Below are 72,089 nucleotides of genomic sequence, written 5' to 3'. Positions count from 1 at the left end.
AACGCTATACGGGCATTGCCTGCAAACTTGGATACAATGGTGATTCGTGCATGCGATGGTGATTTCCAACGTATTTTCATTTGAATGTTTACACTGGTTTTTCAGGAATGTTTGTTCTACCTTATATGTCTGTTCTCTGTGGTTAGGCATAGATCAAAATTTATTTTACAATCTGTGTAAACACACGTTAACAATCAGTGGCTCACTACTGCCATCTACCGAACTGTTTGTACCAATTATTTAACAGCTGCACTCTACCTACGTTGCATCGATCGCTGCGCCACCTATTGACCTATTGTTTTAGACGCTCTTTTTTCGAAATGGCAGTTGCAGGTATCATACACTTTTTGAATACGAACCTGAACATCTTTTATCTGTGGTTTAGGTAACAAACTTGCGACACAAATCTTGCGGAATTTATAAAAGAAGAAATTAAAAGCAGAAGTCCAATCGATCGCAAGCACTTCAATGGATTGTATTATGGATTTTCAACCATAATTTATCTGTTAAATTATTTCCGGAAACGATTTCAATAGCTTAAAAAATTTTCAAAAAAAAAAACACCATCCACGCTCGATAAGTTTAAGGCCGGAACAAAAACGAAAGCAATAAATTTCCGCCTCACAATCGGTTGCCATTCTCGAAAGGAAGACTCTCTGGCAGCGATAAGGAAGAACTTTCTTTGCCTCTCGACAAAAATTAACTGCCATAAGGAGTTCCGAAAAACGACGACAATGAGCGAGAAGAAAAAAAAGTAGAACATTGATCAATAATTAAATTAATATTCCAGCTGATGTAATTTATAGTCTGCAAACACGCTCAATTAAAAAAGTGCTATCATCCTCCCGTTAATCCTGGGAGTGATTCGGTAAGTGTGGTCCTTAAAAATCTGAGGAGAAAAAAAACCAGCCGCACAAGCTGCAGAAAGCATCGAGTGTTCGCGTGATATCGGTGGTGAAACTTTGGCCTATGTATATGTGCATTGGTCGACGCGCTGAGGGTGGGCGCTTATTGCACTCTGTGTCGGTAAGCATTCAACCGTTGAGGAGAGGGTATCGAAGAGCTTGGCTAGAAAAATTAATTAAACTTGAGATGATGTGTGATTTATGTCGGCCCGAGTTTATCCCGGCTGTTATTTATTGGATAAGGTTACATCGATGGTGTGACTTTTGTGTTGTGTGTGGTGCGGGAAAGGAATCCAGCTCTTTGCGTTAGTGTGTGTGAGGTGGAAAGAGTTGTAAACTGAGTGTCATGTTATAATAATATTTCGATTAGATCACTAGGCATTGATATTACTAAATTCTTGTTTTAAATATGCATAAATTTGGGTATAAAATTTAATTTTATTAAAATTAGAATTATATTAATTGGAGTAGTTTTAATGGCATTAATTTGTTTATCACAATTAAAATTAAAAGCTTTAATTGCGTATTTATCAGTTGCCCATATAGGAAATGTTTTAAGTGGTTAGTTAACAATAAGTTATTGAAAATTGAATGGGACATATTTTAATAATTCTTCTAGGCCTTAAACAGTAAATTAAAGTACAAAGGATTCAAAAAGTTCCAAAAATCAAACAACCCAGGTATTCACCAGACATGCAGTAAAGCATTTCAGATGCTTCTTGCAGTATATTGACATTATCTATATATAACTGTTGATAATTAAAAAAAACCTGTTTTTAAATTTCTTGCTAGTAAGCAGCATTTGGAATGCACAATAACAGATATGGGGGCGGGCATAGCGTAGTAGGTAAATCGATTACCTTGTACGCAGCTCACCTGGGTTCGATTCCCAACCCCGCACATGGGGTTAGACGTTTTTCTTAAGAAATGTTTTCAACCCGAAAAAATCAGCGAATGACCTCTAATCAAAATTAAAAAAAAAACATGTAGACGGTTAGAAAAAAATTAGAAAATAGTATAAGCCATGAAATAAAATAATAAATAAAAGGAATGAATGAAATAAATAAAGAACTGAAGTCTAGCAACAATAAAATAGATAAAGAATCAATAAACAGATAATGAAAAAAATGCTAGAAAGGAATAACTAGAAGGAAATTACAAAGAAATTAATAAAAAAAGAAATAAAAAATAATAACAATCAAATAATAAACAAATGAATAAATCACGTTCATGGTACAGCAGCAATGGAGCCGTATATTTAGCCAAACTCATTTAAAACGACTTTAAAGGTTGGCAGCTAACCTTTGGGACACATTTTCCTAGCTTATTGGTTAGCTGGCCAGCGGTGGAAAGCCTTGAAGAACTAAATTGACCCTCAAAATAGGATCCAACAATGTGCAAACCCCAACGATCCAATTCAACCATTCAAAGATGCAAAGACTCAAAAATCCAAAAAACTCACTGATCCAAAGATTCAGTGATACAATATAAATTCAAGGATCAAATGATTTTAAAATACGGAAAAAAGAGAATAATGAAATAATGGAATTCATCATTTCATTATTCCAGAAGGCTGAAATGAAAAAATGAAGTAATGAATAATTAAATATACAAATAAATAAATAATTGTGGAAATAAGAACGATAATGCTTTTTAGAAGTACAACTGTAATGTACAAAAAAGACAAAAAAAATACAGATGCAAAGGTATATTGCAATAAAGACAAGAAATAAATCTATGGAAAGCAATGAAATCAAAGAGATAATGCGAAATGTTCATTAGCAAAATAAAGAGTAAGAGAATCAAAAAAATTGAAAGAATCGAAGGTACAGAGCGATCACAAAAATAAAGTAACGCAATAAGTGCAGAAATAAGGAAATAAAATAACGCAATAATGTGGGAAAGGTGGAAAAAGAAATAGTTTAATAGTAATAATGAAGTAATAAAGCCATAAGGACAATAAGAGAATAAAGAAATAAAAGTAATGAAATAAAGGAACCTCTTACGTAGCTCAACTGGGTTCAATTCCCAAATCCTATGTACGGTTTAAATTTCTCTCCAGAGACTTGTGTAACTCAACACAGAAGGTGAAAACCCCTAAGTTTAAAACCACTTTAATTGAACCAAGAAATTAACGATTAAAAAAATAACGAAATAAAGAAATAATAGTCAAATGGTTTTTACCAAATTCATTCTTAGGGAAAACTGTCTGAAATAAGTAGCTGAAAAAAGAAGAATAAAGAAAATCAGGAAAAGATTTTTTGCGAAATAAAAAAAAGTAAAGAAATGAAAAAGAAATTAAATGAAGAACTAAAAAGTACAGATGTAAAGGAATGATGAATTTAAAAAATATAGAGGCAAAGAATAGAAAAAAAAACAGAATTTAAGATGTTATGAAATAAAATCATAAAAAATAAAAAAAACAATGACGAAATAAAAATGAAGAAGCGAAGGATTATGAAAATAAAGAAATAGCCTAATAAAGCCAAAAAAGGGATTAAAAATGCAAAATAAAGAAATTACCAAACAAAGAACAAAGAAAATAGTTAATAAAGTAATAAAAGAATAATAAGATCAAGAAAGAAAGAACAAGAACCAAATAGATAAATAAACAAAAACTAGTACGACGCGAAAACAAATAAAAGAAGAAGACACAAGGATAAAAGTAAAGACACACAAAGAAACAACGAAATAAGGAAATATAGGAACTAAGAAATCAAGAAAATGAGCAGTGACAATAAAGAAAACGAAAAATCAGAGAAAGAAAAAAAATTGATACGAAATTAAGAAATAGTAATTAAGGAATTGAAATACAAAAACACACTGCTACAACGATCCAACAATTCAATCCAACGAGTCAAAGATCCAAACGCTCAACAACTCAACGATTCAAAGATCCCCAGACTTAAAGATACAAAGAATCAAAGATTCAACGAAAGCTTTAACATTGAAATGTCAAATGATATAAAAGTCGAAAACTTTAAAAATTTCGGAGAATCAAAAAATGAAGCAATAAAGGAGTAGAATAATGCAAAAAATAAAAAAAAATACGGAACTAAAAACATTTAAAAATAAAGAAAAAACAGAAAATAAAGAAATGAAAAATTGGGCCATTTCTGAAATAGTGATAAATAAATGAAAGAAAACCAACAGTGATAGAGGTTTTTTGCGGTTAAAGATGCAAAAAAACAAAAAGATTTAAAGGAATTAAAAAATAAATTAGGGAACGATGAAGCCAAACTGAAAAAGAAGAAAATGAAAAAATAAGGAGAGCAAATAATGGAGGAAAAATAAAAATAAGTGATGACAAAAAAGATTTAAAAGATAAAATTAATGACAGAATCATAGCACGTTACTTCATACCCCAAAAAGTACAGAAATAAGAAAACAAAGTTATACAGAAAGGTTGAAGAGGAGAAAGAAATGAAATTGGAAAATAGTAAAAATGAATGAAGAGAATGAAAAGAGAATCAAAATAGCTAAGAAATAAATTATAAAAAATAATCAATAATGAATAATAAATAATAAATAATGAATAATAACTAATAAATAATAAATAATGAATAATAAATAACAAATAATAAATAATAAATAATAAATAATAAATAATAAATAATAAATAATAAATAATAAATAATAAATAATAAATAATAAATAATAAATAATAAATAATAAATAATAAATAATAAATAATAAATAATAAATAATAAATAATAAATAATAAATAATAAATAATAAATAATAAATAATAAATAATGAATAATGAATATTAAAATTAAATAAGAAATTATTACGCCAAGAAGTAAAAAAGTGAATGAGAAAAGTATAACTGAATAGAAAAAAGAAGAAAAAATAAGTGCTTAATCAAAAAAACAAAGCAACACAAAGAAGAAAGATATACGCAAATGAAAAAGCAAATAAACACAGAAAGGGAGCAGTATAGAAATTTTGGAGTTTCCGACTGTGAAATAAGAAAATAAAGGGATAATGATAAGAAACGAAGAAATAGACAAGAGATAATACATAAAAAAGTAGAGAATAGTGAAAAAAGTTATGAAGAAACAAAGAATTGGAGTAGTGAACAAATACAGAACAAAGAGATAAAGAAATGAAAAATAAAAATATGAAAAACTAAGGAAATTAAGATATAATAAAAACACAGAAATAAGAAAACAAAGACAAAAATATAGTTAATAAAAGAAATAAACAAAAATGCATTAAAAATAGGTAGTAAGGAAATACGGACATGAAAGTATAATAAAATTAAGAAATAAAGAACTAGAGCAATTCATCAATTAATAAATAGGGAAACAAACAAAACAGTAGTCAAACAAAGAAATAAAGAAATGCAGAAATAAGGAAAAATAAATAAAGATATAATGAGACAATTAAAGTGTGCAATAAATTATTTAACAAAATATACTATAGAAATGGAAATAAGGAAATAAAGTGAAAGAATACAGAAACTATGAACGAAAAACAGCACGCGAGAAATAAATAAATAATAAAATAAGGAAGCATTAAAAATAATGTAACGAAATATCGACATAAAAACTAAGAAAATATAAAAATACAAATCTCGAAATTAAATAAAATGAACAAATAAAAAAATAAATCATTAAAAAATTTGCAAAAAACTAAAAATGTAAAAAAAAATTGAAATAACGTTTAAAAAAATTTAAAATGCGAATTAAGGAAAGAATAACAAGAGAACTACAAATAAAATAAAAAAAACAATTAGAAATCAATATGCACAAAATAGAAAAAGAAACGTAAAATACTACACTAAACAAATGGAAGAATAATAAAACTCGTAGAAGTAAAGAAATAGAAGAATAAAGAAATTTTGAAAATAAAAAGGTATGAGAAAGGCAACCAAGAAATAAACAAATAATAAAATCAGGTAATAAAGAAATAATGAAGCAATAAATTGAGTACATCGAAAACAAATAAATTAAAATATAAAATAAGGAGAGAGAGAGAGAGAGAGAGAGAGAGAGAAATAGATTCAAAGATGCAAACAAATAAAGATTCGAAGAAACAAATGAATGACGAATTAAAAAAGGAGAAGTGAATAAATAAAAAATAACGAATAAATAAAGAATGAAAAATATTGAAAAAAGGAAGTATAGAAAAAAGAAAATAAAGAATTAGCGGATTAAAGAGAGAAAATAATAAAAATTAAAACTAATTATTTAGGAAATATAGAAACAACGAATTAAGGAAAATAAAAAGTGAAGAACAATGAACTAAAATAGAGTAAATCAGTAATGACTACAAAAGAAATGAAAAATACAAATAAATAAAGAATAACAAATAAATGTTAGATAGATACAAAAATTAAAAAACGTGAAAGTCAAAAATTCAAAAGTTAAGTGAAAAAAATTAGGAAATAATTGAATAAATAAAGGGAAGAAAATAAACAAAGAAATAGAGAAATGAGGTAACAAAAGTAATTAAATAAACATATAATAAAATATAGAAATAAAGAATCAAAGAAATAAAAATGTAAAAAATACAGAACTGAAGCAGAAATAAAGAAATAATTGAAAAAGTAACTAACAGAAGTTGAAGGGAAATGAGAATTCCAGAAAAATAAAGAAACACAAAAAGGACAGAACTAGTAAAATGGAGGTATTAAGCAATGCATTTTTTTAAAGTATATCAGAACTATAGCATAATAAAATTCAATAAAAAAAACAAATAAAATAATTTAAAAAAAATAACGAAAGATATCAAAAACGAAACAAATAATGGAACAAATAATGAAAATATTAATAAAAAACAAATTACAGAATTGCTATTAAAAGAAAAAAGGAAGCGGTAAGAAAAAAGGCTATAAAAGGGGGTGGGCGTAGCGTAGTTGGTAAATGGATTGAAATAAGCGAATAACACAAATAAACAAATAAATGATTAAAGAAACAAAAGGAATACAAAAATAAACAAAAAGATGTAATTAAAGAAAAAATGAATGCATGAAGAAATAGTGGATTATCCAAATAAAGAAATTAAGAAATATTGCAAATAAATATGAAAATTCAGAAAAAAAAATACGAAAATGAGTGAAGAGATAAATTAAAGTTAAAAATACAGAAACAAGCGAAGAAAATGTAATGAAAAAGTCAGTAGAGAAATGAACAAATAGTGAAATCTAGAAATAAAGAAATAGGGTTTATGATAAACAAAAAAACAAGGAAAAACAGAAATTAAAAACTGAGCAACGAAGAAACAACTGAAAGTAGAAATAAGGAATAAAAACACAAGCATCGAAATTAGGAAAAAAGTAAATAAAGAAATATAGGAAGTAAGAGATCGCGAATAAATTAAAATTAAGAAATCATTAAATTAAGACATACGGTAAACCAGAAAAAATAAAATAAGAAAATACAGATCAACAAAAGAAGGAAATGTATACAGTAATTAAGAAGTAGAGAGTTAATGATTTAAAAATATAATGTAAAGGAGGAACAAACAAAAAACAAAATAACGCAAAAAAATATGCAAAAATTTAAAAAATAAGAAATCATGAAAATTTACAAACCCAGTAACGGAAAAAATTCGAAATTAAAAAACAATAAGCAGTGATGTATCAGAAAATTAAACTAATAATATAGGAAGTAAAGGAATGTAAAATGCCAGGTAGTAAGAAAATATTTTGAAGAAAAAGCAATAAAGAGACAACGACGAAAATAAATAACAGATAAATCAAGAAATAATGAAAAAAAAATTCAAATAAAACATAAAAAGTGAAACATACAATTGAAGGAATAATTCAACTGAAAGCAGTAGAGAAATAAACAAAAAAGAAGCCCGTCCAATTGGCGCTGAAAGAACCTAGTCTTTGGGTTATTTTGCTTTCTGCGTAGATAGTGTATCCACAGACAAACAGACATAACACTGTGAAGAAATTCCCTTAACAAGGCAATCCACCTTTTATTCACAGTCCCAAACACTCATTTGCTGGTGGATTACCCCTCAGGTTTGAGAACAATTTTTCACTAGTGGTCTATCCCACATATGTTTGTTCATATGTCGGTAGCGCCATAATTTCAAAAGCGGCCACAGTCCCAACTACAAATATATTTAAAATGACCGTTAAAGCGGGCAAAGCATTGTTTTCGAGTGTTATGTCTGTTAGCATGTGGTATATCGTCGGAAATATTTTGAAAAGGCTTCAGATTTTGTATGGTATATTCTTTGATTAGTTATCTACCTATTTATGCACTAAAAACAAACTATTTTTTCGCTCTTAAAAAGCAAATTAATCCCTTAAGCAGATTTTTGAAATATTGAACACTAGTATTGAATCGCAAACTGGCAGATAAAACGAGTACAGCTTCGTTTAAGCTGTCTAAATGTACTACTAATAACAAACCCTTCTCTTGCGTGTACCTGGTTGACAATTTGAATCTAACTGAAGCATTTTTAATTACTACTGAAATTACCCGACTGATGAAGGTTTCGCTGAGACATTGATGAGAATAGGAACAGTTCAACTAACTGTCACACCTTCTCCCACGGGCCAACATCGGGGCCAATGAATGGTGAAAATTCCTTCCCTCACGATTATTCATTCTCCCGCGACCCGTGAGTGAAAATCCTGCACGTGATCCTTCCCGGCCTCTCCAATCGCTGTGCGAGGAATTTAATTTCGAGTAAAACTTTTCCCTCCTCCAAGCGCGCTGCTGGGAGTGAAAGTACGCTGCTGCCGCCAGAAATCGGTAGTCACCGAATGGATGTTTGTCTTGGCGGGCATAATTACGGTTCTGTCGCTAAATGAAAGGGTGAATGGGGGTGCCATTGTTGCCGCCGACCGCCAGGTAAACGTTTGATTACATTCGACACTATGGGATATGGTAATGATGATGAGGTCGCACATTGTTGGGTGCCTTCGGTTGCTCTATTGACGAGAAATGGTTTAGATTCCAAGCAAATAAACGCTTTGTAGGATTTTGTTGCTTTGGTTGAGATCAAACAATTTTCTCAGTAAATGAACATTTCAACAATAAATTATAGATGCTCGTTGTTAGTATAGTTTGTACGTCCTTCCACGGAAACTGACATTCCAGCAACCTGCTGCCACAGAAACTTACATTTTCTGGTTCTTTTTCATACTTAATGAAAAATAACACATAATACTTTTCTATTCTATCATATCAGCTGGTGAACACTCGGACTCGGTTGCAGTAGGATATTTCTGTTGCTGTCTGTGCCATCACACTATTCACTTATAAAAAGTCCCTCATAACTCCTGAGCTCCTAAAGTATTTCGCTTCCCAACTCGACGGTCGTCCAACGAACCAACCAACCAACGAACCAGCAAACCACGAACACAAACACAAAACAACTGCGGTGGTGAATGAGAACGAAAAAGTACGCTGCGGCCGGAAAATCCTGCCAACCGGTACTTTTTTCTCGAGGGTATGATTTTTTACTTCCCAAACTGCTTATACCATTGCTGGCTGGCTGGCTGACAGCGAAGCTTCTTAAAGATGCTGGAGGGAAGAAAAAGAAGCAATGTTGAGCACATAAAAGACTTAAACATATCGTCATCACCACATTATTATCGCCATCAAACAACTTGAAGCCACGGCGAGAACATCTTTGGCAATATCGAAGCGAGCGGCGTGCGGTTGGTTGTGTATTGCATCTTCCGGTTCGAGGATGGAGTTTTTGTTGCTTCCCAGGGTAGTTACTGGACATCATTACATACTGATGTGCGGTCCAGTTCAATTATTATTTATAGAAGCTTATACTTAGTTGACCCAGGAAATGGGTAATAGTGTTTAGTGATAAAAATTATTATATCCTCGGACTGATTGGCAGGGAACAGAAATATTTCGATGAAGCCCTTCTTTGGCCTATCCTATGTAGATAGATTAGGATGTTACCGGTAAAAAGCTGATTTTTTTGTGTTTGATTAAATGAATCATTGAACGGTACATACAGGCTCATAACCATTGAATCCAAATCCATCGTATTTTATCGAGATTTTAAGTTCAAAAATTGCATGTATTGGTTGTAACAAATTTTAATGAAAGTCAGTAAAAAAATGTTTTCATGGTTGTGAAATACGCGAAATATTTTCACTGTGTTAGTAGGGTTAACCGTAAAAATCTAATCAAGTAAACATCGGAAATAATGATTTAACTGATTTAAAATAAATTAATATATGTTTACTTACTTGGTATAGCAGCTGACAACTTATGCTTCCCCTTAAAATTCTTATTCTGATTTATTTCCACAAGAATGTAAATAATTATCTCATACCTCACACAAAAAAAAAACAAAATTTTTACTTACATTTTTTGTGCATTTATTTCTATTTTTTCAAACCCGCAATACACATGGCGAGATGGACTGCGAAAGGTTTTAGTCGTCAAGCTCACTTGACGTAGCAAAAGAGAAAAAAAAACCCGCAATACACAGCAGCCGCTAAACGTCACAAACACCATTCGATGCCGCCAGCCACCTGGCTATCCACACAAATCACTGCGATAAAACACATCAGTGGTGATACATCCGAACGCTGGATGAACTCACCGCGCTCTCTTTTTCTTTGCGGGCTACTTCCCGACAGCAAAAATCGCAAGCCTACTGAGGGCATCATTTTTTCATCACGCGTATAAAATGCCTATCTCAACAATCAAATTTAAATTAAAACAAGACACTTACAAGATGAGCCATTCTTGGCCTTAGCCTGTCGAATAGAGACGGCAAATATAAAGAAAAACCAAAACACAACACTATACTCTGCTTTTTCATAATATTTCAATCTTTTCTTCCACCGCAAATTATGCACTTAATTTAGCAGAAAGCTGCCATTGCTTCACTGCACTGTGGACGGTAGGACGCCACCACTGATACAGGTAGAACGCACTGATCGAGCGGAAAATACGCGATAAGAACGCGTAATTCAAATTAGCAAATAAAACCACTGCAGCTAGGTATAGATGATACGTTGAAACTTCCGAAATGTGATAAATCTTCCACGGAACTTTTCAGTGCCTTTGTACCGTATTCAACACACTAAACCGAAGCGGACGGTAACGCGATCGCCGATGAACTGAAGTGAGCGCGAAAAACATCGCTTCGCTGATGAGATATGTGCGCGTGTGCTCTCTGCTGCGCAGGCGCAGATAATCAAGCGTCGCGCACCCGCGAAAGCAATGCGTGTTGAGCTGGTTGCAGTGTTGCCATATTCGCAGATTTTCTGTAATGACACAGATTTCTTCAACAACTATAGGGCATGGTCAGGAGCGTTTTATCAACGACGTTGGTTTTATTTTGCATAGCAGTTTCAAAGCAGAACTAGAACTGAAACATTCACATCCCCAGCAGAGCGTTTTGTTTTATAATTTCGAACAGCTTTGTTTTAAAATTTGAAACTGTTATACGACGCCGTTCTATTTGTTGCTGATTTTAAAACACGTTTAGAACTGTGTTTTAAATACCTGCAAAGTTTTCAGCACAGACACTTAGACCCGATAGACTGGGGACAAATAAATTTGAATGCAGTAACGCTGAAGGCATGGCGAAACATGAATTTTAAATTGAATAGAACATCCGCTAAAACTGCTCCTGGGGACAGCAAGTTCTAGTTTTAAAATTTTCAGTTTTATATTATAGAACTGTCAAAATTATGAATCTAGAACTGAAACACTCCTGAACATGCTCTTAGGCCACGGAATAATTTCAGGTACGTAGCCAGAGAGGGGGCTAAGAGGCTGAAACCACTTCTTCCGTTAGTTTTTTAAAAAATAACTAGGAAGTGACACTAGTCAACAAAGTGTAATTTGCAAGTTGATGGAACAACGTCTTGCCTTCATAAAAAAGGACCTGATGGATTTTTTGGAAGATTCTTAGGCTAATTCAGCTGTTTTAAATCCATCTCATCGCAAGCACCCTTTAGGAAAGTACCCGGATGGAAATTTACAATAGCATTTACCTGAGAGTAAGCAACAAACACTACGCACCCAGTGTAAATAATAGCGCTTGTCATTAAGCAAGAAAACTTTCGATAGTCAAAATCAATCTCGATAGGCGACGCTTAAATGAATCAATTTTTATTTTGAGGGTCATTGATGCAAGCGTGTTACCAACGGATGACTTCAATTGTGCGATGGAAATAGAGATTGGACCACAAAAAAATCAGTTGATTTAAAGTAATAACAAAATACATGGTTAAATTCCATGACCGAAGTTCTCAGGTGAAAGTTTTTTAGGTCCTTTGCTTTGATGCGAAGGGAAGGTCGAACGACAGTTTGGTTCTAGTACTATGAAGCGCTGCTTAATAAGGAACTGATGCTCTTTTATGTAAAATGTATCTGACGTGAACCCCGAAAGGTATTGCCGGTACCGGGATGCCATTTCGAAACGATGTAAATGTGAATATTGAAAACCGCTTTAACCCTTTCGTGCCCAACTTTTTTCTAGTGCATTTAGGGTTTCAAAACTATTTTTCCTTTAAAACGGTGGGGTCAAGAAACTCGAAAAACCTTTTTTCATAAAGGTATGTGCTTTCCTTGCAGTGCTAGAAGCTGCTCAATTTTTACCTTCCATCGCTCACTACAATTCTCCTAGAATATTTACAATAATCCAACTGCGTGGAAACGTAGCCAAAAATAGTCTAAATTGATAGGTTTTATCAGTTTCCACTAACATTGCAACATAACGAAGTTATATGAAAAATTCATTTTCCGTCGTCAACGTAAACGGTCCCTGGCAGCACTGCTTAATCGGAGTTCAATCAGACTAACTGCAATAACTTCAGTTCTAGAGCTGATCCTTGTAACCGTTAATACTCAAATGAAAGCCAATAGCCACGGTTATTAGCCTTACTTGTTTTTGTGAGCAAATCTTGTCTTAATCAAAAGTTATAGCTGTTTAAAAACGTTGTTGTCCACAAACCACATGGGCATGAATGGGTTAAAATTAACTTGAAGCTGAGATAGAAAAGAGGGATGTTTATCTGATTTCAGAAATGGTGGTCGACAGCAAAGAGAAATTCTAAATAAAACCAATACAATTTAGTAATTAATTTCAATAATTCCATTGAATAAGAAAAATGTTCCAGTTTTTTTTCTCCAAATATAAAAAAACTTGTGTAAATTAACTTCAACTTCGTTTTGTAGTGTAGTTTCATTTACGGCTCCAGCTTCATCTCATAAAAAACTTGAGACATATTTTTTCATATCCTGTTTATTTATTGAAATTCGGACGACATTTTGAAGAATATACATTTGCTCTTAATTAGGCTTCAAACCATGTTATTTTAACTTGACCAAAACTGCTTAAATATATGCATACATAAATTAGTGCCGTTTTCGCTTGAGCAAAATTGAGTCAGGTTCTAACCCAAACTGCTGTCAAAATGTATGAACTGACAGCGATTGGGGTTGTACCAAGAATCAGTTTCAGCGTCATGAAAAAACGCCATAAATTTACGTTTAATGGAACCTTCAATGAATCGGCTCATCTGGCTCATTCAGGCAGAGCCATCAAATGGGAGCATCCAAGCGTTTCATCTCATACGAGAAGGTTATTTATATGGATCCAACGTGTTCGTATTACATCAGTCGTCGCTCGCATGCCAAACAAGCAACATGTTGACTGTATTGTCCGAACGGTACGAAAAGCGTTAGACGCAATGTATTTTCGACAACGTTGGCAGTTGCACACACTCGCACCTAAGTTACTCAATCAAATACGGGTAGTTTGCAAGTAAAGGTGTCGCGTGTTCAATCATTCAATCTAAGCACCCAGCGTGGCACACTGCCGAGCTGAGACGGTTAAAAGCGACTAAAAGAACCGCTCTGAAGAAGTACTTCAAGTTTGGGGGTTACGTGTTGCGACAACACTACGTTCATGTTAACCAAGTCTATAAAAAGGCATCGAAGCGTTGCCATGCCGATTACTTGCGAAACGTGCAACGTAAGTTGAAGTCCGAACCTAAAACATTCTGAAAGCATGTAAACGAGCAAAGAAAGGAATCTGGGTTGCCTTCAACGATGAGCTATGGAGGACGTATGAGCTCTAGTTTACAGGAGATCTGCCAACTATTCTCTGAAAAGTTCGCGAGTGTTTTCTCCAACGAAAAACTGACACCGACCCAGGCTTCACGCGAGGCTCTCAATGTACCTCAATCATACCAGTCTTTGAAATCTATCAATATCGACAATAATATGGTACAACTGGTGATTAGCAAAATGAAGGCTTCAACCTCGGCAGGCCCAAATGGTATATCAACTATTATTCTAAAAAAATGCTCTGCCGGTCTAATTGAACCTCTTTGTCATCTGTTTCAATTGTCGCTAACAACCGGAGTATTTCTCGAACTCTGGAAATCCTCCTTCATGTTTCCAGTTCACAAAAAAGGTGATAAAAAGGTAGTTGACAACTACCGTGGTATTACAACGCTAAGCGCAGTTCCTAAGCTGTTTGAAATGGCTGTGTTTGGAACCCATCTCCAGCCACTGCAAACAGTATATCTCCGAGACTCAGCATGGATTTATGCCGAAACGTTCAACATCTACGAATCTTCTGTCGTTCACAACATATGTTACAGATGCTATGTCGGACGGCCTTCAAACTGACGTTATCTACACGGACCTTTCAGCTGCTTTTGACAAGATAAATCACGCTATTGCAGTGGCAAAATTGGATAGACTTGGCTTTGGTACTAATATTCTCCGTTGGATGCAATCGTATCTCAGTAATCGTCGTCTAGCAGTCAAGATAGGTGATTGTGTATCCGAAGAGTTCTTTGCTTAATCTGGTATTCCGCAAGGCAGCCATCTCGGTCCATTGATTTTTCTTTCACGGTTGTCTTTCGCCGACGACCTCAAGTTATACCATAGAATCCGGAATACTGATGATGCAGCTTTCCTTCAACGCCAACTGGTAACCTTTGCGGAATGGTGCGAGATCAACCGAATGACCCTAAACCGCAAGAAATGTACGGTCATTACGTTCTCGAGGAAAAAAACGCCAATTCGATTCGATTACTGTCTAGCTGAATCCACAATTGACAGAGCGACTTGTGTCAAAGATCTCGGAGTTTTTCTCGATGAACAACTGACGTTTAAACAGCATATCAGCTATATTGTCGCAAAGGCATCACGCTGTTTGGGGTTCATAATGAGAATATCTAAGCACTTTTCAGATATTTACTGCTTGAAATCTCTCTACTGCTCACTCGTTCGATCAACTCTGGAATATTGTTCAGTTGTGTGGAACCCTCATTATCTCAACGGTGTCCATCGAATTGAGACAGTACAACGCAGATTTGTTCGTTTTGCCCTTCGTCGATTGTCTTGGAGCAACCCTCACCAGCTGCCAAGTTATGAAAGCCGGGGTTTGCTTATTGGACTCGATACATTGCAAGTGCGACGGGATCTATTCCGTGCTATGACGATTTCGGATATTTTTCAAGATCGAATTGACTGCCCCGAGCTTCTCAGTGCGATAAACATGAACGTTCGCCCTCGCGCCCTTCGCAATAATTTATTCTTCCGATTACCTCTTCGCCAGACTAACTATGGAGTAAACGATGCCATCATTGATTTGCAGCGGACCATCAACAGAGTGTCATCCGAGTTCGATCTTCACATTCCACGTAGCAGATTACAATTTGACTTTTTAAATAGATTAGGAAATTATCATTAGGACGACACTGTGTCTGTTGATATTAATTAATTATAAATAAATAAATAAATAAATAACTTCGTCGCTCGAGTGCCAAACGAGCTACATCATGACTATATCGTCTCAACGCACAGTGGTCGCAAACCCAAAAAAAGGCGGTCAAAAATGTTTACTGGCTTTAGATGGCGTTTTCGTAAGTTTCTTACAACGTGATTACGCATTTAAATCAGGTGGCGTCCTTATCTTTCTTAAGGTGGTACTCTCATTTTCGGAAATTCTTTTTTTTAATTAAGCAATGAAAAATATTTGTTTTCTGTAACCGTATATAGCAGTTAATTTGGGGTAACTTTGCTGAAGATACTATTTACCTATATATTTGCGGCCTTAGCCCTATGGTAAGGCTACCTTAAAATCAGTTTTTGTCGTTCTCTCTGTACAATGAATTTCTATTCATCATCCAGCATAACCTTCAGAGCGATCCTTCGTCTTTTTGGACCTTTATTAAAGAACGAAGATAGCCTGACAGAGCGCCCGTGAATGTCACGTACAAAGATGTCACAGCTCGACAGCCGCTTGATTCAGCAAATCTTTTTGCTGATTTGTTCCGTGAGGTCTTCAGCAACTCAGAGACAATTGCCCCGGATTTATATATGAACACTTTACCCACTTATAATATTGCAATATCGAACTCACCTCTACTTGAGTGCGATGTACGTACAGCATTGAGTAACGTTGATCCCGCCAAGGGCGTCGGCCCCAATCGTTTACCCCCGAAACTAAGCAAAGGATGTGCAGATTCTCTTGTGGCTCCCCACTCCATTATTTTCAATCGGTCTCTTACCGAAAGCCGGTTTCCTGCGCCGATAACCCCCATTCACAAAACGGGAAGCGTACAGCGTGTGGAAAACTACAGACCTATTTCTGGTCTCTGCTGCGTAGTGAAAGTTTTAGAGAAACTTGTATATGAAAAAATGTATGCTGTCGCTAAACCTGTCATCTCTGATTTCCATGCTGGCTTTGTCAAGAAACGCTCGACTCTTTCAAACCTATTGGTTTACACCAGTGTCTTGTACCCCGCTGTGGAAGAACGACAACCAAGTAGACGCGGTATATTTTGACTTTTCAAAAGCTTTCGATAAAGTTCCGCATAATATTGCCATCGATAAGCTGGAAAGGCTTGGCTTTCCCCTCTGGCTAACTAATTGGCTGAAGTCCTACCTAGACAATAGATCAGCTTATGTGAAATTTGCAAACCTTACCTCGACTGTTTTCGAATTACCGTCTGGGGTCCCGCAAGGCAGTCATCTCGGGCCTCTTATTTTCATCTTATTCATAAACGACCTCTGCGAGCGAATCCAGTCTGAAAAGCTGTATGTGGCCGGATGACAAACAACGTGATCGCAATGTTCATAGATCGTAAAACTGACGTATTTTGTTTGGTCCGAAGAACCGGATTCCGGAATATCCGGAACCGGTCGTAAAGTGTCCACTTGTGGCCGGATGACATACAACGTGATCGCAATGTTCATAGATGATCAAACTGATGTAATTTGATGTGCCGCATGACAGGCATATTTAACAAAATTGTTTGTTCCGAAAAACCGGATTCCGGAATATCCGGATGCGATCCTAAAGTTTCCACGTATGTCTAGATGACCTAAAACAAGATTACATTGTTCATACATCATCACGGTGATATAATTTGATGTGCTGCATAACAGGTGTTTTTTCATTTTTTTCATAGATAAGGCTTGCTGTTTCCGGAAATCCGTTCCAGGAAATCTCTCGGAATCAGATGTGAAAAGTTAAAGAAAATAGCTATAATGACCCTCGGACAGACACCACGGAATTTCCGTATAAATCCGGAACCGCTTATGTGACCTGACCAACATATACAGCCTAAGAAACTTGAATGAATTCCCGATCGTTTGCAAGTGGTTTGATTGAAATCCGTTGACAATTGATAAAACTAGAGCGAATTGAGCACCTAAATTGATGAGTGAAAAGTATCACGAGGACGCAAAGGTTTAACATATATCCATTTTTTATGTTTGTGGCTAACCAGCGAATAATGCTATGTTTTGCTTTTGTCAAAATATAACGTTAAATTTGAACTCAAGTATCATTCTTTAATTTTGGCGTAAAGTAGCCCCAGTGGCGTAAAGTAACCCCCGATGACGGTAGGTATTTTCAATACGACGTACTCAAACCTGCTAGTGCTGGCCCCTCGATCTCAAGCGTAATCGTTTCACATTTCCACAGGTTGATTTATGGAAAAAAAAGTGAACTTACATACAAATATAGCAAGTAAGTAAAAAAAACTTTGTTTACGGCGAATATGAGAGGCGATGAGACGATTCTGTCCATGCATTACCATTTCACTGCGAATGTTTGATTATTGCTGCAATTTTGCGTTACATGTTAGCTACATTCAACGAAACATGAGCTACATCAGCATAAGACGTTTGACAAAAATGTTTGTGTAAGGAAGTGTAAAATTGACGTAAAAATGAAAATAATTTGCTTTTTGTCAAATTAGATAATTTGTTATACAATTGTGGTCATTTCCTTCTAGAGTTAGCATCTTTTACAATTAACCCACCAAAATGACAATGGCATATTAAATTCATTTTCATGCTGAATCTCACATACAAAAGTTCGATTACATATCTTTAACGTCAGCTTCACTGGAAAACACCAACAAAATGCTTATGGCTGAATGACCCAATTCAACAAGCTACCAACCATAGAGTTGCAATGTAGAATTGACAATATGAGTTGAGCGATTTTGTTAAAAAAATACGGCACAAATTTTCACAGATTCTTTTAAATTGTTGATCATGTATTTTTCAAAAAGTTACCTGGCATCCTTTTGTTTTGCTCTCACGGCCATTAGGTTTTACACCAACCGACATAACCCTACAAAATGAGCCGGATGAACTTCGTTTGACAATTCTCGGTGGTTTGTTTACATGGAAGTTACGTGAGTTCGAATGTAACAGATGAGCACCCGTTGCACTCGCACTCACGCAACTGACAAAGTAAACAAACCACCGAGAATTGTCAAACATGAACTTCATTCATCATGAGTTCATTCGTGTCGTCATCTTGTAGAACTCAATAGGGATGCCACATTGAAATCTGTGTTAGATTCTTCACTGGCACAGTTAACCTCACTTTTCTTGACAGTTCGCTTGTACTGTTTACATGGACTTAGAAAAAATTGTGGACGACTAAATTCGCTCGAAGAAAATCGTAGAGAATTTTTCTAAGTCCATGTAAACAGTACAAGCGAACTGTCAAAAAACACTCAGTTCATTTGTGACGTCAGCGTAAAGTATTCAGTTTCGATCAAAATATCTTTTTACCATTCAGTTAAGATCAGCTGGAAATGAACCGGAATTCCGGCTGGTTCCAGTTCGTATTCCGGCTCCAGTGGCACAACCGATTCTAGTTCGAATCGGCTGTGTCATTGGAGCCGGAATACGAGCTGGAGCCAGCCAGAATTCCTGTTCATTTCCGGCTGAACTTTACTGGGCATCTGTGATAACTGAAACAGGAAAAAAAATCAGTGTGATAAATTTCCGAAAATCTGTGAAAAATCACAATATTTCCAAAAATCTGTGAAAATTTGAGAAATTTTCATCAAAATGCCAAAAATCTGTCGTCTGTGAAAATGAATCTGTGATCAAAAATTAGGAAAAAAAATCTGTGACATTACAGTAAAATCTGTGAATATGGTAACACTGCTGACGGCGCTTGATCATCTGCGCCTGCGCAGAGAACAAACGCGCACGCATCTCACCACCACCACCAGCGACAGCTAAGTTCAGTTCAGCGGCGATCGCGATACGGTTCGTTTTGGTAGTGCGCAGTGCAGTATGTTTTGTTCGCATCTTGCACAGGTTACTGAAAAATGTCGTAGGAAAAGTATCACATTCCGGCATCGTAAATACCTGCTTTCAAGTTTTTTTTCGCCGATTGGATTCACGGTTTTTTCTCGCGTACGTATTTTCTGCTCGATCAATGTGGCCCTGCTTATGTCGGTGGTGATGGCGTCCCACTATAGTGCAGTGAAAGAATGGCGGCCTTCACTTTAATATGAGTGAATAATATGCGATGAAGAAAAGTTGTTCCAGAAGAAGAAAAAGAAGTGCAAAAGTAGAGTTTAGTGCTGTGTTTGTGATTTCTTTTGCATTTGTCGTCTATGGGACGAGCTAAGAAGGCCAAGGCCAGTGATGGTGCAAATGTTGCAAAGTAGGTATTTTACATGCGCGATGTATTTGATCGTGCTCAGTAGGCTTGTGATTTTTGCTGTCCCGGGCTGGAGAGAAGAGTAGTCCGGTGAGTGTGCTTCGGAAGAAAAAGAGAGCACTGCGGCGACTTCATCCAGTGTTAGGATGAATGCGTCGCTGATGAGTTTCATCGCAGTGTACGGATGTGGATGAGCATGATAGGGGAGACGAGTGATGTATGCGATCTTTTGAGGTCGCTGTGTATTGCAATGTTGAAGAAGTTGGTAGGAAAAACTACACAGAAAATAAGTGTAAATCTAGAGAAAATTTTCAAAAGGACGTAAGTAACAATGAGAGATCCTCTTTGAGGTCTTTCTCTTCTGTTCATTACTCGACCATTTCAACATTTACTACTCTACTCTTTGTATAATATTGTAGTAAAAACCGTCGGCTTTCGATATGCACTGGAAAATTAGTACAAAGTGTTGTAATGACGTCGTAATAAACGAAAGAGAAAGTGAACAAAGAGAGGCTCTCAATGTTACTTACGTCCTATTGAAATTTTTTTCTAGAAATGTTCAACTAGTTTGTTTTTTTTTCGAGCGGCGTAAGAGAAAGTGTTTATTTTTTGTAGAAAAATAAATGTGTGAGAATCTGTATTTTAAGAAGCTGCATAAGTCATCAGGTTTTTGCAAGTAAGTAAACATTATTTGTGCGTTTTTCCGAAATCTAATTAAATTAATTAGTTCCTCACGATTTTTGGAAAGGAAGTTTTAGGTCTATTAATGAAGCGCATAGTGGGATGCTTCTTCGAAGATTGGAGGGCATATTCTGAATATTTTTTCTCAGTATTATGACGTAATATTACTCAGAATTCTGACGGAATCTAAACCGAACCCTAATCAGTAATATGACAAAATACTCTAGATTCTAATGAAATCTTTATTATGATACTGATGAAACTCTGCTTAGAATTCCGATTCAATCTGGCAAAGTATTCGCACAATATCCAGCTCGGGAGTCGATTGCTGTTTTACTTATTATTTTGAGATGAGTATTTTCAGAATTCAGCCGGAATCCTTCTGCGTATTTTTTTATTTCATTTTCTGTAGCTTTCTTTGCTCAAGATACTGAAAGGATGTCGTTAGGTATTCCAAGGGAACCTGTTCCGGATTGCTGATTAAATCATTCGCAGGGTATGATACAATACTTTTCAAAATTTTGAATGGAGCCCGGATGATTTTTTTTATTTGATATATTGGCAAGGTTTCATGCTTATATTATCCAGTGCTTACTTTGGATCAGCTGTGCCGCACTTCTTTTCGCTTCGTTATCTAAATTTCGTCATTGAGCCATATGTTTTTGATTTTTTACAATGCTTAAAGATACGCAATGGAACTTTTTTTCTCACTTTTTTGTACGCAAAATAACAAAAATTGTTTTATAAAATTGAATTTCCACGACCACACCTACCATTGAACTACCATGATCCCCCTCCCTTTTGCTGGGAAAACTGTCAAAAATGCTAACCCATGTGGCTAAATTCACTGTTAAGGAAGATTGATAGCGTCAAACGAGGACGTGTTTACATTTTTTAGAAAATTAAAAATCATTAAGAAGTTTTAAAGGTTTTATTTAGAAAGATTAGCGCTATCGGTTTATGAAATAAAAGTTTTTTTTTCTTAATTTAATGACCCAATTAAATATCGTTCTACAACAATTCTAAACTCTTTCAATGTCCGCTATGGCCGTCCATAGCAACAAGGAGTATCAGTGAATTGTACCGTGCCAGTTTTGTTTGCGTCTGTAGGCTACAAAGTCGAGTTAATATCTATATTTAGGCAACAGTGGCTCATGCTCTATGACATTTGTTGTTAAAATTTATTGAATGTGGCGCGCTATACGAAAGTTGATGACACAGATGACACAGCTCACTATTTATTTCATTGTGTTTGATATGTTTCGCCTGTGGTATGTTGGAAATTCCAAATACTCCGGTGAACCAGGTTTACCTTAATACATCACGTGGAATTAAAACAACACATAGGCGATTTCACTTGAAACCCCGTTGAAAAATTATGGTAATGATGATGACGATGATGATACTGTTCAGCTGCTCTCGGGTGGTATCCTAGCATATATCGCATCGCACGTGGGTTAACTGTGTCGATATTGTTTCGTTCATTCGAACAGGTGTAAGCATAGCAAAACCTTTGGTACTACTACTCAGAGCTGAACTTGACCTTCACTTCCGACAGGCTTTAACGCGATTTTTAGCTCACACAGCATTAATTCACCAGTAAGATTGTTACTGATATAAAAAAAATTTCTTGATCAGAATTCGGAGTTTATGAGACTAGTGCCATTCCATAGTGTTACCGGACCAGTAACTGAACTTTGAAAATTATTGAAATCAGCGTGGAACATGCGAACAAACAAACCGTCGGTACATTATGCTGATAGTTCAATGCATTAACACGCCAATTATTCGTTCGAACAAATCGAACGATGCTGGAGGTGAGAGGTTCAACTCGATATATTTGGATTAAAATTTAAATCGGAAAGCTGTGAACTAACAGTAGATAGTTGCTAACTGTCAACTCTCGCTTGAAACCCGCGGAAAACTAAATCAAAACAATGAAATGTGTACTGTGGTACTGAGGTGAACTTAAAAAGGTAGAATTTGTAGGGTTTATCTCTCCATGGCAGCAGGTCCATTAGATAAAATAACAAACTTTTAATTGTGTTTGTGTATTTTGTCTGGGCTAGCGGAAAAATATTTTGAAAACATTTGCTGGCCTAAATGAAAATAATGATTGTTGGGTAATGAGTTTCGTAGTAAGCTTTTCCAACATTCAATCATAGACTAACAGACATAACACTCAACAACAAAGCTTCGCCCGCTTTAACGGTTATTTTAAATATATTTGTAGTTGGGACTGTGGCCACATTTGAAATATGGCGCCACTGACATATGAACAAGCATATAAAGGATAGGCCACTAGTGCAAAATTGTTCCCAAACCTGAGGAGTAACGCACCAGTAAATGAGTGTTTGGGACCGTGAATAAAAGGTGGAGCTAGTGTTCTGCGAAAATGGTCGGATCGATGTTTTTTGAGGAAATGCCCTCATAGTGTTATGTCTGTTAGTCTGTGATTCAATTCCCAGCCCGCGCACTAATGGATGGTTATACTTGTAAATTAAAAAAAATGGCGAATTGTATCTATTATCGACTGTTTTCGATCATTTATTAACTATGTTATATTTTTGTCTAAAGAAATCATATGCTATCTATTACAATTATTTATTTCCACAAATCTTGGATAAGTAACAGTTTATTTTGTGCAAAAGCAAAACACCCGAAAATCTACTACAATCTTTGCCTAGTACGCTATAAAACTTCAAATTTGTATGTGAATTGATGCTTTGAACAATTTTGTTGAAAATTCGTAACAACATTAAACATAAATAAGATATTAATTAAAATAAATTTGTTTATTTATTTTATTTAATCAAAATAGATACTTTATCAAAAAAAATTTCGTGTCTCAAAGTTACTGGTAGAATTTCTTTGAAAACCGCTTTTCACAGTTCTGAACCACTGTGCGACGGTTAGTTTCCGAATTAAGAGCATTCACAGAATCTAATAGAAATAGAATAGAAAAAGAAATTCGTATTAGCAAGTCAACCTTAAAAAAATGTCTTTAAAATTAATGAGCAACTGATGCATGCTGACAAAAATAAGTTCTGAAAAAAATCGGCACTAGATTGTCACTAACCTAAACCAGTAATCATTACAATTGTGGTGCGAACAAGCGTACTATTTGTTGTGCATCGCATTATTGAGCATGTAGAAGCCACATACCAAACACATCCAACTTCCACGGTATCTACCGGATCACTGCTACTTGCGTTTTCCAGTGTCGTGTGGAAATGGTAGGAAAACAACACTTCGTGAAAGCGTCATCGTGTCTTGTTCTCGTGTTTTCTCTCGTTCTTTCTCTCACCAGCAGCACTAGCAGCAGTCTGCTCTCTGATGAGAGCGTCGGAAGTAGGGGAAATTCAACGAGATGAGAGAGAGCATTATAAAGGGCTTCCTCTTCTCTCTTTGAGGAGAGAAATATATGTATGTCATTTAGCTTTTAATTTGTTGCATTTTCTGTTCGAAGATTGTCCACATTATACAAAAATGCGAGTATATAAGCAGTGAAGCGCAATTCAAAACGAACTGCAGTATGGAGTAACTTTTCGCAGCTTTCTTTTGATTAGTAACGAATTCACGGGCGGACTTTTGATTCTGGGCAAGGATCTCAATTTTGAATGTACAATCCCTTCAATCAAATAATTAATTATATTAATTAATGTCTCCTGCTTCTTGTATACATGAGTTCAATATTTAGACAAAACTTGCAGTCAGATAGTTTCGTTGTCGTTTCGTTTTTTGCTGTTATTTCGAAATAGATGAATTTTCATTGGCAAACAAAAATTAGAAAATAAGATCGGTAACAAATACCAATGAAATTCCCCATTCAATGTGTTTTTGACCGTTCAAAGAATTTATATTTGTTTGTTAATCGATACAAAGCAAATGTTATTTCGAGCTGGCGTACTGGCAACGGACTGGTCCGGCTGGTACAATTACAAAATATGAACTGAATTGTTTACAAATAAGCGATCTCTTATGTTAATCACCGTTCGTAGAGATCAAATGGGGTGCTTCTATCATTGCTATAATATGCTCACTTCACGGATCAATAATGGTTCAGATAATTATTGCTTCACAAAATCCAAATTTATTATCTTCGTTATTATAATAGTTGTACATTTAACGGAATTGAATTATATATCGCAGGGGATTTAGTAGAATAAATACGGTACAAGTTTAGATTTGTTTGTTCACTTTATTGTTTGTTGTAAATACGAAAATCTAAACATTCTACTTCATCTTAATACGAGAATGTTTAGGCGCCCTGTCACTAAGGGTCTACCGGGCAGGTAAAATTAGAACTCAAGTAATGGGAGAACCTCTACTTTTAAACAGTAGCAAGTAGCGTACGTAAGTTTAAAAATTAATCATGAAATGAAAAATAAAATCCGTCTACGTATGTCATTTGACAAAGCACCCTTGAATATTTAAAATTTAAAATCAAAAATGGTTTATTCGGGACACATTTCCGATTAACATAAAAAGTAGTTTCGGGAATAACGCGGTTAAAGTTTTCAGTGCGCTCAGGCTTCACCTAGGAGGCGATATGGCAAAATTTCAAAGTTGAATATTTGAATATTGTTGTCGCGTTCTTTTTTTTAATATCATCGTCAAAACCCAAACGCACATTTTGGGTCAATGAAAAAAGTCATTTTTTTATTTTTACAGCGGTACATCCCCTCATCGTGGATTTTATGGATCCTAGATTCTAGAACTAAGCATCCTTGGTCTTGATCCTGATCTTGGAACCAGGATCCATAGATCTAGATCGGAAAACCCGGATTCTCGATCCTTGATCATGATCATTGATTCTTCAATCAGGATCCTCCAGTCTACATCCAAGATTCTTGGTCCTTAATCCTGGAACCAGGATTATTGATTGGTGATCATGGACCCAGCAGTCTTGTTCTAGGAACCAGCATCCTTGCTTGTTGATCCAAGAACCAGGTTGCTTGATGCTGAGTCCTGAAACCAGGATTCCGGATTTTTTATTTTTGAACGCCGGTCCTTCAATCTTCAACCTTGCTCCTGGAACCAGAGTCCTTGATGATGAATCAAGTATTATTAATTCGGGAACCACGATCGGTGTTTGTTGATCCTGAAACTATGATTTTAGATTTGCGGTTCTGCCCCTTGAATTGAGCCAGAATCCTTGATCCCTAATCATGGAACCAAGATTTGCGATCCCAGGACCAGGATCCTTCTTTGTTTATCCTGGAGCTACGATGCTTAATCCTCCATCCTAAAACCAGATTTGTGGGTTTTTGAGTCTGGAATCAGCATCCTTAAACCTTTATCTTGGAATCCGGATTCCTTATCGGAGAAACAAGATGCTTGCTTATTGATCCTTGATCAGGATACTGGATCCTCGAACTTTGAACCAGACTCTTGAATTTTTTATTATGGAGACCAGATCCATGATCCTTAATCATGGCACTAAGATCCTCGATCTTTGATTCTGGTACCATTATTCTTGTTTCTTGAACCTGGAAACAGGATCCTTGATACATGATCCCAGAGCCAGAATCCTTGATCCTTAATTAAGGAAACAGGATCCATGATTCTTGCTCCTAAAACCAAGAATCTTGATCCTTGATTCTGGAACCAGTATCTGTACTTGTGGATCCTGAAACTAGGCGTACATATTTTCGATTCTGCAACCATGACCCTTGAACCTTAATCTTATAACCTGAATCCTTGATCCTCGATCAAATGGAACCAAGTCTTATGATCCCAATATCACGATCCTTTTTTGTTGATCCTGGATAATTGATCATGGAACCCGTATTGTCGATCGGGGAACCAGGATGCTTACTTGAATCAGGATCCCTGATCCTCGACCCTGAAACCAGAATCCTGGATTCTTTATTATGGATCCCAGATGCTTGAACCTTGCTTCTGTAACCAAAATCATTGATTCTCGACCATGAAATCAGTATTATTGATCCGGGAACCAGGATCTTTGCTTGTGGATCTTGAAACCAGGATTCAAGATTTTCGTTTCTGAAACCCTGGATCCTGGATTTTTTTATTCTGCCCCGAGACCTCAGAACCAGTATCATTGATCCTCGAATCAATAACCTTGATTGTGGATACAGGGAGGGAGATCCATTCCGCCATAGGAAGAACTCCGCTAGCGAATGACGGATCTCAATAGTAGCACGTCTGTAATAACATACGTACATGGAACTATTGAGAACCAGAGCTACAGGTCCAAAGCCCTGGTAAAGGAGGATGGTTGTGATGATCCGGGCCGAGATCACCACGTAAAGCAAGGTAGGGCATAACCCCAATTCCAAGGCGTGAAGCGACCCGTGCCGAGGGATGAGTGATCGAGGGGGTGAAAAAGATGCTCGATCGTTAACGGAGCCTGTGGGGTACCTGGGCAACCCCCACAGTAAGCGTCCCTTACCACGCTAATGCGGAGCTCTGGCGTGGCGGACATATATTTCTCGCGCTACTCGTGGGACTATACATGGAGGTAAATAAAAATAAAAACAAACAGACGGAGGTGCCAAACCCCTTCGCAAGAGGTGGTTTGGCGAGGTCTCCCCCCCGTGGGGAGAGTAGTGGAGCGATGAGTGCTGTATCCGAAAGCACCAGTGACCCCCCAGCAGCGGTAGGCAATATCCCTACCAATGCATCGGAGGGGCCAATAGCTGCGATGCGCAAAGTAGCGAAGCAACTCGATTCTATAATCGACTTCGCTAGCGCAAAGCAGAACATAGCCAAGGAGTTGAAGTTGAGCCTCTTGGAGCTCCGGAAAGCTGTTCGTGTCGCAAGACAGGAACAGCAGGCCTATGTTGAGAGGGTGGAATGTCGGGAGAGGCCCGACAGAGAAACCCAGACAGTGGCCTCCAATAGGGAGGAAAGAGAGAAGGTCGATAGAGGTTCACAGACAGTGGCCTTTACCTTCTACGGAGCAGTCACGTCGATCGGAGCGGCGACTGAGTTCCCCTCGAAGGGAAAAGGAAAGGGCAATCGCAAGACGGCATCGAATGCGAAGCGCCCTAGGAAGTCGCCAGGCGAGGGTGCCAAAACCGACACCACTCGGCGTGCAACCGTCAAGGTCAAACGCCGCCTGGGTGAGGTAAGCGAGGGCGAGAGTGACCTCGCTGTGGAGAGCGATGGTACCAGCAACCCGGCACGACCGGGGCAGGGGGGCTCAAACCCCTGGACGCTGGTCACCAAGAAAAAGCCGGCACCGAAACCGGAGGTACCGCGGCCTGTGAGGAAGGCCAAGGACAGAGGCGAAGCCTTGTGGTTAAAAACCGACAAGGACAAATACGCCGATGTCCTTAAATCGATGAAGGCGGCCGAAAGCCTCTCGGCCCTTGGGCAGGATGTGCGTAGCGTAAGACGCACCAACACGGGAGAGATGCTCCTGGTGCTGAAGCGAGGCGCACAAGCAAGTGCAGTATATAAGGCCTTGGCCCAAGAGGTCCTTGGTGAGGGCGCCCAAATCAGGTCGCTAGGTGCGGAAACAACTCTCCAGTGCAAGCACTTGGACGAGTTCGCGACCGCAGAAGACGTCGTCGCAGCCGTCAAGGAGCACTGCGGCGTCACAATCGAGCGGGCCTCTGTGCGATTGAGGGACGGACCCTCTGGCACCCAAGTAGCCTACCTCAGGCTACTGAATGCGGATGCCAAAAAGGTAACCGAGAAAGGGAAGCTGAAGATCGGCTGGTCGGTATGCCCTATTAGTATACCCCAGCCGCCTTCAGTGGACAGGTGCTATCGGTGCCTAGAATCCGGCCATAAAGCTTACGAATGCAAAGGCATAGATAGGAGCAAGCTATGTCGTCGCTGCGGCGAGGAGGGGCATAAAGAGCGGGGGTGCACTAAGGCATATAAGTGCCTTATCTGCACCGCTAAGAAGCAAGCCCATAAACATGCTATGGGCGGACCTTCGTGTCCCTTCGGCGAGTTAAATAAGAAGAAGCCATGAGAGTCACACAGCTAAATCTTAACCATTGTGCAGCAGCCCAACAGCTGCTGTGGCAGTCGGTCTCGGAGTCGAGGACAGATGTCGCCCTCTTATCAGACCCGTACAGCATCCCTGCCGGCAACGGCAATTGGGTGTCGGACGGGTCTGGAATGGTGGCAATCTGTACAACGGGAAGGTTCCCGGTTCAAGAGGTAATACACCCCTCCGCCGAGGGTGTGGCGATTGCCAAGATCAATGGTGTGTTCTATTGCAGCTGCTACGCCCCACCAAGGTGGCCAATAGAACAGTTCTACCAGATGATCGACAGGCTCTCGTCGGACCTCGTGGGCCGGAAACCGGTAGTAATAGCGGGAGACTTCAACGCTTGGGCAGTGGAGTGGGGCAGTCGCTGTACAAATAGCAGGGGTCAAGCGCTAATGGAAGCGTTTGCGAAACTCGATACTGTGCTAGCTAATGATGGCTCCGCTAGTACATTCCGTAGAAACGGAGTGGAGGCGTGGATTGATTTGACCTTTGCCAGCCCGAGTCTGGCTCCAGGCATGGAATGGAGGGTAGACGAAGGCTACACCCATAGCGATCATTTAGCAATCCGCTTTAAGATCAACTATGGTGTGCAGCATCCGAGGGCGGGAGATCCCTGTCAGGTACGCGGGTGGAAGTCCAATCACTTCGACAGCGAAGCTTTCACCGCGGCCCTGGGACTGGAGGCCAACACCGACAGTCTAAACGGGGATGCGCTGGTAGCTGTTCTATCACGCGCGTGCGACGCCACTATGCCGAGAAAAACACTGCCAAGAAACGGTAGATGCCCGGTATACTGGTGGAGTGCCGAGATTGCAGCTCTACGGTCAGCCTGCCTCAGAACTAGACGTAGGATGCAAAGAGCTCACACCGAGGATGCAAGAGAGAACCACCGTGAAGTGTTTCGAGCTGCGAAATTGGCCCTTAACAAGGCCATTAAAAGCAGCAAGAGAGCGTGTTTCGACAACCTGTGTGAGAGTGCCAACGCGAATCCGGGGGGTGACGCCTACAGGATCGTGATGGCCAAGACCAAAGGGGGCTCTTCGTCCCCAGAACGGTCTCCGGACCGGTTGGCGACGATTATCGAAGTACTCTTCCCGTCTCGAGCCATAAGCCCCTGGCCAACTGCACTACGAAACAGTCCGGGCACGGTCGAAACGGTGGCTCCGGTGACGAATGAAGAACTACTCGCAGTGGCTAAATCCCTAGCAATGAACAAAGCTCCAGGGCCGGATGGAGTTCCAAACAGCGCTCTCAAGGCAGCGATCATGGCGAACCCGAACATGTTCAGGTTGGCTATGCAGAGATGCCTTTGCGAGTGCCGTTTTCCGGATAGATGGAAAAGGCAGAAGCTGGTACTGTTGCCGAAGGCCGGGAAGCCGCCTGGTGACCCATCGGCGTACAAACCAATCTGTCTAATCGACACGACTGGCAAACTGCTTGAGAGGATTATCCTCAACAGGCTAACCCCGTACGCGGAAGGTACGGACGGCCTGTCAAGCAACCAGTTTGGCTTTCGGAAGGGTAAGTCCACAGTGGACGCTCTCAACTCAGTGATAAATACTGCCGAGATAGCAATCCAACGGAAAAGGCGAGGTATTCGATACTGTGCGTTAGTGACATTTGACGTGATGAACGCATTCAACAGCGCAAGCTGGGATGCCATCGTGTTCTCGTTACACCGACTTAGCCTAGCAGTGGGTCTGTACCGGATCCTGGAAAGTTACTTCCAGAACCTCGTACTGCTATACGAGACGGATGCCGGTCAGAAAAGGTTTCCGATTACCGCCGGGTCCCGCAGGGCTCGATCCTAGGCCCGGTGCTATGGAACCTCATGTATGACGGGGTTCTGAGACTGAAGTTCCCTCCTGGGGTCAAGATCGTCGGCTTTGCTGACGACGTAACCTTGGAGGTCTACGGGGAGTCGATTCCTGAGGTAGAACTAACCGCAGAACACGCGATCAGCACGGTGGACGAATGGATGAGCGCGAGAGGCCTGGAGCTCGCTCATCATAAGACGGAGGTAGTTATCGTCAACAACCACAAGTCGGCACAACATGCAGTTATCCATGTGGCAGAAGTCGCGATCACTTCACAGCGGAGTCTGAAAGTCTCTCGGAGTCATTATAGACAACAAGCTGACCTTCGGCAGCCACGTCGACTATACATGCAAGAGAGCGTCGACTGCTGTTGCGGCTCTATCTAGAATGATGTCCAACAGCTCAAAGGTGTGCGCCAGTAGACGTAGGTTACTGGCAGGCGTTGCCGTATCTATCCTTAGGTACGGTGGCTCGTCCTGGGCGAGAGCACTGGAAGTAAACAGTTACCGTCGAAAACTGGAGAGCACCTACCGCTTGATGTGTCTCAGAGTGATATCTGCCTACCGTACGGTATCATACGATGCATCCTGCGTAATAGCGAGCATGATGCCAGTCGGGCTGGTCATTCGGGAAGATGAGGAGTGCTTCGAGCTACGTGGAAATAGAGGAGCCCGCGAGCGCACCAGGGTACCGTCGGTTGCCAGATGGCAGCGTGAGTGGGACAACTCCTCGAAAGGTAGGTGGACTCACAGGCTGTTATCTAACATATCATGCTGGGTGGGTAGACCCCACGGGGAAGTTCACTTCTATCTGACACAATTCCTGTCAGGCCATGGCCCATGGCTATTTCCGACAGTACCTCCACAGGTTTAGGCACGCGGATTCCCCAGTCTGCCCTGAATGCCTAGGTGTTGACGAAACTACGGAACACATACTGTTCGTATGTCCCCGTTTCGACGTCGAAAGAAGAGCAATGTTAGACGTCTGTTACCATTATACAGAGGATGTGTCAAGCGGTGGAGAACTGGAACGCAGTCTCGACTGCAACCACTCAGATTGCCTTATTGATCTTGGAACTCAGATGCTACTTGTTGATTCTAGAGCTACGATCTTTGATCCTGTGTTGTTGATTCTAAAACCCAGATCATCGATTCTTGATCTTGAAACAAGTAGCTTGATCATAGAACCAGGATTATTGATCCGGGAACCAGGATCTGTGGTTGTAGATCCTGAAACCAGCATTCTAGACTGTCTATTCTGGAACCCTAACCCTTGCATCTTGATCTTAGAACCAGTGTTCTTGGTCCTCGATCATGGAACCAAGATTTGCAACCCTGCAACTACGGTAGTTGGTGCTCGATCTTTAAATCAGAATCCCGGATTTTTGGCTCTGGAACCCCCATCCTTAAACCTTGTTCTTGGATCAGGGATCTTTAACCATGCAACACTGCCTCCTTATCGGGGAACCAGATTCCTTAATTGTTGATTATTGCACAAGGATCCTTGATCCTCTGTCCTGAAAAACGAATCCTAGATTCTTTATTCTAGAACCGAGATTCTTGAACCTTGATCCTGGAACTAAAATCCTTGATTTTTGCTCCTGGTATCATTATTAGGATCCGTGATCCTTGCTCCTAAAACCAGGAATCTTGATTGTTGATCTTGGAATCAGGATTCTTGATTCTGTAAACAAGAAACGTGCTTCTTGCCTCTGTCACCTTATTCCTTGTTTCTAAAACTAGGATCTTTGATCCTTGAACCTTGATTCTGAGCCTTGAAATCTTGAACATAAAGGTTTAAGGAACCACTATCGTTGCTCCTGGATCCTGACAGGAATCGCGATCCACAATACTTAAATCAAAATCCTTCATCCTAGTTCTTGAACAGAGGATCCTGCATTTTCGATTCTGGAAAAATAATCTGCGTACATCGATCCTGAATCCAGGATCTTAGATCTTCGATTCTGGAGCCCACATGGTTCAACCTTATACCTTGATCCTGGATCCAAGATTCTTGATCCGAGTACTATCATCTATGCTTATGACTCCGGAAACCCAAGTTCCTGATTCTGATTCTGAAACCCGGATCCTATATTTTCAATTCTGAAACCAGATCTTGGATCCTCGATCTTCGATCCTAAAAACTAGATCCTGTGTTTTTATTTTGGAACCTTGAACTTGGAACAAGGTTTTTTTTTTATCTTTAATCATGGAACTCGGATTTTGTAACGTGGTGCCGGGATCCTTGCTTGTTAATCCTGGAACCAAGATCTTTGACCGTAAATTCTTAAACCAGGACCCTGGATTTTTTTATTCTGCACCGAGATGCCTGATCTTGCAACCAGCATCATTGATCCTCGAATCAGTAACCTTGATTGTGGATACACGAGATTTGTTCCTTGTTTCTGAAACCAGGAACTTTTCCTAAAACTTGGATCATTGATGCTTGATCCTAGCCTCAAAGTCCTAAAAATTGAAAACTGAAAAACCCGGAACCGACCCGAACCAGAGATGATAAAAGCTGAAAACCCGAACCAGAAAATTTTAAAACTGAAAACCCCAAACCCGACCCAAGCAGCAGGATAAAAATTTTAGTAAACCCGACCCGAGCGCGACAATTGTAAACCCGAAAAGTCCGAGCCAGAAGTCCGAACATACGAAGAATCACCCAACCAACGACGTCGTAATCGGAAAGGGGGGAAATCGGCTGCTAAATCGTGGGAAAACAGGTCGCTTAATGAAGACAGTTTCAATCAACCTGAACTGTCGAGCTCAACCGAAATTTGTTTACTTTTCATCGATGACTATTCCTACAAAATTAGTTTTTTATACTTTCCACGCAAATTTTTCAGCCTTTGCTTGCAGGGATATTTATTTATAAAACTAATAATATACACATTTGGAGCTTTATACTCTAGTCAACTCTTATTTGACAGTTTTCGTGACGCTACCCGCGTTACAGTTTCGTTACGGTCAATGTTTTCTGGTCTGACCTGTTCTTGATGTCACATCATTAGCGTTAGAATGTTCGTATGTGATGGGATATTCAATCTCTTTGTCGCTTCAAATAGTATAGTATACTACTTCTACGGCTTCAATGCAGTTTTCGGTAGGACTCTAAACCTTCACAAATCCTTTAGTGGGTGGACAGGATACATATGTGGTTTTCGTTTGAAGCGAAACTGAGTCAGTTCCTAACCCCAACTGCTGTCAAAATGTATGAACTGACAGCAGTTGGGGTTAGAACCTGACTCAGTTTCAGGTTCAAGCGAAATCGCCAATAGTATATTTATCGTTCTTTGAAAATCGTGCAAATTAGAGTGTTTTCACGAAGGAACAACAGGCTCTTGTCATATAGCCTTTGTAGTTAATGATTTAAGGGGTTACATTGTACCTTTTTACGCGAAAAAAAATAATTTTAAATTTCTTAAATGATATGTAGCAAACAGCAGCAAAAAACAATCGCTCCTGTCTACTCCTATTTGGGACCATTCATAAATTACGTAACGCAAAAATTGCCCAAAATTGACCCCCCCCCCTATGTAACAAATTGTCACAAATTTTTCCATCCCCCCTCCCCTGTTACGTAACAAATTCCAAGAAAAAAAATTGTTTTCTTCGATGAAAACATGTTACGTAACGATCTAGTTAACACCCCCTCCCCCCTATGTCACAACTTGTCACAACTTGTCGTACCCCCTCCCCCCCCCTAAAAGCGTTACGTAATTTATGAATGGTCCCTTTGCTACTAGAAGAAGAATAATAGAACAGTATAATAATAATAATAGGTACAGAAACATCTTTCTTCCTGCGATCTTCGGAGTCAGTGTCACCCGAAAAAATATTTACTCATACTCATAGAGGGACTTTGTATAAGAACAAAATACCACAAACTATTGAATACTTCACGGTGACATCACAAATGAACTGAGTGTTCATTTTTGACAGTTCGCTTGTACTGTTTACATGGACTTAGAAAAATTCTCCACGATTTACTTCGAGCGAATCTAGTCGTCCACAAATTTTTCTAAGTCCATGTAAACAGTACAAGTGAACTGTCAAGAAAAGTGAGGTTAACTGTTTCAGGAACCTAATAAGCTTCAATAGGCAACAGGTTGTTGTTACCTTTTCAGTATTTACGCATGCTTGAACTGAGGATGTAGCTTCGATGGCAACAGCCGTTAGTTACGACAGGCGAAAAAAATAAATAACCGCCCGTTGTTTCGAAACTTTAATACCAGAACTGCACAAAAATTTAGCAAAACATGCCTCACAAATATAAAATAAAACCATCGAAATATGAAACCAGCGATCCGGCTATCAAGGAAGAAATGCGAAAATTTATTCAACAGTTCGAGCAACGGTTTAAAAAGGTATACCACTCTATATTCAGTTGCAATATTTAAACTTCCGTTTACGTTCTTTTTTTTTAGAACCTAAAGCATCAGACGGTTGATTCGGACCTAACTCATGCAGTTCCCCGCTGGCTATACGGCCAAACATCAAGAATTATCCAACTGCCCCCCTACGACGATCGCGAATTCGAACAAATCATCCAGTCACGTCTGAAGGAAGCCTTTTGCTGCTACAGCATCGACGCTAAAGATTCCGAAAGCCTCCACCCGGAGACGGGAGATGAAGCCGATGCTGAAGATGAAGATCGTGTATCAAAATTTGAACTGAAAATCGAACCCAGGGCAAAACCGCGTGAATTAAAACTGGAAGAGTCCAATTGGATGGAAAACTTTCTGAAGAAAACCCGCAAGGAACGTATCAGGTGGCAAACCAAGCTGTACAAATCGGACAAAAAGTTGCTGGAGAAACCGTTGTTCGAACAAGTCGAAGAATTGATCGACTTGGGTGCTCAGGATTTTGCTGAATGGTTGAGCAAGCTGGGTGCGGAAAAGTCTAACATAACGAAGGACATCATCAAGCAGCTGTTCTCGATTGGCGTCGAAGGTGATTCGGCGAAAGCTTTGAACGTTGAGCCGAAGGAAATTCGCGCCATTCCGGTCGAGGTGGCAGAGGACTGGAATTTGCATTACGTGAGTAGAATCTGTTATCCAATATTGAACTTTCTTTCACGGGGAAAGTTTTTCCTTTACATCTAACATAAAAGTTCATTTTATCTATCTTCAAATACAAGCACAGTTCTGCATAGATAACAACGTTCGATAAATTTATCTAAAAGCTTATCATTATTATCCTCTCTTTTTCCCCGCAGATGGCACTGCAGCGTAAAATTGCCAAGGTGATGCAAAGCGACCGGCGGGAGGCGAAAGTTCGCGAGCGGCATGTCGCTTTCGGTCGCGCGCTGCCAATGGACATGCGCCGTTTCAAGCGCTTCGATGATATCGACGAAATTGTGCCGAACTTTCCGGAGGAAACGAAAACGTTCCAGAAAGTGTTCAAAGGGATTTGTCACTTGCGCTCGGTTAAGATTTTGGTCGAGCATCTGAAGGAACATCCGGAGGTGCACCGGCCGAAGTATCTGGTGGATCAGGGGATGTTCGAGGAGAAGGTCGCTGCGAGCGGGGATCATGTTCCGCTGTACAAGTTGTATTTCAAGTGAATAAGCAGGAAGCAGACCGTTGGTAGGCGCTAGTGAGTGTGAGGAGATCACTTTCGTAGACAATGTATTTGGGACGTTTTTCTCGGGCAACTAAAATGTACTAGTGGATTCAACAGTAGCTAAATAGTAATTGTCATTTGTTTGTATAACAAATTAAATAAAAAGATTATCTGAGATGCTGATACGCAAAATGGGTATGGCTCTTACCGGTCCAATTCCGTAAATTGATCACTTTGAACATTGATAGTATTTTTCCTTCGATTAGTTTGTCCTATCTATAATAATTTATTTGTCAAAGTTTGTATGTATATGATTTATGGACTCTCAAACGGCTTAAACGATTGCCGTAAAAATTTATACGTAGTAGACATTTGTTTTGAGTTTGTGTGCTATTGGTTACGGATAATCTGCCCGCCAGGTGGCGCTTCGGAACAAATTGTGTTTTTCTCCCTTTTCGTTGAAAGTCGCAGCAAGGCGCGATGGGTATTAGCTAGTTCGTTATATAAATCGGTGCCTGCGCAATTAAAATAATTAGATAGGCGCCGATTTAGGTTATATATTAGACAAACTAATGGAAGCAAAAATATTTTTCAATGGCTATCACCAAAATCTTAAAAAAGAATTATTAAAATAATCCTAATTTAAAAAAAATTAAAAGCTGCTTTTTAAACAAAACTTTTGAGTGACTGAGTGAAATGTCATATTTAGTATATTGAAGCCAAAATCATCCATTTAAATTCCACTCTGTTACAGTAAGGATCGACGTGTGACTTTTTGGATTTCGTGCTTAATTGGTGCCAAAACTGTGCCAGTTACTGATGAGCGCAATCCAATTTTATTTCATTTGATTTTAGTGTCCTCATTCACAAATTTGGTTTAACCAATAAAAACTTCCTCTCAAGGATATTTTTTGTATAATATTCTTGAAATAAAATTATGTCGCAGAAGTAGCTGATTTCTGCGACTTAAACTGAAGTAGGGTCACTGAAGAACTCAAACTCAAGATCATATCATTCAGTTCCATCATATGCACAATGTTGTAATTATAGAACTCAACAGTTACGGCTTAACAGAATAAGATTTTCTTGTATTGTGCAAATAACGCGAATGATCTGTCTCCGAATACACCAGATATAACTGTTCGAAGAAGTGCATTCATAGACAGTTATCAACAGCCTTCGTGGTGTTAATATGCAGGTGGAGACCTTTGTGACCCTATTTCCTGGCTCTACCAGTGCTCAATCCATTGTACTTATGACAATCAGCTTCCCCTGTGTCACTACTGTAAACAATATGCACACCACGGAAAACTCTGCGCGAGATTACCTTAGTAAAAATCATCCACTACAACAAAAGCAAATCTTCAATTTATCCACAAGTTGTTGTCCGACCATCAAACCACCATCAAATTCTAAACTACGACTACATCCAGTGCGCTTAATGCAACCATTAACGGTAAGCCAACAAATCAGGAAGGTGAAATGAATCAACAACGAAAGCAATAATCAAGGAAAGGTTCGTTCAATGACTCACGGACCGATTTTTCCAGTCCGTGCAGTATAACGTTAAAAAGAATAGTACTAATCCGCTGTCAAGGTTATCGTGCGCATTCTCCGCCTCATCGAGGTTTCAGTATCTTTTCCTTGCTTTACTGTTTCTGCGCGTTTACCGTTATCCGGCCAGTGAGCAGTGAAGCAGTGTATATTTTTTTTGTGAGCCGTCTGGATACCGTTATATATCCAAGTTAAGTAGCGCTATAATATTACACTTCCCATTTTTATCTATAATATCAGCTTGCACTTGGCAATAGACCCATGCAAAAATGACTTCCCCTGATAATGATTTGCCTCAAGTAAAGATGGGTACAGAAATAAAATCGGCTCCCTGACTGAAAATGTACACAACCACAAAACAAAAAACACAAAAAATGTTTGAATTTATTGTAGATTTTTCGAGTTCTGCCGAAGCGATATTCGATGGTGACAGAATAATCCAAAATTCGCCCTTATAAGCTTCGGGTGGAGGTAAATAGTGTGAAGCAGGCAAATGATATTGCTGACTACGAGCTACGAGTATATATACCAGTTAATCGGATTGAAGTCTGTGGGGTTGTCTCCGATTCGAAGAAATTGCACGGATGTGTTGTAATACGGGGTTGGCTGTTTTAAAGAAGCCAGTGAAGAAACTGAAATGCAAACGTTTGCATTAAGCATCAATTACAGCTGATGGAAAGAGTACATACGTCAACTCAGACTGTTATAGGGTGACCTTTGCCGGTTCTATTTTACCTAACTGCTACCTCTTTGACGAGGTTTGTCAACAATTGGGACATACAGCCTCCCATTGTAGCAATAAGGCTTGTTTTGGGAAATGCAGTGGGAATCATGTGGATGATTCCTGTGGAAGGGACGTTGAAAAGTGTCTCTACTGTGGAGAAAATCCACATGATCTCCCGACATGTCCCGCGTACAAACAGCGCGAGGATAAACTGAAGCGTTCTCTTTAGGGAAGCTCTAAGCGATCATTTGCAAAAAATGGAGATCATTAACTTGTCTACTGATAAAAGTGACTGTGATGAACCCCAGGAGAGAACATCTGCTGTGACTAGATGCAATAGAAATAGAGGAATATCTTGTCTGCAAGGTCCTTAAAAACAACTGCTCGAGGAAGTATTGTAGCTCCTGGTCTCAGAAATTTGAGCTCGGAAAAGGAGTTCCCAGCACTTCCTGGGACATCAAAAATCCTAACTGTTCCCATATCTTAGCCGGAGAAAGAAATCAGCTCTGGTTTGATAAAATTCTCTAGTATTCTGAACCGTATTTTCACATCATTAAATATTTCCGACCCTCTTAAAAGCAGTCTGATAAGTTTTCTTCCCGCAGTAAAAACATTATTGGTGTAGTTAACTGCAGAATGCTCCCTCCTTCCAGCGATTGTATCCTTCGATGGCTAATTCATCGAACGAGGTCACGGATTTAATCACTGTTCTACAGTGGAATAGCGGAAGCATTATCCCGAAAACCGATTCCTTTAAAATCTTACCAAATAACTTGAAATGCGATGTATTTGCATTATGCAAAATATAGCTTACTCCAGAACTAGACCCCAACTTCTGCGATTTTAATCAGTCTTCCCATGAACATCGACAAATTTGCACCCGAGTACAAAATTTCGTGCACGCGTGCAACTTCAAACATGCTTTGCCTTTGTGTACAGGTTTGCATCGAACACCGAACCCAAGCGAACGATGTGCAAACTTAGGTTTAAACACCATGTACGCGCACCGTGTGCGTACACAAGAAAGGCAAGCACAAAACAGAATGCGTCAACGCTAGTGATGATGAGTGAGAGAAAGAGAAAAATAGTGTCAAGATCCTGTGTGTACGAACACCGCGTACGTACATGGGGTTCGGATGTGCAGACAAACACGTACACGTGTTTTGGTACGCATTAGCGCGTTCGAGTTTGCACACAAAATGTGGGTATAAGATGAGCAAAAATTTAGAGCAAACATGGTGTTCGATGTTCATTTAGGAAGACTGATTTTAATATTATTTGCTTGGATCGAGAAGACTCTTACGGAGTATTTTTGGGGATCAAAAAGTGCTATTCTTTCAATCGGATCGACCTTCCCTCGACACCAGGCATTGAAGTTGTCGCTTGCCAAACCAGAATTAAAGGCAAAGACCTTTGCCCAAATCTCTCTCCTCCCGTGATCCTTCAGCGTTACTGCAAGGTTGGCGCAGGCCTAGCTAGCCGCCCATAAAAACTAGCATGCTCAGAAAGTTCAACAAGAAATTTAGGATGGACAACATTGGCACAGACGTACGCAACGGAAACGGACAAGAGACGGGAAACTTGGGACATGGAACTGCAGGTCGTTTAAATTTATCGGGAGCACTCGCATACTTGCCGATATATGGAAAGACCGCAAGTTCGACATTGTGGCGCTGCAGGAGGTGTGCTGGAAGGGGTCTACGGTGCGGGTCTTTCGCGGTAACCACATCATCTACCAGAGCTGCGGCAATACACAGCAGCTGGGAACAGCTTTTTTGGTGGTGGGGGAGATGCAAAAGCATGTGATCGGATCGGTGTGACCGGTCAGCGACATAATGTGCAGGTTGAGGATCAAGGGCCGGTTCTTCAACATCAGCATAATTAACGTGCATAGTCCCCACCTCGGAGGTAGCGATGACGACAAGGACGAATTCTACGCGCAGCTGGAGCGTGAATACGATCGCTGCCCAAGACATGATGTCAAGATCGTCATCGGCGACCTTAATGCTCAGGTTGGCCAGGAGGTGGAATACAGACCGGTAATTGGAAAGTTCAGCGCCTACCCGCAGACGAACGACAACGGCCTAAGACTAATCGATTTCGCCACCTCCAAGAACATGGCCATAAGGACCACCTTCTTCCAGCACCGCCTCCTGCACCGATACACCTGGAGATCACCGCAACAAACAGAGACGCAAATTGATCATGTTCTAATTGATGGAGGGCACTTCTCGGACATTATCGCAGTAAGAACCTATCGGGGCGCTAACATCGACTCGGACCACTATCTGGTGATGGTTAAACTGCGTCCAAAACTATCCATAGTGAACAGTGTAAGATACCGGCGCCCGCCGCGGTATAACCTGGACCGACTGAGGGAAACCAACGTCGCGACAACCTACGCGCAGCATCTTGAGCTCATCGATGCTCCCCTTGAGAACTGCTGGAACAGGACTAAAACAGCCATATGCAGCACTGCGGAGAGCGTCCTGGGATACGTACGGAGGAGTCGACGGAACGATTGGTTCGATGGCGAGTGCCAAGAGATATTGGACGAGAAGAATGCAGCACGCGCAGCGATGTTGCTTCAAGTCACTCGTCACAGCGTGGAGTCATACCGATGGAAGCGAAAACAGCAGACTCGTCTTTTTCAGGACAAAAAAGCGCCGCCTGGAAGAGTCTGAGAGAGAGAGGAGATGGAGCTGTTGTATCGCTCTCAAGAAACGCGGGCGTTCTTCAAGAAGCTGAATGACTCTCGCAACGGTTTTGTGCCGCGTAGAGTAGCGACAAGGAGGACGAACGTGAGGTGGTCGAAAGGTGGAGGCAGGAGGCAGTACTACAATGAACATCTGAATGGTGCGCAATCAGGCGTTCGAGGAGGACGATTATGTAAGTGTCGCAGCTGACGGGGATGTACCGGCGCCTACTATGAATGAGGTTAACGAGGCTATTCAATAGCTCAAGAACAAGAAGGCAGCTGGTAAGGATGGTCTAGGAGCTTCAAAGTGGGCCCGGAGAAACTGACGGAATGCATGCACCGAATAATCGAAAGAATCTGCGACAGGGAACAGCTACCGGAGGAGTGGAAGGACGGTGTCGTCACCCCGATATACAAGAAAGGCGACAAATTGGACTGTGAAAACTACAGAGCGATCCCAGTGACAAATGCCGCTTACAAACTGCTATCCCAGATTCTGTTCCGGAGCTTATCACCGCTGGTAAATGGATTTGTCGGAAGTTAGCAGGCCAGTTTCATCAACGGCAGATCAACAAGCGACCAAATCTTTACTATACGACAAATCCTCCAAAAATGCCGTGAATACCAGGTCCCGATACATCACCTGTTCATCGACTTTAAAGTCGCAAGACTGATTAAGGCTATGATGGATGGTGTAAGGTGTTGTGTCAAAATTTCGGGCGGCCTCTCGGATCCGTTTGAAACACGCAGGGGACTAAGACAAGGCGATGGGTTGTCTTGCCTGCTGTTCAATATAGCGCTGGAAGGTGTAATGCGAAGAGCGGGGTTCATCATGCGGGACACGATTTTTACGAGGTCCGGACAGTTCGTGTGCTTCGCTGACGACGTGGACATAATCGGTAGAAACAAGGAGACAAGGTAGCAGATCTGTAAACCCGACTGAAGTGCGAAGCAGCACGAGTAGGACTGAAGATAAATGTGTCTAAGACGAAGTACATGCTGGCTGGAGGAACCGATCGCGATAGGGAACGCTTGGGCAGTAGTATTACGATCGACGGCGACGAGTTCGAGGTGGTTGACGAGTTCATCTATCTAGGCTTATTGGTGACTGCGGACAATAACACCAGCCGGGAGATCAGAAGGCGTATTATCTCTGGAAGTCGTGCTTACTATGGGCTCCACAAAACTTTGAGATCCAGGAAGCTTCATCACCGTACGAAATGCGCTATGTACAACACACTGATTAGACCGGTGGTTCTCTACGGGCACGAAACGTGGACAATGCTCGAGGAGGATCTGCAAGCACTCGAAGTCTTCGAAAGAAGGGTGCTGAAAACGATCTTCGGTGGTGTGCAGGAGGATGGCGTGTGGAGAAGGATGAACCACGAACTTGCACGACTCTATGGTGAGCCAAGTATCCGGAAAGTAGCTCAAGCTGGAAGGGTACGGTGGGCGGGGCATGTTTTGAGGATGCCGGATAACAACCGCACCAAGTTGGTTTTCACCTCCAACCCGGCAGGTACAAGATGGAGAGGAGCGCAGCGTTCCCGGCGGCTGGACCAAGTGGAGCAGAACCTGGCGAGTATCGGGCACCTGAGAGGTTGGAGACAAGCAGCAACTGACCGAGTGATGTGGCGAAATATTGTGGAACAGATTAATTCATGTTAATATGATGTATAATCAGGAAATATACCTTTGCGATGCTTCCACCTACATCCCCCCTAGAGTCTCAGTTGGCCACCGACGGCTTTGTGATATTGTGAAACCGCACCGAGGCTAGTTTTGGGTGATTTCAACTCCCATAGTACGGAATGAGGTTGCCTTCATGATGATAATCGATCTACCTCACTCCATGAGCTTTGCGACAACGTCAATATGACCATTTTGAACACGGGTGAAATGACACGGATTCCGGCCCCTCCAGCGCGTCCGAGCACCCTAGATCTGTCCCTCTGCTCGACATCGCTGCGGTTAGATTGCATGTGCAAGGTAGTCTCTGATCCCCACGGCAGCGACCATCTGCCAATCGTAATTACTATTTCTATCGGTTCAGGGCCACCGAATACATGACCTCACACCAAATATTGATTAGAAGAGCTACGCGTCCACAATATCCGGCAAAATCGAATCCACACAAGAGCTTCCTCCGGAGTACGGGGTCCTGGCTGGCTTGATTCTCAACACCGCGATTCAAGCTCAGACTAAACGCGTACCAGACGCGAACTCTCGCGAGCGTCCTCCCACCCCATGGTAGGGCAAAGATTTCTCAGACGTAAACGCGGAGAAGGCCGCCGCCTATAAGATATTTCGGGACGACGGGTGTTACCCGATAGTTATCGACAGTACGAGACATTAGACACGCGAGCGAAGAGCTTGATGAAAGCTAAGAATCGGTGTAACTGGCGCCGGTTCGTTGATGAGAAACATCGATGAGCAATCTTTGGGGCACGGCTCGGCACTTACGAAACTGAAACAGTACTAACGAGAGCGTGGAATGTTCAAACCGTTGGATATTCGATTTTGCCAAGAAGGTTTGTCCGGGTTCCGCTCCGGCACAGAAGATCTACCGCGCCGCGTCCCCTCAAGATAACGCGAACGAAACACCTTTTTAGATTGTGGAGTTCTTGCTTGATCTTTTATCATGCAACAATAAAGTCCTAGGGCTAGACAGAATCAAATTCAACTTGTTGAAGAATCTGCCAGTTTCTGCCAAGAGACGCTTGTTGAATTTATTTAATAAGTTTCTTGTGGGTAACATTGTCCCACATGATTGGAAGCAAGTGAAGGTCATCGCCATCCAAAAACCAGGAAAACCAGCCTCCGACCACAACTTGTATCGACCGATTGCAATGCTGTCGTGGATCCGAAAGTTATTCGAGAAAATGATCTTGCTTCGCCTTGACAATTGGGTTGAAGCAAATGGCTTACTGTCAGATACACAATTTGGTTTCCGCAAAGCCAAAGGGACGAACGACTATCTTGCGTTGCTCTCAACAGAAATTCGAATGGCTTATGCTAGCAAAGAGTAGGTGGTATAAGTTTAGGACTGGTGGTATCCAACGGGGAAAAACGATCGGAAATGGTGAGTGAAGCTAAGCAATCATGTGAAAAAAATTCCCCACCCAGAGGCGAGACTCGAACTCGCATCCTTTGAGACTCCGGCCCATCCGATCGTTTTTCCCCGTTGGATACCACCAGTCCTAAATAAGGTATTGGCACTTAAGCCAAAAGACCTAAAAAAAAATTGAATTATTAGTGGTATAAGTTTTCCTAGATATGAAGAGTACTTTTGATTCAGTTTCTATCAAAATTTTTTTGCGAGAAGCTGCACAAGCATGGTCTTTCGCCGACTCTAAACAACTTTTTGCTAAACTTGCTGTCTGAAAAACATGCATTTTTGCATTGTGATTTATCGACCACGCGAATTAGCTACATGGGTCTTTCCCAGGGCTCATGTCTAAGCCCCCTTCTCTACAATTTTTACTTGAATGACATTCACGAATATCTTATCGATTCCTGCACGCTAAGGCAGCTTGCAGATGACGGTGTGGTCTCGGTTACAGGTCCCAAAGCCGACGATCTGCAAGGACCATTGCAAGAAACCTTGGACAATTTGTCTGCTTGGGTCCTCCAGCCGGGTATCGAGTTCTCCACGGAGAAAACTGAGCTAGTCGTATTTTCAAGGAAGCGTGAACCAGCGCAACTACAGCTTCAATGAATGGGTCCAACTATATTGCTCAGGTTCCAACTTTCAAATATCTCGGGGTCCGATTCGACTCTAAAGGAACCCGGGGATGTCACATTAGGTATCTGAAACAGAAGTGCCAACAAAGGATCAACTTTCTTCCTACAATAACCGGAACATGGTGAGGTGCTCACGCAGGAGACCTAATTAAGTTGTATAAAACCACGATACTGTCGGTAATGGAATACGGATGCTCCTGCTTTCGCTCCGCCTCGAATATTTCATCAAACTCGAAAGAATTCAGTATCGTTGTTTGTGTATCGCCTTGTGGTGCATGCAGTCGACCCATACGATGAGTCTTGAAGTCCTGTCTCCCGCTGAAAAATCGGTTATCATATCGATTACTCATTCGATACAATATCTTGAACCAGGGGGTGATTGAAAATTCCTACAAACTCAGTGACCCCGCTTCAGTTTACGCCGCAGAACTAGCTGCCATTCAGTATACTCTAGGAGCCATTGTAACATTATCCGCAGACCACTACTTCATCGTTTCGGATAGCTTCAGTTCCGTTGACGCTATTCGCTCGATGAAACATGGAAAGCACTCCTCGTATTTTTTGGGGAAAATACGGGAGCTACCGAGCGCTTTATCTGACAAATCATTCCAGATTACCTTGATGTGGGTCCCTTCTCATTGCTCCATTCCGGTCAATGAGAAGGCGAACTGCTTCAGCGAATTTTTCAGTATTACAATATCAGAGAACCCTCGAAAGTTGGCAAAACTCGTGGAGCAATTGGGAGCTAGGAAGTTGGCTACATTCGATAGTCCCCAAGATATCGACGAAACCTTGGTTCAAGGGGATGGATGTGGGTCGTGATTTCATTCGTGTGATGTCCCGACTCATGGCGAACCAGTACACGCTGGATGCACATCTCCGGCGTATTGGGCTCGTGGATAGTGGTATCTGCGCTTGTGACGACTACTATCACGACATCGAGCACATTGTCTGGGCGTGCACCGAATAATTCCGCCAGGTCTCGGCTAATGGATATGGCCCGGGGAATACCAACCAACGTCCCGGTTCGAGATGTACTGGCAAGCCACGATTTCCTCTATATGTCCCTCGTATACACCATCCTAAAAACTATCAATATTCAGATTTAACTGCCCCTATTATTTTTCTTATCATTCTCAGAAGTGCCGTCCTCCGCCTATCGTACCCCAACGATGATGCGTAGATTTGATGCGACTCCAAGACGACACAAAACATCTCTGTCGAATGAACCAACAAACACGAGACCACCAGTACAACATCACACGCGCAACGCGGTGTGTTGCCGATCCGCATCTGAGCCGTACTACGAAATCGTCTGGAGGAACCCCTGCCGGCTCGAGGAAGACCGCCCGGCGTCCCAATACATGATGCATCCGTCCGAATCTGTAATCTTTACCCTTGATTCCTGATGCCGGAAACTGAAAATTAATATCTTTTTTAAAAATGTGAAACAAAGAAAAAATGGCATCTTTAAGCTAACGCAAACGTGCCTTATCAAATAAACGAATTGAATAAAAAAAAACCATTCGCCGAAGTAACTAGGAAAATTATCCTTCTAAGACTAATACCCGATAACTGCCCTCAACATATGCCGGTAAAACACAATTAATTAGCTAACCAATAACTGATGAGCAGTTTATCTAGAAACTAATTACCTGTACCAACGACGATTGCGCCTAGTATCTCCAAAGCAACAACCTGCTCAACGATACAGACAGATTTACAACAGCGACCCGTAAGGACAGGAAATAAATAAGGATTTCCAACCGCGAACATCAAGTAAACAGTACCGATGAAGACATGGGCGTGAACGATAACGCGAGAGAAAGCAAGATAGCTAGACCCTCAAGGTAAGGTGGGCAACGCAGCTAATGCATCACCGTCAAGAAAACGGATCTCACCCGACCCGACGGACAGGCAGTAACTTTGTTTTTTTTTTTATTTTTATGCTAACGCATTGAGTCGTGTCAAACAAGTTAAAAATAAATATATAAGCCCATCTCCGGTGCTAGCTTGGTCCTGGCAGTAAGTTAGTGCCGGATTCTGATGAGACGAAGCCGAAACGCAAATTCCATAACTAATTTATATAAATCGATGTTGAACAGTAGAGGTCCGTGCAACCCAAAGTGATTTCAAAGGGGTCCGCGGTACGTAAAAGGTCTAAGGACAATCCGCTGAATAAAACCCGTTCGGCCAAACGGCATTCGGACAACCGTTCTACTACCAAAAAGACGTTGAATATTTTTAGTAGTATTTTTAATGACTAAATACACCCTTTACGATATATTTGTCGAATTTCAGTAATGTATTTCTTCGGACCATACAGCGACAAAAAACAATTGCAGCTTGGCGGAGGATTGAACATACGTCGACGGTTTGTTTGAGACCAATGCCTCATTACCAATTCTAATCAAAAGTTTACGATCTCAAAACCGCTTCACTATTAAGTAGCCATAGGCCGCCAAAATTCCAGGAATAATGGGATCAATATCGACCGAATATTGCGCGTGCTCAGAAACAGCTACTGCTGTTCTGTCATTCACTTCGGCTAGTCCAAATCCCCTAGCACATGACGTCGGACCTTCAACGCTGATAAACATGTCTTCGGCACGGAACAGCTCATAGTCTCGCATTAGCGTGGATACTAACTAATCTTCCAGCATAAATCACAATCACCCCCGGACCATAGACGCCAGGCGGCGACGACGGCGACGATCGACGTAATTCTTGTATCAACTCATTCGACTGGTTCTCGTGTGATATTGATTTATCATTCCGTTTTAATTGTTTGCGAACGTATTATAGTCAGTACAACTACATTTATCAGTAAGTATACCGTATATCGACACGAAGATAGCCGATCTAACTTTACACTATCGCGATTTTTTTCTTTCATTCGTTATCTATCGTCAGTTATATTTTCGTCTTTCGTTTATTTACTTCTAGCCAGCCAGAAAGCTAATATCATTCGAGATCCCTCGGACCTAATCTTTGCGCCCCGGCGTGGGCATCAGTGGGCAAATTCCCCCGGCTCGTACGAGTGCCTCCAAATATCCACCAGGCAGACCGATGCGTGGAACCGATAGAACATGATAAGCGGCAGCGATAAGTGATTCAGTATGGACCACAGCAGGTCTCCGTAGTACTCGTATCTGGGGATTGAAAGAAAATGCGTTTCGGATAATGGTAAAATCAACACAGGATTAACCTACCTCTCATCCCCGAAATCACCCGTTTTGACGGAGAATGACAAATAAATCCAAAGTGCGACGTTCGCGATGGTCAAAAAGGTTACCAGTTCTTTGCCGGGTTTCTCTTTCCGTAACTCCGGAGCATTGGAGCACCTGCGCAAGGCGTCGATAATCCACGGCGTCTGTACCAGAATCTGAAGTAGCTGAGTGAAGATAATAAATCCGTTCAGAATCGATTGGTTCTCAAATGCCGGTATCATGCTGAAGAACGTTTCGGAAAAGAAGGCTGGAATAGCGATGAAAAGCAGAACGTCGTCCAACCGGGAGATTGGATGTTGATTGATGTCCAGTTTTGAGGTTTGGAAGTACGCGAGTATCACAGCCAGGGTCATAATTCCAAGGACCGTCACCTCGAATATGGAGTCCAGCAGAACGCCTATGTCCCGATAGTCACTGAAACAAAACAAAAACGAACGGTTATCTTACCGGGCTTACCGCTGGATCAAGATTAAAGTCTTACTCATCTCTGGCGGCAATGTGAAACAAAATAATGACGACGATGGTAGCCACGACAAGAAGCAAACCAGCGAATAAGCCCCGACTGGTCGCATGACAATCGCCGTAAACGACCATTTTTCCTTTCACTTCCGTGTCGTGGTCAATCGATTTAGTCTGTGTCTCGGAACAGACACTGTCACTATCTCCGTGGCCGCTATGGGTGCTACCGTGACCATGTCCATGTCCACCGTGTCCTTTGGTGGATAGTTTCTTCGGACAGCGATTAATATTAGCGTAGATCATGTACAGCAATCCGACGATCAGGATGTTGAACTCAATGACGAACGGGTAGAGATAGGGTGAAAACGTCGTCAGGATTGCATTGAGATCTTCCGGTCCCGGACAAATCAGCAAAGCTAAACCCACCGGATCAACGTCTCCGTTGGCTGGGCTTTTATAGGATGCCTTAATTCGAATTGCCAGATGAGTTTCTCGAACAATCGTGTAGATCCAGAAGGCAAGTGCCGTTCCGATTGCGTGCATCAATCCAAAGCGAGCCAATCCACGATAATGGTTAATCACAACGTTGGCGTACTTCCAGAAAAAGAACACCAAAAATAGACAGTAGCATAGAAACAGTACTTCCAGCGCAATCGTTGAATTCGAGGCACACACTGCCCACTTCCCGTCGGTGCTGTTCATCAGAATTCCTTGGTAGGAAAGCAACAGTACCGAATGGATCAACAGTCCAAAACAGAACCAGGTAGCACCCAGCTTCAGATATATAAACTCCCCATGCCTGCCACTCACAAAGCAATAATTATGCGGAATCGGATCCAGCTTCGGCAGCTCCCAATCGTGTGGAACATTTTTCGCCGGAGCACTAGGATTCAACGCCAGCGGCCCATTGTTGAACTGCGCTGCCGTCTTATTCATCATCTCCTCGTAAGCCCGATGTCGTCGTTCCAGCTCCTCGATCGCTCGATGAGTCCGCTGCACGTGCATTCGGATGTCCAGGTACAGAAACACAAAGTAAACAATTCCCACCGAAACCATGTACAGTCCGAACACTTCCGCCAGCGGATAGCGTGCATTATTTTCGACGGCATCCGTCACGAAGACAATCATACCGAACACGATCAGAAACAGGGTATAACTGATGGCCGTCACGACGGCCAGATAGCGGCGGGTAAATTTCGATTTTTCCTCCGCCGTCGACGGAGGTGGTATCAGGTGGTCATCTGCCGCCGACGCCGATCCGTACGACCGGTGAGAGTGACCCCCGATGGAGGCTTGATAGGATAGTGCTCGCTGCACCACCGGTGCCCTGTTGTTGGTGGTCACGAACGATACCGGTCGCTTCCGGAAGCCGACGGCTGGAGTATGGCTGGGATCGAAACTGTCCTCGTTGCATTCTTCCGCTTCCACAGCAGTTGAGGCGGGAATGGCTGCAGTGATGGCCTGTTGAATAGATAGAAACAGAGAGAGAGAGATAACATATGTGTAGTGCGGAAGCTCAACCTAATCCGGCGGCGATGTTATCAATTATCGAAAGGCGGCCAGTGACGTCATTCGGTGCTAGGTCATGCCGAAAGGCACGAAGAAGCCCTCTTATTCTCCGCGGATTAGCATTATCTTGCGAGGGTTTTTTTTTTTATTTTTGTGATTCGTGGTAGCTGCCGGTAGCAAAATTAAATTTCACTTTGCAACTGACCGCGCGATTGTGACTTACCGCAAGTGAAGTCATGTTGTGAAAATTATCGATCGCACAATTCAATTCAAATGGTTGATAATGCATGACAAGTGGGAAATCGTTTTTTTTCTGAGCTGCTTCATTCAAGAAATTTTAATATAATTAAAAATGGCAAATCAAGCTTTTCGCTAATCCAGTTATTGCAACACCTGGTTTCCAGACCTATTACGGGTTTTCCGAAGGCAACCACGCAAATGCACGAGACTTGTAACGATAGATAAGTTGTCTTTATCGTAATCCTGTACGTCATCGTGTGGATTGGGGGTTTTTGGGGATCGTGCTTAGATCGCGGAAGGAAAAGTAAGGAATGTTAGTCCGACACCTATTTTGCACAAATGAATATTCGAAAGCACACCTGAAGACACCCGAATGGCGACTCTTGATTGCAAAATTATCATGTTTTGATATACGATTGACATTTCACTGGAATGATATCTTGATTAAGGATCGGGATGGGAACCTGTTGAAAAATCGTATAGTGGCTGCCTGACAGGAGGAGAATTTTGTATTGCTATTGATCGGTTACCCTGCAAAAAATTCCGCTAATACAATTTCCGGATTCACCATCTGTTTGGGGATTTCTAGACGGCGTACGATTCGATGAAACTAAACGAACTGTAGCAGGCCAAGCTTGAACATGGCTTTCGGATAAAACTGATTAAACTGATTCGTATGGCGTTGGGTGGATCAAGATGAAGCGTCAAAATAGCCAGAGAGACATTTGTGACATTAGAAACATTGAAACAAGGCGATGCACTCCCTAATCTATTGTTCGACATAGCACTGCAAGGTAATATACGAAATTTTTACGTCTCAAGGACCGTAACTATCATCACGAGATTGAACATGTTTCTTTGTCTCGCGAACTGCATTTTTTTTTTTATTCATTTCGTTTATTTGATAGGCACAAATGCGTTAGCTTGGCGGTGCCAAATTCTTTTGTTTTTACATTTTGTATATTTTAAAACTAGGAGGTTACAATGTTGAAATATTTTTTTTAAAAAAGAAAAATTTTACAGCTATCTTAAGACTAGAAATAAGATTCTATATACAAGAGAGGGGGCGAAAGATTTTTTTTATGAAAAAATTTTAAAACAAGGAATTCAATAGTAATAATTTTTAGGAAATATTTACACTTATCTTAAAACTAACAATATAGTTTGGTACACAAAAGGGGGAACAAATATTTATGAGAAAATTCGCATGTGTTTTAAGACTAGGGATACAATTCTATTTACAAGATGGGGGACAATAGTTTTAACAAAGAGGTAAAATTACAACTATCTTAAAACTAGGAATACAGAATACAAATTTGAACTTTTTTAGCGGAGACTTATGCTTGGTCAAGATATTCAGAGGGGGGCTGTAGAAGCAGTTGTATCAAGGACAGGGGAGAGAAAGCGTAGATGGTGACCGGGAGAGAAGAGCAAAACTTGCAACTTTCGCTCAAACGGGAGATCAGCGAAAGATTACCGCCTCAGTCTAGTAGGTCGGATTGGCGGATGGTATTCTTCGGACCCGCGGGGAATCCTTCAAAAGTCATCGGACCTTGAGTCGCTCTCGCTTCAGTTTCCGTAGTGGTAAGTGCGACGGCGGTTACATAGTTGCAGTCTGGAGCTGATCGGTCCCACAAGGCAAGAGAAAGCTTCTAAAACGAGAAATAAAAAGAGAGGGGCTAAATTGGGATATTTGTCGTTTTTATGAAAGTATAAATAAGGGACATATAGGGGAAATCACGATTTGCCAGTATATCTCGGACTGGGACATTGGGTGGTCTACCTCGGGCCCGAAGGGAATCCTTTAACTGAGACCTGGCGTCCAAGTACCCGGCGCATACCCAGACAACGTGCTCGATGTCGTGATAGCCCTCGTCACAAGCGCACAGACTACTCTCCGCAAGCCCAATACGCCGCAGATGCGCATCCAAGGTGTAGTGGTTGGACATAAGTCGGGACATTACACGAATAAAATCCCGACCCACATCCATCCCCCTGAACCAAGGCTTCGTTGATACCTTTGGGATAATGGAATGTAGCCATCGTCCAAGTTCACCATTGCTCCACGAGGTTTGCCAACTGTTGAGTGTCCTCTGACGACAAATACTAAAAAATTCGTTGAAGCAGATTGGTCTTTCGTATATGTCACCATTTAATGCGCCCACCTTTGCTAATGAGTCGGCCTTTTCATTGCCCGGAATAGAGCAATGAGAGGGGACCCAAACAAAGGTAATTTGATAAGATTTTTCAGATAACGTACACAAGGACTCCCGTATCTTCCCCAGGAAATATGGGAATTGCTTTTTGGGCTTCATCGCACGAAGAGCCTCGATGGAGCTGAGGCTGTCCGAAATGATGAAGTAGTGATCTGTGGGCAGAGTGTCGATGATCCCAAGGGTGTACTGAATTGCAGCTAACTCTGCGACGTAAACTGAAGCGGGATCATTGAGCTTGAATGAAGCGGTGATAGTATTGTTGAAGATACCGAAGCCAGTGGACCCATCGAGATTTGATCCGTCAGTGTAGAACATTTTGTCACAGTCGACTTCTCGGAATTTATTATAAAATATATTGGGGATCACTTGCGGGCGTATATGGTCCGGGATTCCACGAATCTCTTCCTTCATGGATGTGTCGAAGAATACAGTAGAATCAGAAGTATCTAGGAAACGAACACGGCTGGGAGTATATGAAGAAGGATTAATGCTCTGTGCCATGTAGTCGAAGTACAAGGCCATAAATCGGGTTTGAGAATTAAGCTCGACGAGCCTCTCGAAGTTTTCAATCACCAACGGGTTCAGAATGTCGCATCGGATGAGCAATCGATATGAGAGTTCCCAAAATCGATTTTTTAGCGGAAGAACGCCCGCCAGCACTTCGAGACTCATCGTATGGGTCGAGTGCATGCAACCCAAGGCAACGCGCAAGCAACGATACTGGATTCTCTCCAGTTTGATGAAGTGTATGTTCGCAGCGGAGCGGAAACAGAAACACCCGTACTCCATCACCGACAATATCGTTGTTTGGTATAACCTGATCAGGTCTCCTGGGTGAGCACCCCACCATGTTCCAGTTATTGTTCGGAGAAAATTGATCCTTTGTTGGCATTTCTGTTTCAGATACCTAATGTGACATCCCCAGGTACCTTTAGAGTCGAACCAGACCCCGAGATATTTAAATGTGAAAACCTGGTTGATCGTTGCACCCATTAATAGAAGCTGGAGTTGCGCCGGCTCACGCTTCCTAGAAAAAACAACCAACTCAGTTTTCTCCGTGGAGAACTCAATACCCAGCTGAAGAGCCCAAGCAGACAAATTGTCCAAGGTATTTTGTAATGGTCCTTGCAAGTCGGCAGCTTTGGGCCCTGTAACAGAGACCACGCCGTCGTCTGCAAGTTGCCTTAGCGTGCATGAATTGGCAAGACAATCGTCAATGTCATTCACGTAGAAATTGTAGAGCAGGGGACTTAGACATGAGCCCTGGGGAAGACCCATGTAGCTAAATCGCGATGTTGTTAAATCGCCATGCGAAAAGTGCATGTGCTTTTCAGACAACAGGTTTAGCAAAAAGTTATTTAAAATTGGCGAAAGACCATGCTGGTGCAGCTTCTCTGACAGAATGTTGATAGAAACTGAGTCAAAAGCCCCCTTAATATCCAAGAAGACTGATGCCATCTGCTCTTTGTTAGCATAGGCTATTTGGATTTCTGTAGAAAGCAACGCAAGGCAATCGTTCGTCCCTTTGCCTTTGCGGAAGCCAAATTGTGTATCTGACAGTAAGCCATTTGCTTCAACCCAATTGTCGAGGCGAAACAAGATCATTTTCTCGAACAACTTCCGAATACAGGACAGCATTGCAATCGGCCGATATGAGTTGTGGTCGGAGGCTGGTTTTCCTGGTTTTTGGATGGCGATGACCTTCACTTGCCTCCAGTCATGAGGGACAATGTTACCCTCAAGAAACTTGTTAAATAAATTCAACAAGCGCCTTTTTGCAGTGTCAGGTAGATTCTTCAGCAAGTTGAATTTGATTCTGTCTAACCCTGGGGCGTTATTGTTGCATGATAAGAGAGCAAGTGAAAACTCCACCATCGAAAACGGTGTTTCGTTCGCGGTATCGTGAGGAGACGCGGCGCGGTACGTTTTCTGTACCGGGACAGAGTCCGGACAGATCTTCTTGGCGAAAGCAAATATCCAACGGTTTGAATATTCCACGTTCTCGTTGGTACTATTACGGTTACGCATACGTCGAGCCGTACCCCAAAGAGTGCTCATCGCTGTTTCTCTCGTTAACCCGTCGACGAACCGGCGCCAATAACTACGTTTTTTGGCTTTCATTAGACTCTTCATTCGCCTTTCTAACGACGCGTACTGTAGATAGCTAGCGGGTAACCCGTCTTCCCGGAAGGCCTTATATGCAGTGGACTTTTCCGCGTACAGCTCTGAGCACTCTTTATCCCACCACAGGGTGGGAGACCGTCCATGGGTATTCGCGCTGGGTACTGGTTTAGTCTGAGCTTGATTCGCACTGTCGAGAATCAAGCCAGCCAAAAACCTGTACTCTTCCTCCGGAGGAAGTTCTTGAGTGGATTCGATTTTAACGGATATCGCGGTCGCGTAACTCTTCCAATCAATGTTCCGTGTGAGGTCATACGATACATTGATTGTTTCCGATGGTCTTGAACCGTTAGCAATTGAAATCACGATAGGCAAATGGTCGCTACCGTGGGGATCAGGGATCACCTTCCACATGCAATCTAACTGTAGCGAAGTCGAGCATAGAGATAAATCCAACGCGCTTGCGCGTGCTGGTGGTGTAGGAATCCGCGTCATTTCTCCCGTGTTTAAGATGGTCATGTTGAAATTGTCGCAAAGATCTTGGATTAATGTTGATCTATTATCATCATGAAGACAGCCCCATACCGTACCGTGCGAGTTAAAGTCTCCCAGAACTAGCCGCGGTGCCGGTAAGGATTCCGTGATATTACAAAGCGTTCGGTGCCCTACCGAGGCTCTAGGAGGAATGTAGATGGAAGCAATGCAAAGGTCTTTACCTTTGATTAAGACTTGACAAGCGACAATTTCAATGCCTGGTGTCGAAGGGAGGTTAATTCGGTTGAAAGAATAGCACTTTTTGATCCCCAAAAGTACTCCTCCATAGGGGTTTTCTCGATCCAGACGAATTATATTAAAGTCGTGGAAGTTGAGATTTATATCGGAAGTTAACCAAGTTTCACATAATGCGAAAGCATCACATTTTAAACTATTTAGTAAAAATTTAAAGGAATCGATTTTCGGGAGGATACTTCTGCTGTTCCACTGTAGAACAGTGATCGAATCGGTGACCTCGTTCGATGACTTAGCCATCGAAGGATACGATCGCTGCAAGGAGGGGCCATTTAGTAGTCAACTGCTTCAAAAATGTTTGCACTATAGGGAGAAAACGTATCAGAAGGCTTTTAAGAGGATCAGTAACATTGAAAGCTGTGAAAATTAAGTCCACTATGTCAGAAAATTTCATTAGTCCGCTACTGGACTGAGTATCTGTTTGAAAAAAGGGGACACTTGGGGTTTTTGGTGTCCCTGGAAGTGGTGGGTACTCCTTGTTAGAATTAATATTTCCAAGTCCTGGAGCAAATTGCTTCGGCTTTTGTGCATCACTTCCGTTGGATTTATTGATTGCGGTTGGCGCACTCTGAGTGGACGACACCTTGGCACCCTTACGAGGCAATGTAGGGGAGGCTGGATTTCTCCTCTTCCTGGATTCCCCTGGGTTAACCAATGATGTTCCCTCTTGTGGGTCGTCAGATTCTTGCTCAACGCCAGCCAAAAGAGCAAAGGAATTTTCGGAAGCGACAGATGGCGAAGCATTCTTTAGCATTTCTGCATAAGAGTGCCTCGAGCGATCCTTAAGGGAGCGCTTAATTTTATCCCCGCGCTGCTTGTACGCCGGGCATGACTTAAGAGCATGCGGAGGGCCCCCGCAGTAAATACACTTCTCAGTTTCTCCACCGCAAGCGTCATCCTCATGCTCTCCCTCGCATTTGCCGCACCGTTTTTTATTGCCACAATAAGTGGCTGTGTGGCCCAGTTGCTTGCAATTGCTGCAGTTCATTACCCGCGGTACAAATAGGCGAACAGGTAGGCGAACCTTATCCAGGAGGACATAGTTGGGAAGAGCAGATCCGGAGAAAGTCACCCGAATCGAGTCTGACGGGGAATAAGTTGTCTTATCATTTTCAGTTTTTGCGGAATACAATTGCTTGCATTCCAGAATTTTCACCTTTTGAAGTGAAGGGTCCTTAAAGCAGCCAACCCCGTACTTCAACAGGTCTTCGCACTTTAGACCCGGTTCGGCGACGACCCCATCGATCTCCACAACTCTACAAGGCACATACACTTTGAATTGCTTCGTAAAACGCTCGCTGCGAGCAATCTGGTTTGCCTGGTCGAGGTCATTTACTATAACGCGTATCTTATTAGCTCGAACACGTGTTATCTGAGCCACGGACGGGTAGTTGGCAGTCAGCTCCCGTGAGATTTCTAGAATATTGGGCGATTTCGTGTTGGGCCGGAAATACACCACCCAGGGTCCAGTCGAACTGGCTGGGTATGTTTTAATACGGGGAGGACTGGGGGAATCAGGGGAGGGAGTAATTTCGGGTTTATCCGGTATATCCATGGGAATATCATTCCCATCCAATGTTACTTCGCCCTCGGCCATTTAGGCACGAGGATAACACGTGGTGTAAACGAGAGATGAAACTTATATTCAGGGGAAAGGGCAGAAGTAGAGACCGATCGGGGAAAGGGAAATGAAAGAAAAAAAAAATACTTAGCTTATATAGCGGCGATTCCGGCTATTCTGGTATTCACTTCACCAGCCTGGGCACCGGCGAACAAAGACTGCCTCGAACAATGGTTGACCTTCACTGACAATCTATTCTTGTTCACCCCATGCACAGCACCAGAAAACGAACTGCTTCGATCGAGAGCTCGGAGAGTTATGTCGCGAACTGCATTGATATTCTTGGTGTTGATCACAGAATAGTGCAAGAGGCATTTGTGTCTTTTAAAAGGGAGGCTGCGAGAATTGGATCTGCCTTCATCTTCTCGGTGCCGAGAGGAGTTCTACATTACCATAAAGTTGCCTATACCAAACCTAAGCGTAACCTGTTCATCGATAAGTTGAATCTCGGATTGAATTGTTCAGTCACTTGAGGTTTTCGGTGGTCCTAGAAGCGCTGGAAATCTCTAAGACCAGAGGTTTTTTTGCTGCGGTTTTGTGTCAGCAGTTATATTTGGTGGCCATTCGAGGGAACATTCAGAAAAAATCTCATCTGTTCATAGTTTCTCGGAGTAGTAACAGATGTTCCCACAAGGGGATCGTCAGAGTCGCTTTCTTCCTGACCAAAGAGTGCATAGTGCTTTATCGTGGTGAATGGCGTAGATTTCTTTGGTATTTTTGCTCAAGACGTCTTTCAACGGAATGCTTCAGATTATAGCTGGATATGGTAATGGATCATATGGACCTTCGCCAAAATAGACACACTTTTAAGCATTGCCGCTGCAAGAGTCATCCCAATGATTCTGTGCGCACTAGCCACATCGGGCCTTATAACTACAAATGCCCATTCAAAATCTTTGCTCACTGGTCACCGAAACAACCAACCCATGCTTCAGTTGACCTACACACGAAAAACTCGAATCGATGACCACACCGTCGATCTCAACTTTGTGGACGGGTATATAGACGCGGTAGCCCTTCGTAAAATACTTGTCGCCGGTTTATTATTATTTGCTTGCTTTAGACAGGATATCACAATTTTGAGCTTATCTAGTTGATCATTCGAAATATCCGTCACGGCTGAATATGTCTCGTTTTGTTGGAAATCTTTAGAATATTTAGCGGATTAAATTTGGTCCGAAAGGAGATGAGAGTTCAATGTTTATGATTTGAACGTGTTTGTTTTGGTCGGTTTACAGAACTTTCAGCAATTACAGCAAGTCAGTGTTGGTGTGATCTCTGCATTCTTGACTACTGCGAGATCGTTGAGGCCGCCAAGAATATGGAGCCTTTCATTGGTAACCTATAGAAGAATCTGACGTCCTTTTCATGTGTTCCTACTCCTATTGTATCATCTACTTTTGATCCGTCTGTGTGTTGTTGTGTTGTGATGCTTTCTATTGATTGGATGTTGGTGTTCTACTCTGCCTTCACTGGGGGGATTAGGCCAGTGTCTTAACTCAACTTCGCAGTGTGAGACGAAACCATAAAATTCCGGATATTGATATTTGCGACGAAACTATTGGTTATGGACCTTTGGTCGTTAAATGGTGAATACTTCCTAGTATTCACAAGCTCCTATCTTGTGCCTCCTCGTACATCATTCGATGATATTTAATCTGTAGGCTCATGTCGACTGCGTACTACGCCTTTTGCAGTAGTAGCGAAATGAAAAAGGTGCGAGCGAGCTTGGGCACTTTAACCCTTCCGTATGCAGGGTTAAATACTTGTCGCAGGTGTCAGTTGGGTGAGGTGGCGGACAAAAAGAAAACTTTACACGTCGAATCACCGTAGAGACAGGGCGTTAATATTGGCCCAACGTGCCGCCCAGAAAACACTACGTTACGAACGGTCTGGAAGAAAACACGGATGGGCACAATCAGTAAAGACCACCGCGACGAAAAATGGACCACGATTGGACACTTGGCACATGGAAGTGCAAGTCGCTTGGCTTCTTCGGGTTCGTCCAAATCCTGCACGACAAACTGTAAACTGACAACTTCGAAGTCGTAACATTACAGGAACATTGTTTGACGGGACAGAAGGTGTGGAAAAGTGGGCATTGAGCGGTTCATTCTACCAGAGCGGCGTCACAACAAACGAACTGGAACCGGCTTTATAGTGCTGGATTCAGCGAAAGAGTGTGTGTAGTGAGGTTCGAAGGCCGCTTCTTCAACTACAGCATCACCAACGTGCATTGTTCTCACGAATGGCCTCCGAGGATGACCAAGATACATATTACGCCGGGAGGCAATGGAACGAGTGTTAGGTGATCAAAAGCACAACGACGACCAACTTCCAAATGGCGAAGCAGTGGGCGACGAGTGTAGCGCAAGAATCCGCAAAAGCACAAGCACAGCTGACGACAAATTCCGGATCTACCTGAGATTCAAAAGAAGATTAGACGGTTGAGCCGCTCAAACACAGAGAAGAGGCACTAGATAGAGTACTCCACTGGGTGTTTTCGAAGATCTGGTAGAAAGAGATTTTACCGGGGGATTGAAAAGAGTGCAACTATATTGCTGAACGCAGCTTACCGTTGACACGAATAGTACGGTCCGAAAGTCTGTAGTTTCCAACTGAATGTTGAAGTTTTGAGCTTCTAACAATTTCTTGCTTGAACAAAGTACGCTCCAGTACGAATATAACCATCTACAAAACGCTCATTAGATAGGTTGTCCTCTACGCCCACGAAACCTGGGTTGGTCAGTAGGTTGAATTCAGATCGGTTACGGTTCAGTGTATCACATCCTGCATGGAACCTGGAGATCACCTCAGCAAACAGAGACTCGAATAGATCACGTTCTGATTGATGGACGGCACTTTTCAGACATTATCGATGAAAGACGTATCAGGGCGCTTACATCGACTCGGCCCAAACCAAATAACGGTTAGCCTGCGTCCAAAACTGTCCGTATTGAACAACGTAAGATATCGACGCCCGTCACGGTATAGTGGACCGAGGGGGATGAACGTCGCGACAGCTTACGTGCAGCATCTCGAAACAGCACGGCTAGGGAAAGAGAAACTCGCTGAAGTGCCATTAGAGAACTGCTGGGGCAGAACAAAAGCAACGCTGCGGAGAGCATTCAGGGATACGTTCAGAGGAGTCGATGGAACGATTGGTTCGATGACGAGTGCCAAGCGATATTGGACGAGAAGAATGCCGCGCTCACAATAATGCTGCGTCAAGCCACTCGTCAGAACGTGCAGTCAGCCCATGGTGTTTCAAATAATCAGAAAGCATTTGTTACGCACCCGGGGCAGATCCATACGTGCTAATTCCCTCAATAGCCGCTACGTGAGACATACCTGATGCGTAGTGACTGCACTCAGGGTTGGCAATTGAAGATTAGATTATTGAGGTAATTGGTAATGTAACGGAACACTCAGTTTTAATTACTGGTCCGCGCGTCAACATGCTTCTCATTCGACTAGCGAAAGATGAATGAAGCACAAAATTACACGGGGATCTTTTATCGCTTCCCAATAAACGGGCCAAACGGATTACAAAGCTGTTGGAGCGATTTAAAAAAGAATCCGTTTTTTAAAGAGAAATTTTGAGGGTAGAGCGGTGATGGTCTTTATCCATGTGGCAAGTTGCAGAAATCCAATTTGTATCACACAAAATGAAAAGTTCTGACAACAGTTATTTTTTACAGCAAATCTCGTACCAGTGATTCGAAGATGACGCATGACGAAGTGGGTAACAAGAGCACTCATAAAACTGCTGAAACATTGATGTGACTGACGTCTGAAATAAATGATGTTCTGGAGACTACACAAAAACTTGCGAAGATAAAAACAGTAAAACTAGCAACCATGAATGGCATCACGGAAGATTTCGAAAGCTCTGCATGGGCTTCTTTCTAAACTGCCAGCTGCAGCCGACGAGGAATAATCCTGGTCGTGTTTCCATGGGCTGCGTTTTCTGCCAGCTCCAATATTTCAGCGGCGAGAATTTTCATTATGGCCGCCAACTTAGCCCTTTCTCACCAGACAGTGGATTCGACCGACAGGAAATTGGAGACCGGCACGAAATGAGCGAGATTTTGGTTTCTCCTTCACTTTTCCTCCTTTACCGCATCCAGACATAGCGAGCGAATGTGTGATGAGGCCAGCACCAATGTAACACACGAATACTGCCGCACTAGCATACGACCCTCGGTTTTGAGCTCGGTTTAATTTTTGCTCCAAACCAAATGGACTGGTCATCGAATGAATTCAGTTTACTTCCATCGTTAAAGAGGTGGGGCTTCGAACGAAAAACTGTTTAAGATTTGCGGCTCGGTGCATGATTAGTGGGAACTAATCAGGACTCAGCTTCAGTGAGATGATTTAAAATCGGGTTTTCCCGTGTGTGTGTGTGTGTGTGTGTGTGTGTGTGTGTATGCGTGTGTGTGTACTGTGTATGCTAATGTCGGCGTATCTGCAAAAAAACGATAGTTGGTGCAGGAAAAGATTTTCAAATTTAATTCTTGGTTGATGGTATGATAGCGCTGATAAGGGCTAATTTGTTTTCCAAAGAAAATGTTTTCTGGCTGGGCGATTTTTGCTACAATTGGCCCCCTTACTGCCACGGAGCTGAGCACACTAATTAAAGGGCGAACACGAAATTATTGCGACACATTCAAAAGGGCATAACTTTTTTACCATAGGGTAAAAATCAACCAAATTTTGCACACTTTCTCATTGATGTGTATTGTTTACATGCTGTCAAACTCGAAGTCGTGTTTTTCGGTTCAACTAAAAAGGGAGGTGAACCAACGCGAGTCGAGAGAACAAATCCTTTCCAAACACCTGGAATTTCCTGACCTGTCGCACCGGCAGTTGGGAAAAATGTTGAACATTCACCATTCAACCGTCTCCAGAGTGTTGAAGCTGTTCCAGGAGCGGTTGACGTTGGACCACGGCAAAGGAGCTGGAAGAAAACCGGGACCGGAGAACAAAAAAAGACGGAGGGAAAGGTGAAGCGGGTGATTAAAGCAAATCCCGACGTCTCAAGCCGTGATTTGGCTAAAAAGATCGGCATGTCGCAGAGCTACATCCAGAATGCAAAGAAGAGAGCTGGACTACATACATACAAGGTACAGCTAAAACTCGGGCACGGAAGCTCTACGAGAAGATGCTGACAAAATATGGCTGCTGTGTGATGGACGACGAAACGTATATAAAAGCCGATTTTAAGCAAATTCCGGAGTGGAAGTTTTTCACCGGCAAGAGCAAGTTCTATGTGGACGACAAATTTAAGAAGAAGAAAATGTCGAAGCTCGCCTCCAAATATCTCATTTGGCAGGCCATCTGCTCTTGCGGACTGAGGAGTGAGCCTTTCGTGGCAAAGGGCGAGATCTACAAATCTGAGTGCCTCGAGAAGCGACTTTTTCCGTTCTTGCAGCAGCACGACGAAGCTCTGCTATTTTGGCCAGATTTGGCATCATGCCACTATTCTGAGTGTCCTGGAGTTGTATGAGGCCAATTCTGTCCATTTTGTTCCAAAGGACATGAATCCGCCAAACTGTCCGGAGCTGCGCCCGGTGAAGCAGTACTGGGCAATGATGAAGCGGGAACTTCGGAAGAGCAAGAAGACAGTCAAAGACGAGAAGGACATGTTAAGAAAATGGAAAAAAACTGAGAAACTGATACCGGATGACACTGTAAAGACTTTGATGGAGGGCATGAAGCGAAAATGCGTTCAATTTTACACTCAAGGCTCCATCGATTAATTTTTCTTTTGATTTTTGAAGTAAATATATGTATAAAACTACCCTAAAATTTTGGTTTGATTTTAAACATTATAAGAAAATTGGCATGACATTTTCGGTGTCGCAATAATTTCGTGTTCGCCCTTTATTACAGTCAGTCCACGTGGCCGCCTAAATCCTAATAAACACCTTCTCTCCCGATCTTAGAAATGTAGTCTCAAGCCATCACGCAAGGTTGACTAATAGAAGCCAACTAAAATCGTAATTCTTTCTGTTCAAGATTTGCGGCTCGGTGCATGAAATTAGCGGTAACTAATCACGAACTGGGGCGACTGCAACTGATTTCACAATTCATTCTGTTCAAGATTTGCGACTCGATGCATAAAATTAGCAGGAATCAATGACGAGCGAGATTCGTTCGAATGCTTTAAAATCTTTTTTTTTTCGATGCGTATGTCACTCTCCAACGATCGGAAATAAAAGTAATGGCCTCATCTAGTGGCACGGAATGACACTAACTAATTGACTTGTAATCCACCAGTCGTGCACGGCTCACGTATTATAATCATTTAATCCTTTCATCCCCAAACTTTTTTCTAGTGCATGTAGCGTTTCAATAGTATTTTTCCTTGAAAACGGTGGGGTCCAGAAACACGAAAAGGTGCTTCCCTCGCAGTGCTAGAAGCTGCTCAATTTTTAGCTTCCAATGCTCACTACAATTCTCCAAGAATATTTACAATAGTCCATTTGGGTGGTAAACGTAGCCAAAGAAAGTCTAAATTGAAAAGATTAATCAGTTTTCAATAATATTGCAACATAACGAATATATATGAAAAATTCATTTTAAATCGTCAACGTAAACTGTCACTGGCAGCACTGCTCCATCGGAATCCTATCAGACTAATTGCAATAACTTTAGTTCTATAGCTGATTCTTGTAACTGTTAGTACTCAAATAAAAGGTAATAGTGACATTAATAAGCTTTGCTTGTTTTGATGAGCAAATTTTGTATCAATCAAAAGCTATAGCTGTTTAAAAACGTTGTTGCCTGTTTGTGGGCATGAAGGGATTAAGGAGGTACTTTATTCGCTTCGAACAGCTCAAATCAAATGATAATAGGAACAAATCTGTAGCCTGCTTTTAAAACTTTTCATCGTTTTAAAGGTCGGTTGGTGCACCACATTGACGGCTCTGACCGAGATGGGCTGAAAATTTTCACTTTTTCCCAGCCTAGTTTCTAAAAGATTTTTCAAAACGAAATTTTTTCATATGGTCGGTGTTAAGTCAGACCGGACTAAGTCGCAAAACATCAAATAATGAGATAATTATAGCAATGGATAAAGCATTTCGTCAGCTACATTCGACTCTTGCCAGATTTGAAATATGTAACAATAAACAAGAATTACGGCAAAAATTAATTTCCAATCATAATGAAAAGGATGCTGCGATTCAAACTTTAAACTCGTGTTTCTCGAAATCAATTTTTTGTCACTTAGTCCGGTCTGACCATATATACTCCGACCATATATACTCCAAAATTTAATGCAAAATTACTAAACACATTTTTGACAAAATGGCGAAGAAATTCGTCATTTCCATGCAGCTTAACAAAAGTCATAAACGTTCCAAATCTTACAGGACTATTCTTCTGAAATTTGGAAATGGAAAGTTAAGTCCTTAGTCACAATAAAACTGAGAAAATTATAAGATCAAATCGAACCGGTTCCAGTTGTGAACCAAACTCTGAGCGCTATCGATTTCGATGAAACGATGATTACCAGAGTCTATTCTCGGCTTAAATATTTTTTTTTTCAATCCGGGACTCGAACAATTTCCAACGGGGCTTCTGAAAAGGCACATCGACGAGTCGAAAACTCCGTTTCTGCACATCGTTCGAGCATCTTTTGTTCGTGGCATTTTTCCATCATACTGAAAATCTGTTAAAGGGAAATAAGTGAGACATAAATAACTATTGTGGAATATCTTCATTGTGTGCTGTCTCGAGTTGGTGATTATGCAATCACTTCTGGATCATTGCAAGCAACTAACGTGCTGCGTCTTATATCCTACATAATAGGGAGTATGGAATGCTGTTCTTAAACTAATATTATTTACACCGACCTATCTGCCACTTTTGATCGAGTGCACCATTATGTAACAATCACCAAAATGGAGGGAGCTGAAACTAACGATGGTTTTTGTAGTTGTTTCGATCCTAGCTTGCAAATCGAGACAAAATGGTTGTCATTAGGGATTGCCAAGAATCAACGTTTACTTCTACGCCAGAAATAGCCCGGGGATGCAACTTGCAACCGTTTACGTTTTTGTTATACTTTAATAACGTTAATTTAGTGCTGAAAGTAAAGACTCCTCTTCTTTGCAGACGATCTCAAAATATTTTATCCGTTCTGCTCAATTGAGGATTGTCAATTTCTCCAATAGTATTCGCTGATTGGAGAGACGCGTGCATGTAAATCCGGAGAAGTGCTAGGTGATCGAATTCTCACGAAAACCTGAAAATTTTGCTAAATACGTTCGAGCACAGGGACCTGTCCTGGAATTTTGCTCGCCTGATATGGTCACCCTACGTAAGTCTGATGTCCAACTTTTTAGAAAACTTCGTAATTTTTTTTTTGAATTTGGTTAACACAGGTTGCGCTATGGTCATTTGAATTTTTAAAGAAACGTAAAAACGAGTTGGTAATTTAAAAAATCAACTGGTGGTCCCGGGAAGATGAGGATATGGGGAAACTTCAGTACTCTAAATTACTGCAGTAGGAGTCGGGCACTACCACGGGCTATCACACAATGGTGTCTTTTGAAGATTTTCTCTCGAAAAATAAATATTGTCGCACTGATCCCCCCATTGAGCTAAGTCGACTGGTATACAAAATTCGGTCCAGTGGGCCTCAGAAAAACTTAAATATTTGAGTTGTTTCTATACCTTTTCTTTATAAGAAAGGTTAAAAAACGACCTCCTTCCATCCACCACGACCCATGAGAAATTCCTGCGCACAATTCTAAACCAGACTATTGATGACCAATAAGCGCGGGAAATGCGCAATAATTTTTTGGACTTAACGCCTTTGGTTGCGGTCAAGTCTGCCGCAATATACTGATGAGACGAAGTCTAAGTGATAAATCTAACTTGCCAATGGAAAATACACGATAATCCACACTATCATACTTCATAGTAGAAATTGCAATCAGCTGGCATCATGTCGTTGTAAAATGGAATTTTAAACTTTTACGACAGGTACAAGCAGTATTGATTGAGTTATCTGGAGATGATTTTTTGATACAGCAAGGGCCCTATGTATGCAACATTTGATTTTTCCCAAAGGAAAAATAAAGGTTGAACCAATTTACACATAAGGACACAACTCCTAACTAAGAAAAGTTGAATTTGACTATTTCGTGTTCCAATCGTCAGTAACTGATACCAACTTGCTGCCAGTTAGGCGATATATCCAAACTAATATTGGCGCCAACTGGACACTAAAAGAGTACCTATCCATCTTTCAATTTCATTGCTTTCGTTTTTCTTAGTCTTAAATTTGCCGAAAATTGCCAACAAAATCGATACAGTAGAACCTTGCATAAATTAAAATATAGTAACATAACAGACACTAAAAGTGTTTGTTTTTTTATACTCGTCAGCGACCCAGAGCTTCTATGCTTGGCTAACCGAGACATCACTCGGTACCAGCCAGTTGCTTTAGACGTTCACATGTGCTCTGTGAGCTGTTTGGATTTAGTGTCTAACTGGCGCCAATTTGGTGTTAGTTTGGATATATCATCTAACTGGCTGGCGGCAAGTTGGTGACAGGTACTGATGAGTGGAATACGAAACATTCAAGTTCAATTTTTTTAAGAATTTCATGGTTTAGGGATGAACGCTACGAATTACAGAGTGTGCTAAAGTTGTTGATTTCTAAATATCTCGTAACGAGAGAATAAATACGAAAGAAAATTTACACATCTGATGACCGGAAGCTAAACTTAAATTTTGTACTGCCATTCCAAAAAACTTGCGATTATTGCAGTATCTATACTTTTTTCACATTTTTTGGGAAACTAAATTTAGATTTGACGTGTTTTTTTGTATTTTTAAATATTGTCTTCGATTTTGCTCAATTGGCAATCCAAATGCACCCAAAAACATTTTATGTAGATTTATTGTACTCTGACGGATGAATTGTTTCTGTTATTAAATTTCAATAGGTGTTAACTACATTTCAAATATCCCAACTTCCTCCACTCTATAGGAATATACGCGATGTTCATCTCATTACATAACCACTCACGTGAGCAACAAATTACGAAAACCCAACCCTTTGATAGCTGCTCCAGCGGAAATAATTTCTCCCCTTCTTCTCGTTTTTAAATTTAGCTGCACTTCCGCTTGGAACGGAAAACCGGCCATCGTACAGGCTGATACGGCTGCCTACGTTATATGGGAGATGGATGGCACTATTCAAGCGTAAAAATGTGGCTCATCGCACCGGAACTTCAATCACTAATTCGGTCGTCCCCTAACTCGCAATCGAACGCGATGCAAAACAGTGTATCGAGACAGGTGTTCTGGATCCCTCGAGTCCACAGAGACAGAGATTGTAACCTGCGATGAGGTAGCAAATCCGATAGAACCTCTAAGTCTAATTGGTCGGAAAATATAGAGTCCACATGAAAGGAATTTCCCATATCAACAGTCATAAATTTCCAGTTATCGGAACGAGCAGTGTGTTGTCAATTCACCTACCGTCGGTTTTTCGTCTTCAAGGTCTATAACGGGATACAAACTGGCACGTGTTGCTTCTTCGGCAGAACCACCGGTTCCGGATTCCGTAGCCCTAGCTGTTGGAACCGGTGTCGCTCCTCCGGACTCAACATCGCCTTCGGTAGGCATTTTCGCGGATCGACACTTTAAACCACACTCGGATCTCGGATGGTTTCAGTGCCGGACCGAGTTCTACAATAAACAAGTTAAATAGTTGACGAACAGCGACGGACCTGAGCAGTCCCGAGCGAGCGATCCATTCGCGACCGATTCCGAACCTAAACTGACTTAGCCCGCCCGCGTGTCAAAGGATTGAAAATCAGGAAAAAAAATCTCCAGCGCGCTGATAAGTGGCCCGATCACGACGAATCCGAAGCGGAGAAAATTTATTGTCTTTTCGTCAAATAACCTACCGATATCCAAGATAAGCGCTCGGAAGCAGACCTGAAGTAGATATATGGCGGCTAAGCCGAGAGCGGAGATTTGTGCCGATAAGCGAGAGGGGTTGCGCGTTCCCGCCCGCGTCTGGGCCCGGCGATTTCGGCTGTTTGTTATCTGGATATCGGGCACAGTATAGGCTCTGATTTATTTTGATAAAGTGGCCAAGTTGTCCGGGTTGTTTCCGTTGCTTGTAAATCACGGATGAGTAAGGGGTTCGGCGTGGGTGTGTACGCTTTCCTGCAATCAAAGAAGCGACTTGAAATGAAGTAATCAAATTAAATGTAATTAATTGGGTTTTTTTTTCGCGCGATATCCAGACAAACATTCGATTGTGGACTGTGGTCTGTGACTCATACCGATGTTGTGAATAGAAAAACAAAACAACATCAACAATTCGACTGGGATGAAAAACGAAGCCTACTGCTTGTTGGATTCACACAGATCACTTGTAGATTCTGGAAACATGATTACAGCAGCGTCTCCAGTGGAAATATTTTGACAGCAGTTTGTTTTTAAAGTGCTGAAGGTTTCCTCGCGAATTTCAAAAACATGTGTGGTGTCTGATGGGAAAATGTAGAGGGTAATTGAATACCTTAGGCTGACGTCATAAATGAACTCGGGTGTTCGTTTTTGACAGTTCGCTTGTACTGTTTACATGGAATAAAAAAATTCTTTGCGATTTGCTACGAGCGAATCTAGTCGTCCGCAAAAATTTTCTAAGTCCACGTAAACAGTACTAGTAAGCTGTCAAGAAAAGTGAGGTTAATTATGCCAGTAAAGAACCCAATAGGTTTGTTCCAGTACCAGAAGAAACTGAAACTACTCCAGGGCAAATAGGAAGAAAATTGTTCCTGTATTTTCTTGTTCTGTTTTATTTTTCTTCTGGTAACAAACCGGAGTGAAAAGAACGAAAGTTTTTACCCTTGCGAGCTCCACAGACAGTTACTAGAAGTAAAAAGCGTGTACTGAAACAAAAATATGAAATTTTATGTTTTTGAAATATAAAGTTATCTGTACATTCTCAAAAGGGCACCACAGGTTGGACATTGCAATCTTCGTTACCCATCGTGTTCTATCCTATTATTGGATAAAACATTGCTGCATCGCTCACATCCGAGATTATCCAGGTTTAAATTCATTGGCCTTGTTTAGAGAGCTTCCCTGTACCACGAAAAAGTCTTTGATGTGCCATTAGATTGTCACACGAGCACACACGGTCCCCGCCGATTACCGGTCGGTGGTAGCTGGTAGTAACAACAAACAACAACAACAACAAAACATGATGGAACTGAGCTATAGAGATACCTATAGAAGTACACTGCGCCTATATGATGCTTTCCTGGGCCGGACTTACCTCATCTGTGCTCTCGGTTCCGGAGTGTCAGCGTTCAGGTATTCAGGTAGCCGGATAAGGCACGTGTTCATTCAGCCGTGTCACCGTGTGTCGTTGTGTGTGGCAGTTTCATTTTGCAGTTCAGGAATTTTTCGAGCCCAGCCCATTCGATGTTGACATGGTTCGGTGAAGGTGTAATCGGAATCCCATCCCCTATAATAGGAGCCAATGCATTTTGGTGACGGGACAGAGGGCTGGAAGCCGGAGATGCCGAAGTGGTTCAAGGTGCAGGGTTCGGGTTTGAGAGACAGCCGATTAGCTTAGTGTATTCTGCAATTGAAACGAAAAATTTGAATCAAGTTCTACGATTTTTATCAAAGTTTTATGTTATATTGCTCTTAAGGAGAAAATTAGATTAAAACCATTTTGTGTACGAGGGACACAAATCCTAAACTGTAGTAAGTCTAGTAATTTGCGTTTCGACTGCGTCTCGTCAGTATCAAACACTGACTTAGCGCCAGATAGACGCTAATTTAGAAAACGGAAGCACTATTTGTGTTTGCAACTAAACAACCGCTTACTAACGACGTCCCTCAAGTAAAGAATTTTTGTTTGCTGGTGAGAAACATAGTGAAGTTGAACCAGGATTTCGGTTAGCAAGCCAATGCGGGGGTACTATGCTATATTTTTTTCAGATACTGAAGAGACGAAGTCGAAATGCAAATTTCTAGACTTTACTAAAACAATTATTATTAACAAATTCATGTTAAATTGTGACCATTTTAATAATTTCTCATGAAGATGTAAATCTCTTCTCTGGGCTGATTGGAACGACGGTGCTGAAAAAATCTTCATCAATTACACTGCGAAACAAAAATTTAAAAAATGAGAGCGAAAAGAAAAAAATGGCGAAACTTTGGGCATCCCAGGAAACACCTGGTGGAGAATTTTGCAAAAAAATGGAACCGGTTTAAAACCAAAGTTTGTATGGAGAACTAGGGTGATTCTGAAAGGGAGATATCGATGAAAACGATCATCTTACCTTTTCACCGAAAATCTGATATAAAATGCTTATTACATCGAAAAAGGAATCTAAGCAATTTTTAGCTCAATCGGACATTATAAAGGGGGTTCAGTGTTCGAATATTGATTTTTTTATATTCGAAAAAATCTACACAGCGACAGTTGTAGGTATTATGACACAACGGGCACACCTACCCTCAGTGCTCCGAGAGACGAAGATGGAAATCTTGCGACGAATGATTTGCTTGGCACAGGCAAGCGCGTTTGGTGACGATTTCACCGACATGTTGTGGAGAGGTTCGATGGAATGACGTACGGTCACCTGCCGTACAGCATAATGCAGTAATATAACAAAGGGGGTGAAGTCCAGCTTCAGACTACCCGCGATACGATACTAACGAATTCTGGTTGATCCTACCAGTAATATACGCTTGTCTCGAAGGTAAAGCCATGCATGTCCAAGTATAAACAGATTCACTATGAGACCACATAAGGCTCAGCTGTTATAGCTACAATATACAATATCATTTCACTACTGGCTTGGACGACTGTGGAAAATCTAGGGCTAATACATACAATAAGCAGGGACCGCGCGGACCTTTGGATTTAAACTGTAAAGCAGCGTTGCCAATGTTCCAGATTTATAGGAAAATTTCCAGATTCTGTCAGATTTTTTAATTTTGCCATTTTTTTCCAGATATTTGGGGATGACATTATGCCGGATTTATTTGGCACAACCACAGTTTTTTTAAGCTTCCAGCAAAAAACAAATCTCTCATTCCACCAGATTTTGAAATTTTAAACTGATTTTGAAATCTGGGTCATATTTTCCCTAACAAAAATCGATCAATACACGTTCTATGAAGACCAAAATGTCTGCCAAATTTCCTCACAATGATTTAGTTGGAACCATAAACCCCTGCCATCATTTGAATTTGAAAATTCGATGGTCAAAAGTTTTTCCAACTGAAAAAACTTTTTTTACAACTAGAATACCCAAAAAAAAAATCTTTTGCGCTTTTTACCACTTCTTTTCGTTTTTTTTGTCTTTATTAGATCTTACTTTTTTGCTGTGACATCAGATCTCGATGGTTCATGTATGTTAAAATTATTTGTTATTACAATAAAAGTTTTAATTTGTCCTTGCTAGTAATTTAAAAAAAAATGTTTCAGCGGTTTTCGTTTATTTTGACACTATATGTTGACGTTTCATGCTATTTTTAGACATATTATGACATATTGTAAAATGAATATTCGAACACTGCACCCCCTTAGTTATGTCCCATTGAGCTAAAAAAATGCATAGATTTCATTTTCGAAATAATAAGCATTTTATGACTAAAATTTAAGATGACCGTTTTCATTGATATTTTCGCTATAGAATAGTTTTTCATACAAACTAATTTTAAGCTGTGAAGCCCAGTTCCTATTTTTTCCAAAAAAAAAAATTCACTGGGGGTTTCCCGTGACCCCAAAGTTTCGCCACTTGTTTTCGTTCTGCTCCCCGATCTTGTATTGATCAGTGTTACCAACAATTAATAGTAGTTTATTCCTAAAGTGCAAACTAGTAAAATAGACAAACAAACGCACACGCGACCGAACACGTTAACATACAAATGCTCGAGCCCTTCGCGATGATAAACAAGCTCGTGATATTCCTACGCCCGCACATATCTGAACCGTAGAATGAATATCACATTCGGAATCACAGCCCGCTGCAATCGGCGTTAAGCATTGTTTTAATGAGTGACATTGGCTGTCTCGTCTGATTGTGACGGGGAGTTCTTCCGAGAATCCAACTCTACAGCTGCAGTAGGACAACTCTCGAAAAAAATCCAACTTGTAAAATAGTCATTCATATTCAATGGTGTTTTGGTAGTGTTTTAAACGGAATCAAACCATGAAAACACAATCAACGTGGTCCGGTAAATCCCATATAGAAAAGCATATACTGGTATATTTATGGGTTATTGAGACTATTTTATGGTGTTTTGATGGTTGTGAAACTTGGCACG

The 72,089-nt window shown here is 41.2% G+C and overlaps 2 protein-coding genes across 2 annotated transcripts; one reads left to right on the top strand and one right to left on the bottom strand.

Moving 5' to 3' along the window:
* The first annotated feature begins 34,431 nt into the window (after positions 1-34,431).
* LOC131676453 (uncharacterized) lies at positions 34,432-36,011 on the top strand. Its single transcript, XM_058955519.1, has 3 exons — positions 34,432-34,653; positions 34,714-35,325; positions 35,505-36,011. Exons 1-3 carry the CDS (start codon positions 34,546-34,548, stop codon positions 35,850-35,852), a joined length of 1,068 nt encoding a protein of 355 aa, XP_058811502.1. The 5' UTR covers positions 34,432-34,545; the 3' UTR covers positions 35,853-36,011.
* A 10,915-nt stretch (positions 36,012-46,926) lies between these two features.
* On the bottom strand, positions 46,927-67,531 carry LOC131684767 (proton channel OtopLc-like). The gene is made up of 4 exons (XM_058967904.1): positions 67,260-67,531; positions 48,283-49,721; positions 47,784-48,215; positions 46,927-47,723 (listed from the first exon to the last, which is right to left on the bottom strand). Exons 1-4 carry the CDS (start codon positions 67,404-67,406, stop codon positions 47,582-47,584), a joined length of 2,160 nt encoding a protein of 719 aa, XP_058823887.1. The 5' UTR covers positions 67,407-67,531; the 3' UTR covers positions 46,927-47,581.
* Between the last annotated feature and the right edge of the window lie 4,558 nt (positions 67,532-72,089).

Source organism: Topomyia yanbarensis, chromosome 1 (assembly GCF_030247195.1).
Source record: "Topomyia yanbarensis strain Yona2022 chromosome 1, ASM3024719v1, whole genome shotgun sequence".
NCBI lineage: Eukaryota > Metazoa > Arthropoda > Insecta > Diptera > Culicidae > Topomyia > Topomyia yanbarensis.
Note: the sequence above shows the minus strand (reverse complement) of the source record. Positions and strands in the feature narration are given on the sequence as shown.

Excerpts from the sequence above, each read along its gene's own strand:
- LOC131676453 (XM_058955519.1), top strand. The coding sequence starts at position 34,546 with ATGCCTCACAAATATAAAATAAAACCATCGAAATATGAAACCAGCGAT. Across the intron at positions 34,654-34,713 it reads TCGAGCAACGGTTTAAAAAG|AACCTAAAGCATCAGACGGT; the intron begins GTATACCACTCT and ends CTTTTTTTTTAG. Across the intron at positions 35,326-35,504 it reads AGGACTGGAATTTGCATTAC|ATGGCACTGCAGCGTAAAAT; the intron begins GTGAGTAGAATC and ends TTTTCCCCGCAG.
- LOC131684767 (XM_058967904.1), bottom strand. The coding sequence starts at position 67,406 with ATGCCTACCGAAGGCGATGTTGAGTCCGGAGGAGCGACACCGGTTCCA. Across the intron at positions 49,722-67,259 it reads TTGAAGACGAAAAACCGACG|GCCATCACTGCAGCCATTCC; the intron begins GTAGGTGAATTG and ends TCTATTCAACAG. Across the intron at positions 48,216-48,282 it reads CACATTGCCGCCAGAGATGA|TGACTATCGGGACATAGGCG; the intron begins GTAAGACTTTAA and ends GTTTTGTTTCAG.